A 72,089-nucleotide genomic window follows, 5' to 3' on the forward strand; every position below is an offset into this window, starting at 1 on the left:
TGCTATTTCAAAAAGAGAAAATTGTGTGCAACGTCAGCCTTTCTGATCTTGAATGAAGTTTTCAAAAGATTGGTCTGTGCAAGCTCTTCCACCCCTGCAAAATGACCACAATTTGCATGTCTGCTGCTCCCCCAACAAGACAAAGTGACTGTGCAAATTCTCTTTTTTCAATTTACATAACACAGTTAGCCATTCACAGGTGATTTAGGGTGTTACCTAACTCCTTGGTGTCAATTGGCACCTGGTGGTCTTTAGAGGTAATTGAGTCAAATGCTGGACCTTCTGAGGGGTCTCAAACTCCAGTCCTCCAGGGCCGCAATCCTGCATGTTTTTGATGCTTCTGTCATTAACTCACCTGAATCAAATTATTAGCTCATCAGCAAGCTCTGCAGGAGCTTGAAAATGATCCTAATCATTTGAATCAGGTGTGTTTAAGAGAGCAGTATGGAAAACGTGTAGGTTTGCGGCCCTCGAGGTCTGGAATTTGAGATCCCTGTTCTTGTGCTAGCGCGCTTGTGACACGGAGCTTTAAAAAAATTAAGAACACACTGACAGACCACGGAAGGAGATTTACGTCCAGGCCGGCGATCTGGATCAGAACTCCGCTACATTTGGTGTTCAGTCCGTGTATTCTTTTTATCGTTTTTTTTTGTCATAAATAACATGCAGAGAGACTCTACAACGGCAGCCGAAGGTGGGCGTCCGCAATCGCGTCCTTCGTCGACTTTGTCTCCTTTCTACTTCTCGTGGCTGAAGCAAACTGGCGTTGGATCACGGAAAACCCGGATCACACAAAGTAACCACTGAAGTAGATTTATGACAGCAGATAGCTGGAGCCCGGTCTGTGGCATGCACTTCCCTGAAAGCTCTCTATCTCAAAGCACATGGGGGGGGGGGCACACAAAGAAATCGCTACTGCTGGCGCCCGACTAGCCGAGCGTCTTCGCGTCTCCGGCAAGCTCTCCTCGATGCAAGCTCCCGAAAAGAACTCACAGCCACCCCAGCCGATTGCTGTCAGTGCAAATGGTCCTTTTTACCGTGTACTTTCCGTCACAAAGCACTTGCTGGAAGTGGGAAAGTGCTCGCTCCACCAGCGACTCGTAGTTTTGTTGATAGATTGTGTAACATGTTATTTATTATGTGTGGTGTTCCTTTTACTGTATTTACATTTGTTCTCTGCTTTGAATGGACGTGTTCTACGTTAACGCATTTGAGTGGCGTGTGCGAGAAAGAGAGAGAGTAGTGGACAGAACGAGACTGACGTGAAAGGGAGAGACAAATATAAAGAGGAGACTTCTCTACGCATTGGTCCTGTCATGTTGTGCTATTTAGCAGGAGGACAGCAGAATTAGAATTAGTTAAGAGTTAGAAAAAGTTATGTAGAATTTGAATGCAAAAAAATGAATTTGATACAGCTTGAGATGAGGCTGTGACAAAGTGTGGAAAAAGTGAATTGCTGTGAATACTTTCTGAATGCACTGTATACCTCACCAACCTCATAGCTCCTTTCAAGTTCAGTGTTGAACGACAGCTAAAGCCAGGCAATGACAATCACTTGACGGTGGGAGGGAGACGCACGCATATGCACTCACACACATACGCCTAAAGATGTGCGAACAGCAATTGATTAAAGGAATGCAGTTAATTTAGTTGCCTTGAAATGGCACTGGCGTATTGTTGGTATGCAGAGAACTTTGTTTCAGTCATTTATTTGTACGCTTTTATTTAATATTTCCTGCAGTCTAGACATCATTTACAAGTCCAAGACAACAATAAGATTTATTTTGGGATCATTTTGAGTGTGTAAGTCCACTTAAGTTTGGTTTAGGTCATTACGCAGGATGTAAGCGTAATGAGCTACAGGGGTCACCAACGTGGTGCCTGCAAGCACTGGGTAGTAGTACATTAGTATCCCGAAGAACTGTTCTGACCTGTTTAGAAGTGATAGAACACTGTGATTTTCTAGGAACTTTACTAACGATTATGCATACATGACATACACATTACATATTACACATGATTTACATATTTACTATAGATGTTTCTTAATTATTGTGAGGAATCATTAACATGATCAGGGTTTTCACATAAATTGGTAGCCCTTTGTCTGACTCAGTACCAAAGAAGTACCTCTCGGTTTTATAAAGGTTGGTGATCCTTGAGCTACGGAATGCCAAATCCATATGTCCAGGTGTGTTGGTGAGAGTAATGTAAAAGTATGGCAACAGTAGTGCAATATCTTACATTTGAAATACAGTGATATTTTAATGTAACTAATTCCTTTGGAATTACAGTAATATGTAATAAATAATGCATTGCAATTTTGAAGTAACTCGCCCAACCCCGTCCAAAAATACATGAAATATTTGTGTCACTATATGGCACTATGCCACAGCACAGATCATAATTAAAACATTGCATCTTCATTGTTTCTCTCCTAAATAGCTTTTCACATTTCTCAGTAATTATTAATGGACGCAGGTTAAATGTTCTGGTAAATTGTTGCCTTGCTTACTCCCATCAAACACTAAATCAAGTCAACAACAACAACAACAAAAATAATAATAAATGTCAAACCGAAAGATTGTCAGTTTGTTTTTACGTACTTGTAAATATAGTGTACAACGTCTTTCGATGGTTCATTGTATTTGATCATGTCTCACCTTGCAACGTTGACTAAAAATGAAGGAACCCTACATGAAGGGATGTTAACAGCTAGTATCTGCCGCTCTCGTGTGGCCAAAATAGGAAACTTTACTTCAACTGACGACTTGATTGTAAGGGGTCTGATTGCAATATGTAGGACGGGGGCGTGTAGTTCCAAAAATGGCACGAAAAAGAATTACACTGGGGAGGGGTTTTGCCTTTATAGGAAAAAGGGGGCGTGTCATTTTTTCCTATGGAGGGCTTAATCCTCGTGTACGTATAGATATTAAAAAAAAAAAAAAAATCGGGAGCGCGTTGTAAGTTAAAATTGTTTGTATTTAAGGAATGTTGCACAATTTTAAATTGGATATTAATAAATATGGGTCGTTTAGCAATACAATTCAGTGGATGTTATGAGATTGTTTTTCCTAGCACGGTGTAAATATAAGTATAGGATTGTGGAGTTATATATTACAACATGCGTCGCAATCGCTTTTTGCGTAGTTACTCATTCACGTTACTGTACATGTACTGTACAGTACATGAATAACATGATTTTAAACGGTGGATTTAAATGTTCAAATGCATCTTTTTTTGTCATGTCCCAGCTCACTTGTCTGTGTTTTGATTTTAGGTAGAGCTCTCTTGAGGCAACGAGGGGGCGGGGCTGACGGTTGCGCATCTGTAGCGCAAGGGCTTTTTAAGGCCAGAAACCACAGGAGAGCACTGCCGGGTTATACCTTCGCCAAAATCGTCAGCAGCCCCGTGAAGTCCCAGCATTCCCGTTCGCGTTCTCCAGTCTCGTGCATATTTTGGTTTGTACTTTGTTCCCTTAGATGTTTTTTCGCTTATGCGTTTTTTTTGGTTGTACTTTGTTGCAGTTGCTCTGCTGTGGTCCCGCTCCCTCGATTGCTTCGCGCTCCTGTTTTGGACTTGATTCAGACACGTTTGGTCTCGCTTTGTTTTGTGCTTTGTAATTTAGGTTGTACAACCTAAATTGTACATCAACTTCATTGATGTAGCGATAGTTAATGCCCTGGGCTGCCCACTATTCCAGCTTAGCATTCCCAAACGGGTTAGCGACTTGAACGGGCGACCCTTGGCAGTGGTGACTCACCAAACTGGGCCGGTATCGCTTATGGTATCGGGTAATCACCGCGAGCAAATACGGCTGTTCGTGATGCCGGCTAGCGAAGCACCAGTGGTGCTAGGGCTCCCATGGCTGGCATTGCACAACCCTGGAATTAATTGGACTAAGCCCGTCCTTACGGGCTGGAGCCCATTTTGCCACGCACATTGCCTTCGCGCCGCCGATTGCATAAGGGTTTGCCATCCCGTTCCGCAACCGGAGACAATAAACTTAGAACGGGCGCCCACCGCATATCACGATTTACGGGACGTGTTCAGTAAGGAGCAAACGCTCACGCTACCACCCCACCAGGCGTAGCTAGCCCTGGGATCGGCGTATCCGGCCGTCAAACTGTTTAAAATATCTCCTCCAGAACAGGGGGCCCTCCGCGAATACATTGACTCCTCCCTAGCCGCTGGTCACGATCGTCCCTCTACCTCTCCGTTCGGTGCTGGATTCTTTTTTACGGACAAGAAGGATAAGACCCTTCGTCCGCGCGTCGACTATCGGTGCCTAAACGACATCACCATAAAAAACAAATACCCGCTTCCGCTACTTGACGACGCATTCACATCCCTGCACCAGGCATGCATTTTCACCAAGCTGGACCTTAGAGGCGCATACCACTTAGTTAGAATCCGGGAAGGCGATGAATGGAAAGCCGCTTTCAATACGCCCATCGGACACTTCGAATACCTCGTCATGCCGTTGGGACTCACAAATGCACCCACGGTTTTCCAGAATATGATCAATGATATTTTACCTTGAGGACATTCTGATATTCTCTAAAACCCTGCAGGACCACCAGCAGCACATCCGCCTAGTGCTGTAGCGGCTACTGGAGAACCGCCTTTTCGTAAAAGCCAAGAAATGTGACTTCCATCTTACGTCCGTCCCCTTCCTCGAGTTCATAGTGGAGAAGGGCCAGTTGCAAGCCGATCCGGCCAAAATCCAGGCCGTGGTCGAGTGGCCTTTTCCCACTACAAGAAAGCAACAACATTTCTATAGGCGATTTTTCTGCAACTATAGTATGCTGGCAGAACCCCTGACAAGACTCGCCGTTTGAGTCCCATAGAATGCAATTATGATGTACGCAATCACAAACTTCTGGCCGTCGTCCTGGCGCTGGAGGAGTGGAGGCACTGGTTGGAGGGCACGCAGTTTCTATTCACCATCTTCCCCGACCACAAGAACCTCTCCTACCTGCGCATTGCCCGACGCTTGAATCCCAGACAAGCCAGATGGGCCCTCTTCCTCACTCGGTTCAATTACCTGATCACTTTCAGACTTTCAGAACGGCAAGGCAGACGCCCTGTCCCAGGTGTACGAGACAGACTTCCCGGACACCCGTCCGGAAACAATAATTCCGGGTACTGGAGTACTGGAAGGTCTTTGCTGGGATCTGGAGGAGAGAGTCCAGCAGGCAGGGGTGCAGGGTCACGCCGACTGTCCCTCCAACAAGCTATTTGTGGTCCCCAAGTTGCGCACGCCTGTGTTGGAGTGGGGTCACAGCTCGAGACTGCCATCAATGGGTCAGTCGCACAATATACCTGATCAGTCAGAGATTCTGGTGGCCTGGCTGGCGGCGGGATATAGTGGACTACGTCTCGGCCTGTACCGCCTGCGCTCGAGGTAAGGCCCCACACCATCCGCCAGCAGGGCAGCTTCGACCACTTCCGATCCCGACGAGGCCATGGTCGCACATCGCTCTCGACTTCATTACCGGTCTCCCCGCTTCCCGCAGAAAAAGAGCTATCCTGACCAGTGTTCCCTCTAAGCTGCGAGCAGTGTATTTGCGCACTGCTCGCATGATTTCAGCGCACTAGAATGTCGATGCTGCGCATAAAACACGATGCAATACAAACGTATTAAATAATATTTAATATTAGACCTCATCTTATCTGATTAAATAGATCAATGAATGTTTCACTTAGACTATTCATCCGTTCAACACGCCAAAGTAAAAAAAAAAAAAATGTGCTTCCTATAAGATGGAATGGCTGTCGGAGCATATGCAAATAGAGGAACAAGCGGTGAAAGTGAGTGAGATTTTTTTTTTCTTTTTCACAACCTGTGGCTCGTTTATTGCCATGGTGACAAGTGCAATATACATCACACTGTCATGTCTAAAACATTTTTTGCTCAAGATATAAAAAAATAACAAACTTGTTGAAAGCGAACAGAAATAGTTGTGATTTGTTTGGCAACATTGTGCATTCTTCTGCCCGCCTGGCTTACTCGTATGCTTGCCCAGGTTCAAATAAAATAAATATATCAACATTTCCACAGGTCTCTCTTTGAATCGATAAAACGATAAATGTATTTCCAGAGCAGTTTTAAAGTTCTTCAAACAAAAGTACTTCAAGTGACAGGCAAACATTACGGTGAAGAAACCTTGTGCTCTAATCTGCAATCAATCTCAATTGCCCCTGTGATGCAAACCCCAAGGCTCTTAAAGGGCCAGTATCAAGGACCTCTCTCCAAGAGTTAAAGGGGCAGTAACATAAATGTCCACAACAAACAACCAATCAACAAATTACAAAAACTGAAATTTAAATTAACTTTGGGATTTTGGGATCAAAACCAATAATACCAAACCAAATGCTGTGACATGGCTCCTACAAACATAGCAACCATAGATGCATCGTTCTCCCATATTGTTCCTGGACGACGCTTTTCACCTCGGCTATGCCCTCATAAATAACAGGCTATGTGCCCAGAAGCACAGGACTGGTCTTTACATATGTTTAAAAGTTGTTGGACATCATCAGGTCGTGCTTTACCCTTCATTTCTTCGAGTTCCAAGCCGCCTTGCATCATCATTCCAGGGCCGCAGCTAGGCCGCATCAGATATGCACACGGCGACTCACTGTGTGCATGTCTGAAGTTGCTCACCTTGGTCCAATGCCTGCTCAGGGAATTTGTGTGAATGCTCAGGCACATTCAAAATTAGAGGGAACGTTGATCCTGACCATTGTTGACCGCTTCTCCAATATGGTCCCCTTCGTGCCCCTCAAGGGACGACCGTCAGCACTGGAAACGACACAGCTCTTAATTCGACATGTATTCTGACTACATGGAATCCCGGCGGACATTGTCTCGGATCGAGGACCCCAATTTGTCTCCCGACTATAGAAGGCTTTCGGGTGGGCCATGGGAGACTCCATCAGCATGTCCTGGCCTACCACCCCCAGAACCGAACAAGCCAACCAGACACTGGAAGCCACCTTGCAATTCTTGTGCCACCAGCACCCATCCTCCTGGTCTACCCACCTGCCCTGGGTGGAATACGCTCACAACGCCAGTCCATCAGCAGCCACGGGCAAATCGCCGTTCTTTGTGGTTTTCGGCTACCAACCACCCGTTTTCCCGTCACAAGAAAAAGAGGTCTTCGTACCCTCCATACAGTGCCACCTGCGGCGGGCACATAAAAGTGTTAAAAGTTAAAAGTGTTTTTCTCAGCAACCATTGCTATGCAACACGAAATTCTTGGTGGCTTCTTCACTCAACATGTAAAGTATGTCCTTGTCCAAGTTTTATGCTTATACAACTTTGGAGTGATTGACGAAGTTTGTGTGATTGCAGTCATTAATAATGATTTATATTATTTGAAAAGGTGGAACAGAAATATCTCAAATATGATTTAGATTGTAAATTAGTTGTAAAACGCTCAACCGCGAACAGGAATTAAAAAAAATGCATTTACTAGACTGCATGCCCATCAGATGCAGGCTTTTTATGGACAAGGGTTGTTGTTGCTGTTGGCTCTGAATAAATGCAAGTATTGTTGTTCAACTTGTGGTCGCCAAGATGGCCACCGATTTTGCCACGTTTCCGAGCTACGGATGCTGATTGGTTGAAAGGGTCACGTGATTTTTACAGCGCTGGTGGTTCGTTGAATTCTTGCAGCTTTTCGAGGCGACGAACAAAATGGCCGCCTACGGTGCGAGCTGGCCAAAATGTTTGTATACAGCTCTGTGTTTCTTTGAAAGGTATACATACTGTGTAAGAGTTAGACCGTTTTTAATGACGGACAGCAGGAGGTGCTGCAGGTGGTGCATTTACCATTGTCTGTAGCTGTAACATGCAAGGTCGCCTCCGGAGAAGGCCCACGGTTTTTTAAGTTTACTATCATATTTATTTATTTTGAATAAAAAACGGCCTAAATCTGATAGTGTGTGCCTTTAAAGAAGGCCGCCCCAAGGGAGCAATAAAACCGAATTGTGCTCGCCTCCTAACACATAGCGATTAGCAAACACTTGACATTGCAATTGGCGCTCTTTTGCAATTGAATGTACTCTACGAAAGGCAGAATCTTTTAAAGTTCAATTTGTTCTTTAAATACACTCTACATATACACTCTAAATACACTCTCTATGTAAGACCCAGCAGCAAAAGTTGAGCGCCAAAACATTTTTGTGAAGTTGCACTGGCCTATAATCCGCAGGTCATAACATCAGATATTTACACAGAAAAATGATAGAGGTCAACATTTTTTATTCTTTTTTTTTATTTTTTTATTTTGTGCTTATAGCAAAATTTTTCACCAGACTGAACATGCCTGCATGTTGAACACCAACATATTTGCAGAAACGGATGGATATAATTAGTTAAATGGCAGTTCAAACTTAAAATCAACACTTCCATAGCATCTTCTTCTGTTTCCTATTGTTTCATTGAGTCATTATTTAGGTAAAATATGATCATTTTGCACATAATTTATATATACTATTATATATATATGTGTGTGTGTGTGTGTGTGTGTATACAATCATATACACTGTATGTATCAAATTTACACATCACAAACGTTTATACTAGACCTTATTCAATTTAGACATCATTTTTTTAAATACGATATAACTCCTTGAGCAAAGCCATTGATTTACATCTTTTCAGTTCTATTTCATAGTTGATCCATAAATTGACACCTTGAACAGATACACACATTTGATTTACTGGTGGATCAACTTCTGGTGGCGAGGGGGAGGGAAAAAAAATGTATAAGCTACACAAGGCGCAAGGCTCAAATCATGAGAAAAAAGTAGCGGCATATAGTCTGAAAAATACAGTCCAGATAGATTGTGCAAATTCAAAACAAAGAATCACAGAATTGCCAGGGAAATATACTGTAACGCATTAGAGAAAATGAACCAAAGAAAAACAAAAAACAGTGGAAAAAATAGTTTACTTTCATCGATACATTTAACACAAGTCGCCAACTTATTTTTTCCTTTGTTCTGGCAGGCACTGACCTGATGTAAGTATATTTGAATGCCTTATAAATACAGAAAACAAAAGAAAAAGATTTTTGAATCCCAAATATACAAATATGAATGTATATACCTGTATGTATGTATGTATGTATGTATGTAAAATTTTATATATTTAGCAAGTTTATCACAAGGACTTTTCCATTGCCATTTTTATTTTGCCCTACACAAAAAAATAATACATACGCTCATAAAACATTACAAAAATTGCAGTCAATCAATCTTTCTCCATCCTTCCATTGTTTCACAATGAGCTCACAATGCCAGAATATATACAATTTACGGGCATGCTCCTCAACAAGCATACATTTTAAAGTTGTTTTATTCATTTTGGATCACATAGGAACAACATGTTTGACAGCCAGGAAGCCGACAGAGAAAAACGAGCACACGAGAACATGGTAAGCGTATCCTTATACGTACATCATAACAAAAATGTCTATTTTGTTACCTCAGTGTTTGAAAAGCCTTGTTTTGCATTATTTTTTAGTTAAAATGTCTTAGCAAACGTGTTTTTTAAGGGTTAAGGCCGAATTGAAAGCAAAAAATACACAATCATGGTTTTAGTTTGTACAGTATTAAAAACAACAAACAAAGTTGTTTAAGGGGAAGGCTTTCCGCCCATCGTGTTATTTTTTTCCAAAACTTTGCACGTTATGCCATTTGTTTGTTTGAAGGTGAAACCGCTTTTCATTTCTGCTGAAAACAAATGATGTCAGGGTGAGTTTGGTTGAGCAAATAATAGAAATGATGATTTTTGGCTTTATCGAGAATATAAAAATATTGATGAAAAACGGCCAAAGTGTACATGTAACTTCCCGATATTGTGAAAGTATCCTGAATGCACCATGTTCTTTGCCAACACGCAGAAGTGTTTGCGATTGTGCACTGTCGGCGTGTTTTAGGATTCGTAATCAAAACCCAGTTGGAGTTTATTGTAAAACTAAACGCACAACAAAAAGTAAGTATTTTTGTCGTGGCATTTTGGATACAATACATGATTGGTTTCAAAAAGCAGCCGGCGCTAATGCTAACGTCGGGGTAAAGTCTTATGGACTGGCTAACAAGAAATTTGCATCGTTTCCCGGTTTTATTACGGTGTCTCTTGAAAAAACGAATACTCACATACAAACGTTGTAGGATCACATACATATAGGTAGTACTTTAATAATACTCGAAGGCACATATTCTTCCCCAATCCCAATCTTTGGAAAATGACTAATAGCAATTATGGTTAAGATCATGTTTCTTCTTTTATAAGCGTGTACTCCATGCATGATGCGGCACAAAATAGACACCGTACAGTAGGTGGGTATGCATCAGAACGAAAATGCAAGGTCATTATAAGGGCCTTTTGTTGACAATAAGTCGAGTTTTCATTTTTATTTTTTTTCATAATTTAAATAACAAATATCAGAACACTCAAATTGACTGTTATTATTTTTCCTTCGTGAATATAGGTTGTGTACATCCTTCTAATGTTTATTTTCTTCTTTACTCAGTTTTATTAGAAATTCATCGACCTACTCAAGCCCTACCTGCCCCAGCAGCTTTGTTCCGCAGCCTCTCACCACGAGAGGCAACGAAAAACGTGCTTAATGTGGGAAAACAGAAACGAAAAGCTTGAGGAGCTTCTGGAGGCCCGGATGGAGGCCCTGGATAGGCAACGGCGATTTTCCCACCAGCTCGACTATGCCAAGAGCCCCGTCAATGCCTTCGTGGGACAGAACAGAAACTTAACGGTGAGTGTCTTGCATCTTTTCCTTTATTGGATAAATCAGGGGTCACTAACTTGGTGCCCGTGGGCATCAGGTTGCTTCCAAAGATCACATGAGTACGCCGCAGGCCCGTTCTGCAAATAATTTGCAAGTAATAGAACAATGTGATGTTCGAGCAGTTTTACAGACATATATTACATTCACATTACATATTACACTTGATTTACATATTAAAAACAGCTGTTCCTTAATGTTTGTGAAAAATCATTAACATGATCCGTGTCTTCACATAAACTGGTAACCCTTTGTATTTCTCAGTACCAAAGAAGTAGCTCTCAGTTTGAAATAACGTTTGCGCTCCCTGGGACAAATTAATAGAAGCACGGTGGATTAGTGGTTAGCATGTATGCCTCACACATTTCTGAGTTGGGGCTTTCCTGTGAGTGGCTTCCAAGTTCCCCATATACCTTTCCTCTTCAAAACATGTTTGTATGTTTGCTTCATTAGTCCAGACAAAATTTGTATTTACAGTATTATTTAGTTCTGTGCGTTCTCACTAGCCTAATCTCAGTACAGTGGGTCCCCGTGTGACGAGATTAATCCGTTCCGTGGTTGGGCTTGTAAGGCGAATTCACCGTATGGCGGGCAATCCAAACCTATGTTAAACAGACAATGCGTTTAGAACCCCAGGAACATCCAACTTGTACATACATATTAAAGATTGGTATCAAAATAGTTTCGCAAGTGCTACGTATACAGTGATCCCTCCTACTTAGCGGTTAATGGGGGTGAAGTCTGAAACCCGCGAAGTAGGGTATCAGTTCCTCGATTTCGATGTACGCCCCAATATAGCCACAGTAACCATAAACAATCTTTTTTTTTTGTGTGTATTTTTTGCCCATTTTATTTCCTTTCTCCTATTATTTAACATTACGTTATCCTTATTAACATCATTAACATTATTGTATATTCATTAAATAACTACTATTACTTAGTTTGTTGAGAATTTGTTCTCAGGACTGGTTATCTGCACCAAGACTCCGGTGAAAGAGTACGCAAGTCATCACGTTGAACTTCACATTTATTTTGGCTCATGTATGGTGTATCATGTAGTATCTGTTGAATAATAAATCAACAACAATCTTTAAGTCAGTAAACTAACATATAAACACTTAATCTATGAATTTACTGTATTTTTAGCCGACATTAGCAGGTTAGCAACAACTAACAACTACTAACTATAAAGTGCAACCTCTACACAAACGAACACTTAAACAGAATAAACACTCATCGCTTACTCAACATAGGCAGTAGCGTGCGTTACCAACATAAATGATAATAAACTATAAATATGAGCTTATGTTGTCATTCACTACGTCACTGTAACGAGCCGAATGACGCGCAGAGAACGTAAAACAGGAAACAGAAATGCAACGCGACCTGACAAATTAAAAGCATGCATTTCAAAATAAGATAAAAACGTCACGAACTCTAACGCTTGAAGAATTCGTAACATAGTTATTAACTAATATGACTTCCTTTTTTGATTAGTACAGTACTGTATAATGTGCTTTTTTGCTTGTTTCAATTTTTGTACATTTTTGCACATTTTTTAAATGATTTTTTATTTTGAAATATTTTTTATTTTTCCTGGAAAAAAACGCCAAGTACTGAGACCGCGATATCTGAGACCGCGAAGTAGGAGGGATCACTGTATATAAAATGCATGTATACAATCAGAAAACATCATAAAAAAAATATAGAAACGATTTATTTCCTTTTGCATGGCGCTTGTTTTGCCCATAATCCGTAGTAAGGGTAACCTAGGCTAGGCTATCTTCGTATTTCTTGATTATCTCCAGCTTCGTTTCCATATAAATCATCTTCTTACTTCTCTCTTTAACATCGCTAGCAATCTTGGAACCCATGGCTAACCCACTCAAGTTTGAATTAAGCAGTAAAATGCACTATAAATATGGTTTTGTAACCACTCACAAATCGAACAAAGCTTTACCGTTGCGCCGTTTTGAAACGAGTGAGGCAGAGTGAGCAGACCAACATCTTCGTGAGGAGCCGCCGACCAATAACAGACCAACATTGTAGTGACGCGTTGCATGGAAGCAGTTTGACGGCAATAGTAACCAAGTGCAATTACCTAAAAACGCCTGCGGATGGAGGCAAAACCACACAAATACACCCAACCCCGTAGGGTCATGACAGTTGTTTTTGTTGCAAAGCGAGGAAAATACTATAAAGAGGGCATGAAAAAACTCAGTATTCCACATCGGAACATGAAAAAAAGACAGGGATGCTGTAACCCGGGGGTCCACAAATCTTCATTTGATTCAAATGAAACCTCATGAAGCAGTGTGATTTAGATGGCACTCTTGGTGTAAAGCTGCAATGGAACTTGAATACATTTGACCATTTCCTTTAACTCGTGGGGAAAATTTTGCCCCAACACGTGCTTTTGATGTTTTTGACGTTTGATATCAAAGGAAAAGCATACAAGAAAACCCACCAGGAGGATATAATATTGCGTAGATTGTCAAAACATGACAACTTTTAATATGCCACACAGACATTGTCCCTTCTAAATGCTTGCAAACGGGAGGTGGAGAGGTAAGTCGGTGTCAAATTTAGCCCAAGTCTGTCTTTCTGTCTTATTCACTCCATAATTGGAAATATTGTCAATTTTGGACGTACTGAAAATGCGATTTATTATCATGGATTTCCCCCGATTTTTGCATGAATCCTTTCAATGGCAACTTGCAAACGGGGCGCAGTAGAATTTTTGTGTTAACACCCCAAAAGCACCAGGTGGCGCTAGTGGCCAATTTCTGATATTTGCAAGCGTTTCAATGACTTTGACGATTGGCGTGCTTCAAAAGTCAATTCTCTAATGATGACATTAGAAATATTCCTATTTCAATTTCGTGAATATGTAAAGATACAGCGTAGTTACTTTTGCTATTGCTATTTGACGATGTTATGACCCTTTCAAAGCCAGCTCAATTTGGGCGATCATAATCGAGACATAATCCCCAGACATCCAGGGGTTAAAGTGTATGTGAGTACCATTCTAGAGAGGCAAATAATTTCACAAGTGTTTCATGAGGCTCATTTTACCATCACCATTTATAGGTCACGATGTTGGAATAAAGAGTGATCAGTCAACAATTGGTGTCTCTTATCTTGACAGGGGTCACCTAAGAGCAAAGACATGCGCAATGAAGATGAGACAAAGACTGAAAAAAATAAGAGTTAAGGCCTGGAGAAGAAAAGCTGGGAAACAAAGTAGCAAGGAAGAAAAGAGTAAGACTGAGCACACAGCAAAAGAGACAAAAGAAAAGGAACGGCAAAAGGAACGCGAGGAGTGCAAGGAGAGGAAGAAGCAGGAGAGGGAAGAAAAGAAGAAGAAAAAGGAGCAAGGAGAAGGAAAAAAAGAAAGAAAGGAACACAAGAGGAAAGAAAAGAAGGAAAAGAAGGAGCGTGAGGAGAAGGAGAGGAAAGAAAGGAAAGGAGTGTGAGCGGGAAGAAAAACAAAACATGCGTACAAAGAAAGATGAAGAAAAGGATGGAAAGAGAAAAGGATGCGGAAAAGAAAAAGGAGACGAGACAGCCTTCCCGATTTACCTTCACTGAGAGGGTTGCAATCGATACTTTCAGTCGGGTGACCAATCCCTGTCCATGTCAATTCGGTACTCCGTTTGGACCTTCTATTCTAGTTTTTTTTTTTTTTTTATCTCAATTGTTTGTAAATAGTACGATATCAGTAAAATGAATCATTTTGCATGCATCAAACTTGTAAATGTATTGGAAATTCAAGTCAAAACATTAGTCATGTAAAAATGCTCATGTACATTTCAAACTTGTTTTATTAAATATGATCTGTTGCAAAACATCATGAAAAATGGTGTTTCACCTCACTTGTCTTGATTTAATTTGACTCACTTTTCGATCACACCCAAAGATTCATTATGGTTCGTTTTTTATCACGTGGTTGGAGTCTGTTTGCTATTTATTTTGCATGTTGACATCTGGACATTAAGCTTGGTTTGAAACAGAAAGAAAAACTGAACTACAAAAGCTATTTATTTCAAGGGAAATACCTGGCACAAACGAAAGTGTGAGTGAGCTTAAAAGCATACAGGGCAGCGCTATATAATATGGTTATCCACAGTCACAAGTTGTTGGATCAACAAACAAACTCATTTTGGGCATTTTATCATATATCAACATCCTTACAAAGAAAGTACAACTTAAAGACAGTAGTGAGCCAGATTTCACAGAGACAAAACAACGTGCTGGTCACCGACTCACAGAGACAAAACAACATGCTGGTCACCGACTGAATGCTCTCAAAACCACACCATCCTTTTCACCAAAAAATGTAATATCAACATCGGTCAGAGGCAGCGCCAAAAAACAAAGATCAAGCCAAACGAAGCACACATGGATAAATCAAATCACTTTTAAAACATCATTATTCTTTGTGGACCGGTACTAGTTGCTCCACGGACCGGTACCGGGTCGTTAGGGACCACTGTTTTAAAAGGCAATACCAGGAGTCGGTATAGACTTTGAGCGCTACTTTCCAGTAAAAAAAAACTGGTGAGGAATGGATTTGTGACCTCTTTGTTAATAAACCAGGTGACTATCGTGGCTGTGCGAGAAGATGATCGCAAAAAACCATTAAACGTATGTTTGAGATTTCCGAAATTCAATCGGTGTGAAGCGGGGTTTTCTGCAGTGACAAGAAACATACTTAGGGTGTCGTTGTCACCCATTACTCCTGGACCGGCTCCGCATGTTGCACAGAAACAAGCTTCGGACTCCCATTAAGTTGGCGTTAATGGTGAGTTAAAATTTTATATTTGTTTTGAGTTGTATTTTTATGCCGCGATAAAAGTGTTGACTAATTGACTATGGTGATAAAAAAAAAGGTTGGGGATCACTGCACAAATGTGTCTTATAAAATTGCAAACTCAGTGGTAAGCAGTTTTTGTGTCTTTAATTTTGCATTCTGTGAGATTTTTGCAACATTTAGTTTTCGATATTGTGCTACAAGAATCATGTGTATAGTTTTAGCATTCAGCCATGGAAGAGGACCAAAAACATCCAACTTTTTTCACGAGGCTTCATCTTCACATATCTGTTTCCCACACACACCTGACAAATTGAAAGTTTAATAGCTGGGCTACTAGACTTATTGCATTCTGCGAGACTCCGTTTGATTATTATTATTATTTTTTTTGTTGACCAATTTTACCAACCTAAAATGTATTTTTCTTTTCTTAAAAGCAGTTTAGGTACTCTCACGATCACACTTCTAAAAATAGCCACTTATTTCCACCACCAGGCAGTGTCACAACCCCTTTTAGCACAGCTGCCAATGCAACGTTGCCAGACTCTCTGAATTAATAATAATGCAATCATCATGACCTTCACTATCACTTGAGCGAGAGCGAGAGAGAGAGAGAGAAGAGAGAGAGAGAGAGAGAGAGAGAGAGAGAGAGAGAGAGAGAGAGAGAGAGAGAGAGAGAGAGAGAGAGAGATCCATGTTTTGACATCGGAATATTTGCTGGAGTGTTTCAACAATGGAGTGTGCGTTGAGCCGACGACTATCCTCCACATCTGCCCTTTTTTAAAGGAAAGCTTACATACTCCCACGACCGTCAACAATGAATGCGGCCGAGCAGACGGTAACATGGCTCATCACGCTTGGGGTGCTGGAGTCGCCTAAGAAGAGCATTTCTGATCCGGAGGTTTTCCTCCGGACGTCTCTCCAGGACGGGGTGGTGCTGTGCAAGCTACTCGAGCGACTGAGACCCGGGACGGCGGAAAAAGTATGTGTTAGGAGAGACTAACAAGAACATTTGTTTAAGTGTTATTCCAAATCAAACATTAACCAATGACTACAAACAGAAGATTAACCTTTGTTTACTGGGGACAAACTATGGTTATATGCAATGCAAATGAATTTATCTGTCAATGACTTTACCGGGTCTCTATTGCGTTAAACAAGGTTGGGCATGTTTCTTTCGAAATAAAGGCTATAAATTGCAACATCCGCTTCTGTGCTTGACACGCAATGCGTATAGAAACAGCTAATTCTTCACGCATTTGAAACAACTGTGTTTTGCTTTTGGGAAAAAGCTTGCTTAAAAAAACAATGGAACGCAAATAAATTGCTTCTAAATTAATATTTACTTTGAAACCTCAACCGGAAATGTAGCAAGGTACTGATGCTAGAAATCAACATCAGCTACATGACAAGTGCAATGAACCACGCTCAAAATAAATATTATTTTCGTGTTGTTGTTGTTGTTTTTTTACTAGTCAAGGAACATCTGGTTTATATTCTGCATTGACCGGGCGACGTTCTATGTTAAGTTTTTTCAGGAACCTAAGAGTGACAGCGAGTATCAACTCAACATTAGCGAATTCATCAAAGGCACCTGGGCTTTCGGCGTGGAGGTGGGTTGCATTCATTATGTAAAGTATAGTACAGTACAGTATGCAGTATTTTTTATTATAAACTTTTATTATGGTGAGGTTACATTTCTCTAAACTCTTTCTGGTATTTATACTTGCTAGTGTTATATTTAAATGCCTGTTGATGAACCTGTTGCTATTCAAAAGTGCCTGTTCTCATGTTAACGACCACTTGCAGATATGCAATTTGGCAGGAAACGTCACTTAACGCGGAAATGAGGCGTTCAATTTGCACATACAATAGAACGTGAAGTGCTCGCAGCACATATTGTTGTTTATAGTTTCACTTCAATGAAAAGTTGATAAAGACACAAACACCACTACTAAGAACTATTAAAGAAGCCAGTCACCAGTGCATGACTGTAATGAATGCTATATGATCAAGTTAATATGTAACTGCAGCTTGCCAGTGGTAGTAGGCAAGAATAGCTCTGTTTGAAAGTCTGACCTTACAGTAAGTGTATATCTTAGAATGCATTTGGTGGTTTTTTGTCTGATGCATATTCTTTGTGATTACTACCATATCAAACGTTTTTTACACTTAAGTTTAAAATTCAATGCAGCAGGAAATATTATGGTTCAGTGTTCTTTTTACACTTCAGTAGCACACACAGGATTATTGACCTTTGGAATCAATCTGGAATCATGATGCAAAAGAGTAGATTATATAACATAGGGTCCACTGCTAATTTCCGAAACATCAGAAACAAAAGGACAACCACATGGTGGGGCTGGCCTTAGTGCTAAGGGGGCTTAATGCGAAGAACAAAAGATGAGGGAGAGGCGAGGAGTCGGCTGATGTAATGCAACATGTCATGCAGCTAGTGGATTTTCCAATCAGGTTGATTAGATGTTGACTATGATGCTGGATGCCAAGACCTCCATTAGTGGCAGCCTGGCTGACATCAGCGTGGTTAGTCAAACAATTCTCTCTGTCGCTCCAATCATGGAGGACTCCTAAATCTGTAGGCGTTGACTGATTTATTAGCTAACAATTGATTAAATGGATTAAACAACAGCATATGTTTTAGTCCTTTAGTAAATTATTTGAATGATTGCTCTCATCTTAATAGCTTTCTGGCAAATGACTCTTTTTCTCTCTTTTCAAATCATCAAATTGAACATTGAGTCAACATTATTTTAAAGCAGCAGCTTCACTGAGCTAATAAAAAAAATATGCTAAGTGTATGTAATCATTAAGTAACCTGTTTTGTGGCTACTTGTCCATTGTTATAAGCAAAATTGTTTTGTTATGCAGAACCCAGGACTGCACCAAATAATTCCCGTTTGAGAGCGAAAGACCTTATTATAGCAATGGCTTCTAATTACTACTCAATCATTAATCGATGCTTTGCATTACATCGCACTGGTGCTCTGGTACACTTGGGAAAAAAAACGGTTATAATATTTAATGCATAAATTAATCATCAGCCATATACACCTTGAGTCACGCCTTTTGAATGTTACTGTGTTGTTTCACAGGATTAGGTTCTTCCAAGTTTTTTTTTTTTTTTTTTTTACTATAACGGTTCAAATGTGACTGTGTGTGTGTGCATGTTTCATGTGTAATGGAGAGATTACTGGGGGAGCTCAGACTTGGAGTAATCCCGCCTCAGACTTTAAATGGAATTTCATCCTAAACCCCAACCTCTACATAGTGTTATCATGCAGCCATGTGTTGATCATACTACTGTACAGTACAGTTTGATGTCATGATACAGCTATCTTAATATGATATGATGTTGGATATGATGCATCTTCTACTGTAAATTCTGCAGCCTTTTGAGGTCAATGACCTCCTTCAGGGGCAGAACTTCACCAAGGTCCTAAACTGCTTGATTGCACTGAACAAAGCCACTGAAGGTAACAGCATTTGCACAACTGTTGTATTTTAAAGATGTTGTTTGGATTTAAAATGGATTATTGTTGTGCAGATCCAGGTGTGTCTGTTTGTGCGCCACAGTCAGCCACGTTGAGGATTCAATCATTTGATTCACTGAACTGTCGTAATCGCTGCTCCAAACAGCATCCGCCTCAGTATCACAGCCTTGTAAGTTAACTTGGGAAAGACAGCTCTCCTGATAGCGTCAACAAATCGTGATGATTTCATATTCAGTTCTATTTGTATGCATGTGCATTTCTTCTGTTACAGGACATGTCTGAGGGCAGTGGGTGTGGCCATTTTCTTTTCAAGGCACGCTTCCCTTTCCAGCAGACAAATGAGGACGAACTCTCCTTCTCCAAGGGCGACATCATTAATGTGAGCAGGCAGGAGGAGGGGGGCTGGTGGGAAGGTTCGCTCAATGGCAAGACTGGCTGGTTCCCCAGTAACTACGTGCGGGAACTGAAAAGAAGCGGTGGGTGCAGTAACGCTAATACACTTTTATCATTTCATCTGCAATGCTGAGAATATGCAAAGATGCCCAAAGCGATACAGTAAATGCTCAAACTCATATATTCTCAAGCTAAATGAGTACAGTTGGAGTACAGTGTTATTACAAGGGGAAAGAAAGGCAGGAAGGAAAGGGAGGAAACTGGACTGACAAACAAAGCCAGGACGTTCCACAGATGCTGAATGGAGAGGAACATCCTGAGAGCTCAGTGTTAGAGAGCATCAGCTGTGATTGCAGGGGGCTGGTGTGCAGTGGTCTGGCTATCATCACGCATGCGTGTCATTTTCATTGACAAGCATCAAACAGTTATACTGAGCCTCCTAAAATAGAACAAAGTATTGTTTTGTTTCAGTAAACAAGTCAATTGAATAGTGTGATTCTGATCTGAATATTTTCCCGCTTTTTCTTACTGTGTAGACAAGCCATTAGACAAACCAAAATCTGGGACGCTGAGAGGTCAACCAAAAGGTTTTGACACCTCTATCATCAGCAAGACCTACTACAATGTGGTTAGTATCACACCATTGATGTAGTTGTCAGAAGTAGGGTAAACTCATCTCCTTGTCAATCACTGGACTAGCACATCATAGCCAAAAACCATCTACATCCCCCACTTTATATTCTAGCATTTCAAATGTTACAAAAGCAAAAGTAATTATTTTATGATGCACAATTTCAAAACTGTTCCAACCATTAATGGGACCTTTACAAGCCTTTACAACAGTTGTAACTCATAAATAGCTTAAGTAAAACATAGCGGAAATAATTAACTTTGTTTGATGTGGCTGTGTTCAGCACACACCTGCCAGGGTGAAATGGGAGTAAATGCTTTAAATGCTTCTCATTAACCCCAAATAAATTTTAGATGATCTATTAACCTTTTTTGACAGTATGGTAGTTAGTTTTTATATCACAGATTACAACTAAAACTGGGGCTTTAGTGGGTGCAGGAAATTATGAATACAAAAAGAGGAAAACCCAACTGGAACAGCTATTGTTTTGGGGAGGGATTAATTAGAGTACATAATTTCAAATGGTGGAATTATCTGTTTACTCCCATTTAACCTTTGGATGCGCACTTTGCAAATGATACACATTACATTTTTTCCCCTAATTTTGTAAATGCTTTTAAAGGCATGGTAGTTATTTATGAATTTTTTTTTCTTCTATCTTTCAAATTGTTCAGTGGCATCAGTGCTATCCATACATATGTAGGTTAAATTTATTAACACCCACAAAAAGTTGAAAAATGGTATGGTTTGTCTTTGTAGTCTATGATATGATGATGAGGATGTGCACTTTTGTGCAACAACGTATCACTGTTTTGTATTTGTACTTCTGCTCTCTTAATTTTTTTTTTTTCATTTGACTTTTACAAGTTACATGTCACATTAATTGACATTTTTTGGAAATATTTATTTTGGTCCTATTTTGTTATCACAGATTTCTGGCATTAGATATGCTGTGTGTAGAATTTATAGCTACTGCACAGGCAAACAATAGTCACATTTACACCTAACTGTTGATAACTTGTCGCTGATTAGCCCCTGGGAATATTTTGACCCAACTCAGGTTTTTTATGTTTTTGATACATGATCAAAGAAAAAGCATACCAAAAAAAAAACCAACAACAACACTAGGAGGCTAAAATACTGCATAGATTGTCAAAACATGACAACGAATTTTTGTGTTGACACCCCAAAAGCACTGGGTGGGGCTAGCAGCCGACTTATGACATTTGCAAACCATTCAATGATTTTGATGATTGGCTTAGCCTGAACTCCCAAAATCCAAGTGTTCAAAAGCCATAATACTGTACTCCAATTCTGACATAATATTCCTATTTCAATTTTATAAATACACAGCGTAATTACTATTGTTATTATCAAATTTTTATAAGTTTTGTTCATAAAGGGGGCATATGCCCCCCCTCCTCCAACCCTAACCCAAGAAAAATCATATATGCATGGATAGGGTTGAAGCAACTGAACATTTTGAGGGGTTGAAAGTAAATATATATTTTTATTTGACGATGTTATGACCCTTTCAAAGTCAGCCCAAGTTAGGCTAGGCAAATGAAAAATTCTCGGACACCCGGCGGTTAATAGAACAGCACAAACTGTATAGACTAAGCATTCATACTCATATTTGAATTTAGGCTTCACTGAACCTATCTTAAAACATGGTTTTGGATGGACAGTTAAGGCTGGAGTGTGCGTGCGTTCGTGTGGGGGCATGCATGTGTATGCATCTCTGTAATAATGTAGGTTATTTCTTCCGTTCCGTTGGTTTCTGGGACAGCCTTGCCTCGGGGTTGGTACGCCTCTCAGTGTGTGCATGTGTTTTAATAATGCAAGCTGCCACAGTTTCCCGTCTTCAGTTAAGGGTACCTCAATCTGCCTTACTAACAAACAGATTAAACTGCCTTCGGTAAATTGTCAATGAAAGTGAACCAACATGTTCTGCCTGTCTTGTTGAATTTGTATACTTTTAAGGTTCTCCAGAACATTCTGGAAGCAGAGAATGAATATTCAAGAGAACTACAAAGTCTTTTGGGATCCTTCCTGCGGCCCCTTCAGCCAACAGACAGGTGACATTATACATATATATTTTTTTAATATATTTTCTCAAGATTATAAAGTAAAACAGGGCAGCATGGTGGAAGACTGGATGCACGTCGGCCTCACAATTCAGTTTCCGCTTTCGATTCTGGCTCCAGCCTTCCCATGTGGAGTTTGTATGTAATCCCTGTGCGTTCTTTCTTGGAAGAGCATACCAAGTCAGTGTGTGTGTGTGTGTTTGTGTGTGTGTGTGCGTGTGTATATATATATATATATATATATATATATATATATATATATATATATATATAAATAAATAACCATAAACAAACATAAACATAAAGCATCCTGTTTTGTAGGGATCTGTTCACAAAAATAAATATTTAACTTAATTATTTATTAATAATCAACTTGAAGTGTCAGACCTGTTCTCAAAACGAAATAATTATAAATACCAGTAAATATTTGTCCACTGAAAAATATTAATCATAAAGCATCCTCTTTTGGGATTACAGTAGAGATCTCTTCACAAAAAGAAATAATCATTAATAAATATTTGTCCCCCAAAAATAATCAACATAAAGTGCCAGACCTGTTCTCAAAAAGAAATAATTATATATAAACATTCACAGAAAAATATTCAACTTAGTGTCCTATTTTGGGATCATATTAGAGATGTGTTCACAAAAAGGAGTCATTAACTTGACAGGTAACAAGAGGTGGCACATGACAAGTTGAGTCAAACCATTCTAGTTTTTGGGAGAATCTGGCTTTTTACAATATTAACATTGAATAACTTGAACATACAATTTGTTTTATGAACTCATGTTTTCCTGGAACAATTAATTAATTCAATATTTGTTTTTTAAGAATTTTTGCATGTTTGTTTGTTTTATTTAAAATCTCGAGTAGCCCCTGAAGTTCCTTCAAGTACCCCCAGGAGTACTAGTACCCCCATTTGACAACTACTGGGTTAGGGGATATAACATCAGAGAGTACATAACAATGGTTGAAAGTGAACGAAAGAAAACCTCAGAATTATGAATGCCTTCCCCCTAACTCTCTGCAGGCTGAGTGCTGTTGACATCAACCACATTCAAGGAAATCTTGAGGAGATATCAACCTTCCAGCAGATGCTAGTTCAGTCCTTGGAAGAGCATACCAAGTCAGTATCTGTTTTGTATGCTTAGGATGCACACATGTTACCGTTTCAGTCATATATAGTATACTGTAGTGCATATGAAAAACCTGCACAGCCCTGTTCAAATCCCAGGTTTTGTGATAAAATTGAATGACGCCAAGCTAGGTCAAAAATTTCCAACATTATTGTGACCTATCATCTCTTAAGGCAGTGCTTCTCGCAAATATATACCATGATTTTATTGGTACAGCCCACTTGGAAATAGATTTTCCTCCATAAGGCAAAAAAAACAAAAAAAAACGAGTTTGACACCCCTGGTCGAAGCAGAAAAATAACCCGAAGTGCATCAAAGTTCCTGAGGAAAAAAATGATGCTAATCTTTATTTTATCACAATTAAACTTCACATGGCAAAAACAAATCCTCTTCCTTAGTGTCATCCGCGCCCCCCCTGGCATTGCCTCACGACGCCCCAGGGGGGCCCGCCCCACTATTTGAGAAACACTGTGACACTAACAAAACTACTGCTGCTCCATTGTTCCTTTGAACCTTGAAAATGTTTCGCAAATATTTATCTAATTATTTTTACATTTGTTGCATTATGAAAGCCTATCATCCAAACAGGTGTGTACGGTTTTTTATATCCACTGCAGGCATGTCTGTCAGTCTTTAAAGTCAAAACACATTCTTAACATATACATATAAAATATGCCCATTTTAGAGACTTTTTGAGTCTGAGAGCATAGATGTTTGGGGCCTTATTTTTATAACCACAAGTCAAGCACAAGGTGCAGTCCAACTGTGGTACATGGGTGGTGTTTCTTTTGGTGTTTTCCTACTTCACCGCAGGTAAATGTGGGCGTATGCACCATTGTGTGCAATTCTGGTAGCGAATGCAGACGACTCAACCAATCCAAGCCGCTCCCCTCTTTCCCTAGCTTTGTCATATGTCATAGACCCGGGGTCACCAACATGGTGCCCGCGGGCTGGGTAGCCCCTGAGTATCACATGAGTAGCTCGCAGACCTGTTCTGCAAATATTTTATAAGTCAATCAATCAATCAATCAAATTTTATTTGTATAGCCCTAAATCACCGAAGTCTCAAAGGGCTTCACAGATGCCTTTCAGTGTAAGGTACACAACAGCATCCCCTGTCAAAGCTCCTAGAAGGGGAAGGAAAAACTCAAAAACCCCAATTAGGGGAAAATCAGAAACCTCCAGAAGGGACCACAGGTGGGAGGAGCCCCCTTCCAGGCCCACAGGTTGAAGTGGATGCTGCATGTACCAGACACATAAACAATATAAATTACAGAAAACATATTGTGCTATATAGTGCAGTGATGTCTTGACAGCAGGCAAAGCCATTGGGCAGGAACCATCCCACATTCCAACCAGGTGGACCGCAGACGCCCCATCTCCTAACCCGCGATGGTCGATCAGCGCAGGGCCCATTGGAGGCAGTCAAGTCAACCCTCACCATCTAGCTAGCCCCCTCTCCCAGCCGGAATAGGGGGGCAGGAAAAAAGAGAAAAGAAGAAAGCTGCAGACAGGCTCAATTAACTAAATGCTTTTGAATATAAATGTGTTTTTTGACGGGATTTAAAGATTTCTACTGAGGTGGCTGCGCGAACTTCCATAGGTAGGGCATTCCATAGTACTGGCGCGCGAATGGAAAATGCCCTTGATCCCGCGGACTTCTTTTTAGCCCGTGGGGTCGATAGCAAACCGGCATTTTGTGATCGAAGTTGTCGGGACGGAACATATGGTGATACTAAGTCGACGAGATAGGAGGGAGCTAAACCGTGTAAAATTTTATAAGTAATTAACAGCACCTTAAAATCGCATCTCACGTGTATTGGAAGCCAATGCAGGTCAGCTAGAATTGGAGTAATATGATCGAACTTTCTCGTCCTTGTCAATAGTCTCGCTGCTGCATTCTGTGCAGACTGCAGGCTTTTAATGTAGGACATGGGAAGTCCAGAAAACAAAACGTTACAATAGTCTAGGCGCGACGTGTCAAATGCATGAATTAATGTTTCTGCATCGCTAAGAGAAAGAATAGGGCGACTCTTAGCTATATTGCGGAGGTGAAAAAACGGCGTTCTTGTCATGTTATTAATATGTGTTCGAAAGGAGAGAGTTGAGTCAAATATCACGCCGAGATTTTTTGCAGAACTACTTTGGGAAATAATACCGTTTTCCAGGTTCAACGTGGTATTCTTAAGCAAGTGCTGATGATGAGCAGGGATAATAAATAACATCTCAGTTTTACTAGGGTTGAGAAGCAGAAAATTGGAAGACATCCATTGTTTAATCTCGGCAAGGCAGGCCTCCACAGTTTACTGCACTTGCACGGATCCGTTATTTCTAAGGGCATATAAAGTTGGGTATCATCAGTATAGCAATGAAAACTAATAGCATGTTTACGTATAATATCGCCAAGAGGAATCATGTAGATGTTGAACAGTAAGGGACCAAGTACTGACCCCTGCGGGACACCACATGAGACGGAGAAAGATTCAGAGATCGCATTGCCATAAGAGACACTATGCGTCCTTCCCAGGATGTAAGATCTGAACCAAGAAAGTGCTGATCCCGAGATACCAACACATGATCTAAGACGTTCTATAAGAATATGATGATCAATAGTGTCAAATGTGGCACTAAGATCAAGCAGTAATAATATTGATGAGATGTTGGAATCCATGGCTAAGAGAAGATCATTCGTCACTTTTACTAGGGCTGTCTCAGTTGAGTGGTTGGCCCTAAAACCTGACTGAAGGAGTTCAAATCTATTGTTGTCTATCATAAAATCGCTAAGCTGTTGTGCTACAACTTTCTCAAGAATTTTGGCAATAAACGGAAGGTGTGACACTGGCCTATAGTTAAAGAGATTTTCAGGATCTAGGTGAGGTTTCTTAAGTAATGGTTGAATGACGGCCGTCTTAAAAGCTTCAGGTACAACGCCAGAGGAGAGTGACAGGTTGACAATATTCAAGACAGATGACCCTAAGACCGGGAATAAATCTTTAACGAGTTTGCCTGGAAGCGGGTCAAGCATGCAGGACGTCGGCTTTGCTGCATTAACCAGGTGTGTAAGACACTCCAGGGATACTAAATCAAACTGGGACAGGGTAACCAGACTTTCTTGAACCTGATTGTCTGAACTAGCATCAACAGTCACAACCGAGGGGGTAAGTGGCGCTGCCTTTTTTATTTCATCCCTTGTTAGCAGTCATAAAAAAATATCATAAAACATTGTGATTTTCTAGAAAATTTTCTAATGATTATGCATATATGACATATACATTACATATTACACTTGATTTACATATTTACTACAGCTGTTTTTTAATTATTGTAACGTATCAATAACGTGATCAGGGTCTTCACATAAATTGGTAGCCCTTCCGAAGAGATCCAATTTGAAAAGGTGTCCCACTTTAATTGTCTCCTAAGCATTCTGTTATGTGGACAATATTCTGATTAAATTGTTTATTGACATGCTAAAGACTTGATCACGTGTGTCTGCTTACAATATCGTATTTATTGTGCATTTTAGTGCTTAATTCACACTTTAATTGGTTAGCAATGGGTCCCAAAATTGCTAGTGATTTTAAAGCGAGAAGTAAGAAAATGATTAGTATGGAAACGAAGCTGGAGATACTAAAGAAATACAAAGAAGGTTTGGCTACGCTAGGTTAGGCTACACTCGCTAGCCAAATAATATAGAAGATACTGGGTAAAAACAGAACAATGTGGAAAATGTGTGCGTATTCGAATGGCAAAAATGTCAATTAATAGGTGAAAGGGAGTGTATGGCAGTGGAAAGAACAATCTTTAACATATAAAGTTGGAACCATTTGAGTAGAAATTAAGTTGCAAGGGAAAAACTGAAAAAAGTGGAAATTGTGTGGGTATGATGGGAATGATCCATAAGGCGAGATGAATGAGTTATGTGAATATGAAATGGGAAAGCTCAAAATATGAAATGTTAAATCTCCCATTGGGAATGAATGGAAATGAGTTATGAATTATTGAAAGGGTGAAAAATACGGAATTATGGGAAAATATTGGAAATGATGACTTACTGGAATGATGGGAATGTTCCCCAAGGTGAGATGAATGAGCTAAATATTGAATATGTGGAAATGTGAAAGCTGTAAATATAAAAGGAAAAATCACCCAGTGTTAAGTCAAATGGGTTTTTGGGGTTGAAAATGGGGAATTGTGGAAAAACAATAAATAATTGGAACGAGAAAAATGGATGCACACTTCTCACAAATACTGTAAGTAGAGTAACATGAAACTGGAACGGTGTGAATCAGATGAACTGAGAATGAATTGAAATGCCTCAAAAAACAGGCGGAATAAAAGAGAAGAATAACCAGCGTAGACCGTGTTGTGCTCTGCCAAATTCCCAAACACTCCAAACTAGACTAGTCCCAGCACAAAAATGAAGACTCCTGACTATGGCAAGACCCTGGATTTACAGTATGTTAACTTATTGCAGTGCAGTTTTCAACTATATGTTTTCTATCTTTCTTAGGCTTCCAGAATGTCAGCAGAGGATAGGAGGCTTCTTTCTGAGTCTAATGCCCCAAATGAAGAATCTTTATGTGGGTTACTGCTCAAACCATCCCTCTGCTGTCAGTGTGCTCACTCATCAAAGGTCTGAAGCCACTTTCACAATAGCCGTTAAAAATAGCACAATGTTTTAAGGGTAATGTTGGGACAGAGAATGATGGCAAGAGGCTTAAGAAACACAATGAATAGATGTCTTACTGACTGTTCTGCAGTGAGGAGCTGGGACAGTACATGGAATCCAAGGGGGCATCTTGTCCAGGGATTTTGACACTGACCACCAGTCTGAGTAAACCCTTCACTCGACTGGAGAGATACCCAACCCTGCTCAAGGAAATGGACAGACACATGGAGGTACATTGTATCCGATGACTGATCTGTTACTAAGGAAGCAGCAAAAGTAAATTACTTTTCTTTGGAACAAATGTTTATATTTTCAGGAGCAACATCCCGACAGAGTTGACCTCCAAACGTGTATGGCATCATTTCGAAGCCTCGCAGTACGAGCGAAACACACGGTCTTCAGTCCACTCAAGTATTTCTGAACTGTGAGTTGGTTCATGGAATGGCGTCTCTGCCTCTTGGTTCTCAGGCCCAGTGTCTGGAAGTGAGGAAGAAGAAGGACCTGGAGTTACAGATTTTAACTGAGCCGATCAGAAACTGGGAGGGGGATGACATCAGGACCCTCGGCCCCATCCTTCACATGTGCCAGGCTGCTGTACGGTCTCAGAACTGTCAGGTGAAACTTGGAAGCATTCTGATGACCCATTATGTTGCAACAAAGTGTCGTGTGTAAAAGACACTTCTTGTTTGTCTTGCAGGAGTCAAGTGAGCGCTACTTAGTCCTCTTTCCTCACACTCTAGTTTTCCTCTCTGTTAGCCTGCGGATGAGTGGATTCATCTACCAGGTTTGCTTCGATTCTATCACTTGCCTTGAAATTCAGTATTGTCAACCTTGTAAAGTGATACACCACATCTTACGATATTGCTGGAACTCTGAACAAACAATGTGGTCTTTGCAGGGGAAGATGCCACTTTCAGGCATGCTGATCTCCAGAATAGAAGATGGGGAAACGATGAGGAATGCTTTTGAAATTTCCGGTCTGACGTCCATTTAATATATTACTTGAATCACAACATTTAATTTCTTCTTTGTAGGAAATCATTTACAGTATTTACATACATTTGCATGTATGTTGTGCAGGTGCCCAATGTGACAGTATGCAAGTGGCCTGTAACAATCAGCAGGACCTGCTGGAGTGGCTGGACCTTCTCACCAAACACACACACAAGACTCAGTCGGCGTGTCACACAGTAAATCTGCTTTTATAGTTGACTACAAACCAACTGAAGTTAACTGCTCTCCTGTCTCACTCCCTCCTAGTTGCCCTCCCTACCTATCACCCCTTCCAGGCAATCAGAGTCTCGTGGCGGAAGCAGTGCCTTCCACACCCTGCCTCATCTTTCCTCATATAGCACCACCCCAATGTGGGGGGCCCTGGAGCCACCGAGTACCCCAAAACCCTGGAGTATGAGCTGTCTTCGGCCTGCACCTCCGCTCCGGCCGTCCACTGCCCTTAACAACAAGGAGGTGCTTTGTGATTAGCTGCTTCAAAACAAGCCACTCGCACTTCACAAATGGTTTAATCAGAAAAAATCCAGCCATTGTTTAACTATCTCAGGGGACGGCCGTTTAGCCGCTTACTGTTGGCCGAAAATGACATCACAGTTCTTCAGGTCTCAATTAATGACCATTCGCGGCGCAGCTTGCTAACATCTCATGACCAAGCTTTAAAAACAAGCAAGTCGTGTGTGGTCGTTACCTGAGACATCAGCAACTCTGATGTCATTTTTGGTCAACAGCAAATGGCAAAATGGCTACTGAGATGGATAAGAGTGGGTGGCTATTCCTCATGCGCATGAGAATACCGTGTACAGGCTAGTGAGTGTGCATCAAATATACTCTTGTTAATTATTTTTTTTTAAATGGACTTGATTTTCCATATAACCATTCTGTTCTTTCATGTAAAACTACACCCTCACAATGAACATTAATCGTTCGCAGGATATGAGTAAGAGTCCAAAGAACATGAAGAAGTTGCTTCCAAAGAGGAAACCTGAAAGGAAACCTTCAGAAGAAGACTTTACTGTCAGAAAAGGTAAGAGGGTCAATCTAAAATGAGATACGCCCACAAAAAAAAAAAGAAAAAGCAACAATCTCATCCATCAATTGTTTTTCAGGCACAGCAGCTCTCGAGGAGGACGCTCAGATATTGAAAGTGATTGAGGCGTACTGCACCAGTGCCAAGACGCGACAGACCCTCAACTCCAGTGAGTCCCCATAAACTTGCCGTGTACCAAGCGCTGTGAATATGCATGCTCATCTGTACGTGTTTTTCTTCTCAGCTTACAAATCTAACAAAACCTTTCTCTCTTCTCCCATTGTTTTTATTCATTCACTTTCCACTTCCTGTTCATTTTTTTTACACGCACTATTCCGGTTTTATGCTCACCAACCACTGTCTTTATTGTAATTATGATCATTTTGATTTGTTTCCACAAATTCAAATGGAATTTCTCCCGTGAACCATTTTTTTTCCCTTTTTGTGTCTGTCTTTTTTCAATTTAATTTTTCTCCGCAACCCACCTTCTGCGGTCTGTGTTTTCCTGCACCATTGCCCTCTGTATTCCCACTGCTGATTGCCGGTGCAGCCTGGCAGGGCACTGACCTCATGCACAACCATGTGCTCGCTGACTCCAGCTTGATCGTTGCTGGCATCCTGGGCAATCTGCCATGTTCTGACCAATCAGAGGACTCGGATTATGACAGTATCTGGACCGCCACTAGTTACAGGACTGCCTCATTTTCTCGTAAGATTTTGGTGTAGCCAAAATTTGGTTAGCTTGCAAATCGATCTCTAGAGTAGGGTGGCCCTGAAGTGCAAATCACACAAAGAAAAAAACTACGAAAACACAAAAAGATTGATTGCAAACAAGTCAAGCACAGTGAAAAAAGGAGCACACGTGAAAAGAGAAGCAAACAAAAAAGACGAAAAACACGAAAGGAAAACGAAGCAAAGAATACAAACGCACACAAGAAAAAAGGAAGCACGAAAGAAAAACCACTCAAGAAAAACAATGCAAACAATATAAAAAAGAGCATGCAAGAAAAAAGAAGCATAAAAGAAAAAAGAAGCACGGTTAGTGTGAGTGAGGGAGAGGGGTGGAGACGCACTCCTGATGGATGACGGGGGGCCACTTGATTGGACGTTAAACAATATTCGTCTTTGATCAGGACGTTAATCCTGTGACAAGTTGTTCAGTGATACAATTGTTATTGCCGTTAACAGAATTGCTGCCCTGTTAGATTTTCATTAACATTTAAACACTATACTAATGTATGTAACAACTGTAGATGGGAGAATCCATGGTCCTCAAGTGACGTAGTTTTTGATTTTGAACACAGCGTCCCAGGTTCGCTGCGGGCAGTTTTGTTTAATTATTTTTTTTTCTATCATCTACACATTTTTCTTCTCTTTTTATAAATGAGCCCTACCAGCAACTCAAACATTATTGCCGTTATCAGAATCGCGGCCCTGTCAGATTGCTTCCCAGGAAGAAATTTCTTGCAGACCACCAGTCGTTGAGTACCAGCCACTTTGTACCAGGTATATATTGAGGAACTGAACATTTAGGCCCTATGTGTTCCGTCAAACAATAACAGGCGTTAGAGCCATAGTGTGCCGTCTTTCGTCTGTGTCCTAACTGTTCTGTTCATCAATAAGTTAGGGCCTAAATGTTCTGTTGTCTTTCTGCAAGAAATTGTAAAAAAAATTAACAGGAAAAAAACCCTGCCCCCACCGGGACTTGAATGCGGAATGCTGTGTTCAAAGAAAAGGTTAACTTCCACAATCTCCAGCTAAAACATTTCAATAGTATAGTGCTCAATTTGCTGTTTTTACTGGTCTCACTGTCATCCAATCAGGCGTGAGTGCACACCCCCTCCCCTCCACCCACATCAATGACTTCTGATAGGAAAACGTTAGTGTGCTCCTATTTCTTGTGCTTCTTTTTTCTTGCATGCTCTATTTTGATTGTTTGCGTCTTTTTTTCGTGCTCTGTTTTGATTATTTGTGTCCTTTTTCTTTAGTGCTCTATTGTATTGTGTGCGTTTTTTTCTTGTTTGTTTTTTTCTCGTTTGCTTCTTTTCTTTAGTGCTTCTTGCATCCTTTTTCATTCATGCTTCTTTTTTCGTGCACGCTATTTTGTTTTGCTTCTTTTTTCTTGCATGCCCCTTTTTTCTTTTGTACTTTTTTATTGATTGCTTCTTTTTCTGTTTGCTTCTCATACGGTTATTTTGTCATTGTTTGAAGGTTTCATTTTTTTTGTTTGCTTAGTTTTTTGTTCGTGTGATTTGCACTTCAGGGCCCTCATACTTGAGCATCTATGCTGTGCTTGTACGTGTGTGTGTGTGTAAAAAGTGTGTTTTTGTTTTGTATGCATGTTAGAGTCGTCTTGGTGGCCTGTTTTAGTTTTAGTCAAGTCCTTGTGTCAGGATGTCATTTTAGTTTTTGTCAGTTTTAAGCATGTTCATACTGTATTTTCTAGTCTCGTCTTTTTCTCCATTTTGTAAACTAGAGGTCAGAGCTTTTAAGTCTTGCTTTAGTCATGTCCATGACTCGTTGTCTGGTTTTTGTCTAGTTGTAGGGAAAGGAAAACCGATGATATTTTACTCTAGTCTGCGTCAAAGGCGTCCAATGGCATTTTAGTCTTGTTTTAGTCAGGGTTGATATATTAATCTAGTGGTTGTCTAACGTTTTCCTTTCTTTTCGCTGATTTGAACTTTGTTTTACAGCATATTTACTTTACCAAGTAGGCTAGAATTAAATAAAGTAGCATCTGAGTGGCAAAGAATAACATCAAGGCATTCAATTTTGACAAATGTAATCAAGGTGCTTGAAAAAAAAAGTTAAACTAAAGTGTGTGTGTGTGTGTGTGCATGAACTATTTAGATTTGTTTACTTTGAAAGACCTAGATCTGATGATATTTTTACACTTTCCACAGTTAAATTCATGCATATAAATTACATTTGGAACATTAGGGATTTCATATATTGAATATGAGTTTTATGTTTATGAGTTTATGTTTTCTTACAAGGAAGTAAAATGTCTCTCGGGCTTCTTACTGTGTGGCTGCCACGCCCCCTTCATGATGTCGTTCAATGCCGCCGGCCACGAAACATCAATTCAGCCATCATCTTGATCGCTTTTCCTCACGATGGTCGCAGAATGAATGAAGGAGCCAAAAACAGGCGTTTTACTGACAATAAAATACAACACTGTCGTCTCATTTTATTCAGAAACAATATGCATTTCCATATTTTAGTATCGTTATTGTCACGTGACCCGCATGGCATCTCTTCTCGTCTCCCTCTGTGATTAGGGGTCATGAACACATATTTTGTCCTAATTTTTGTTGATGACAGCAACACTACATGTTATCACATCACGTCAGAAAAAAGAGACTTCAGTATCATTGCCAATGTTGTCCCGTTCTGATCAGATTCAAGCAGGAGGGATGTTCACATGTTGTTCCCTGAGGAGGAGAAGATCATTGTGGAGGAAACTAGGAGCAATGGACAGACTGTAATGGAGGAGAGGTGAGAGACGAGAGTGTGTGCCGTGTAACTGATGTGGAGTCACACTAAAGCTGAGAATGGTTTCATGCTACACTTCATACCAATGTAATACCATGCTGCTGCTGCAGGAGCCTGGTAGACACTGTATACAGTTTGCGAGATGAGGTCCAGGAACTCAAACAGGTAAGTGGGCCCACAGCCACAATATAGTGGACTCTGGACTGTATTCCTGGGAGACATTTTTTGTGCTCTCCTAGGACAACAAGAGGATGAAAAGGACACTAGAGGAGGAGCAGCGAGCCAGGAAAGAGCTTGAGAGGATCATCAGCAGAGTTTTGAAGAGTATGAATGACCCAACCTGGGATGAGACAAACCTCTAAAACTGATACCACTTTTACTGGGCCTCTCATTGGGCAAATGTCATGGAGAGAAACTAAGCAGAAACATCCCAAAGGAACAAAAGATTGCGGCCACTGAGCTTGTAAGATGACGTCCTGTTGGAACGATCATTGTCAAGCAATTGACTTTTATTTTTACACAGTCAAATGAAATAATCACCCGAAGTCAGGTAAGAGGTTTGGGGATGACTCAACCAAAGCAATAAAATCTGTGATTTTTATGATGTAATTTATGCAATTCATAATATTGTGTTTCTTCTTGTTGTTGTTAATATCGTGTTTTTTTTTTTTTTTAATATTCTGTACTGTTTTTATTTAATTTTTTTTATACCTGATCTGGATTACACTAGGGATTGTCAGCAGATAAGAAAACATTCCTTTTTTAAAGCTTTAATTTTCAATTTCAACCACAAATTAAAGATCTTGACTAAGTAAGCTATATAATTATGCAATACAAGCGTAACTTGTGTATTTGAGTTTGTCCTAGTGATGTGCTTTAATTATAATGACAACAATCACATCGCCTTATTTATTTTATTGACACGTCCATAAGAATAAACTTGTTCCACCTATGCTGTTTTGTTCCCCAACATTCAAATCAAAATCACACAGAAGGCTTCTGTTATTGATGAGTTGCTCAGAACGAAGAAGGCCGTACTCGTCTATGTGCTATGAATAGAAAAATTACGCCTCAAGGATTTAAGAATCGGACTGTAATTTTACTTTCTACCACAAGATGTCACAAAGCGTAATTTATATATGAAAAAAATTTGTGTCTGCAAATGTTTTCCCTGTACAGTACTGTATATTCATAACGATCAAAGTTGGTAGGCGACCATGAATGAGTGAATGGTGTGACTGGCTCTGAGTGTAACTACTGATAGAATACAGAATAGAATGTTTCGATTGTCATTGTACAGAAGGTATACAATACGATATAATCCGATTGGTGAATAAAATATAAAGATGAACAACAAATAGAATGAATAGTATAGAAAGAAAACCAGTTTCGGAGTGCCATCGTTATTGTTTTCATAGTTCTTGTTTCGTTATCCACAGCATTAGCTCTGGCGAATTAGTTTGGCTTTTATGAGCGATATAGCGCCCTCTAGAGGTTTGAAAGCTTGATGATCAGGATGAAGCGTGCTCGACCATTTTGTTACTCTGTTCGGGTAGCGAGAGCTGACAATGTTGTCCAGAAAGGTCAAAAGAGCATCGAGTGATTTTCTGGGTGGTGTTAATCACCTTCTGTACTTTGCTGTTTATACCTAAATTATATTTCATGGAAGCTCAGTCAATACTCATTTGTGGCTCATACAAAAATAACGAAAGAAGAAAATGGATGAATGAGTGGACGTACTCGTCGTCGGTAAAACGTGGTCGCATCATTGACTTTGGAAATTCTTAGAATGTACATTTAAAAGTTTGTCCCGTTTACGCTGAACAACAAAGAGGCATGTAACGCCAGTGGTAAATAATTATTTTTTAGTGCGGCGTTGTTGCAGGTCTTGAAAAATGACTGACATTTATTTTTTTATTGCAGTCATTTTAATGCAAAGTGCAAAATGTATAAAACAACAACTCTAAAGAACAGACAAACTAGTTTGTAAAGCTTAGACAATATTTGGAGAGGAATCATACTCCAGATTGAAGAGGGGTTATGAAAGACTTTGAATAACACATTCAAGATCATTTGAAAATACAAAATTCAGTTGAGACCACCATTTTCATAGGAGTTCATAACATGTCTTTCTCGAATAAGGAATCATATTTTTCCAAATGAAATGATAAAGAATTTTATCAGTTTCTTTGAGTATCTCATGTAATGCCATTGCCCCATATGTAAGCCGCGAGAGTCCTGATAGATAGATAGATAGATAGATAGATAGATAGATAGATAGATAGATAGATAGATAGATAGATAGATAGATAGATAGATAGATAGATAGATAGATAGATAGATAGATAGATAGATAGATAGATAGATAGATAGATAGATAGATAGATAGATAGATAGATAGATAGATAGATAGATACTTTATTCATCCCCGTAGGGAAATTCACATTTCCAGCAGTATCCTCAAGTCGAGATATAAAATATGAGAAAATAAAATACACAAAGATACACATAAGTCCAGTACAGAAGTATACTTAAGGTGCTTGTTAACAGTGTAAACAGAATAGTGTGAATCGTTGGAGTCTAGTGCAAGTATAATTAAGGTGCTGATTTGTTAAGTAATATCCTTCCCCTCAAAGACAGCTCTTGTAGTAGCCATTGATATTTTCAATAATTGGGACAGATTTCTTAGTGAATCTCACACTTTGATCTTTAGAAACTAAGTGCCTAAACATTTTACTTCATTTTATAGGAGAATGTTGTATAACTCAGATTTATCACAGTTCTTAATTGCTAAAAGTTCACATTTGTTAATAGTCCGGCATTAGCCAGAGGCTCTTGAGAATTCTAACTTCTTCAATGGGTACATGAATTTGGCTTTCATCCTTCAAAAAAAGTGTTGAATTATCTGATAATCGAGTCCAAATTAAATCTTTTACCAAGAAGAGAGATACCTTTAACAGTACTAGCTTTAATGTGATGAGGCATAATTTGACCCACTATTAAATAAAGGTATGGGGAGGCAGGACAGACCTGTCTGATTCCTCTAGAAATCTTATATCGGGAGACGTACCACTTTATAGTTTTAACTGACTTGTCTTTTTTTTTTTAAGAATGTATAATGAACTGATGGATCAATCAGTATCAAATTCTTTATAAAAGTAAAAAAAAAAAAAAAAAAAACATTATCTTCTATTACTTCAGAGTAAAATTAAAAGTCCAAAACCAATATAATATTATTTATTGTATGTCTTTTAGGCATAAACCCTGATTGTGTCTCTTCAATACTAGAATTCAAAACAATTTTCAGTCTTCTAGATAATAGTTTGTAGTCAATATCAAGCAAAGATATTGAGTGGCAGTTATCAATCAGATGTTTGTCTTTGTTTTGTTTGCGAATTAAAGTTGTTGACCCCTGAGTCATAGTTACAGGAAGTTTTCCTCAATGAATACTTTGCAAGCAGACCTCAAAGAGAAAGGTAGTCCGTTCTGTTTCAAAAGTTTGTGAAATTTTGACATCAAACCATCTTTCCCATGTTATTTTTTAAGAACGTATCAGATTCTCTAAGCTCTGCAATTGTAATAGGTTGATCACACAACATCACTTTGTCTTGAGTAATCTTTTTAACAACTAAAGGATTCAAAAGCGCTTCAGTTGATGCCTGACAAAATGCAGTTACAGTATATAAATTTGCATAGAATTTCCTACTGCATTTAGCGATCAGATAGTGGTCCCCTGTAAGCACCCAATCAACATTTAATTGTTTGGTTAACACTGGCATGATGTTTCTCCAAAGTAAAAAAGTAGTGAGAATTTTGTTCCCCTTGTTGTTGTTCCCCTTCCTCAAGACATCTTGTGCTGGATGTAAGAAATGAAGTATCAATAGGTATTCAAGTCAGCTGAGAAAATCTTGAAACCACACTTAATTCTATGTTTCTTTTTGATTCAGCAAAATCACTGCCAAATTTCCTGAAAAAAAAATGGCCAAGTTCAAATTTCAAAAGTTCCCAGTTAACACAAAACTGTTTTTCTATATTATCTATATTCTTGAAATGAGAAATTAAATGTCTCACTTCCTGTTTTACTTTTTCATCTGCCAGTAACAAACTGCTGTTTCCAGTATATTTAGTGAGGAGCACCAATTTGAGAAGACAAATGTATTTTAATATGTATGGCTTTATGATCTGGGAGAGGGGTAGGGTGAATGTCCACTTCAATATTGATTATGTCAAGAAGTCTTCAAGATCACCTGGCAGATGAAATGACTGGCAGAATCACATTTGGTAAATAAACCGTTCCCATTAAATCTGTTCTTTAAAGGACAAACTCCAGCAGAATGTTCTGTTCCATGAGCAAACCATATACAATTCGCCCACTGCGATATCCAAAAGTTTGTATCGTTTGTGATAGAGTGAGTTTCCTCTTAGTGGACAAAGTCTGTTCTGAATTGTTTAGACAATTTTTAATATCAGAAGTTATTCCTCTTTTTTTAAACCAAACTTTAAAGTATATAACATTAACAGGAAAACAGAGCATAAGATATGAGCTTTACACAGGCTCAAACGTATATACAGCAAACTTATGATTAATTTGGAAAAAAGAACAATCCAAATCAACCAACCAAGGTCCTGTGCACCCTATTTGTGAAGCATTAATGAAACCTTTACCACCCACAAAGTAGTCCATCTTCCCTTCATCACGAGCTTGTTTCAACTCAGTTTTACCAGGTAGCAAAATATGACCGCGTTTTGTGCTGAGGGCCCGACAGACACCATCTTTTGTCGCCACCATCTTGGATCCCACCCATAACTGACACAATATGGCGGGCAGCTTGACGTGTATTTTGGTCATCACTGTCGTAAATCAGCCGTGAAACGCCATTACTGCCATCTAGAGGTAGTGACCGCTCACAATACACGGTCTTTCGTCAAAGCTTGATGAAGCGTGACTTTCAGCTGTTGAGGCACACTTCCTAGAGAATACAACCAATCCAACATGTTTTCGACATAACGCTTTTGCAACTTTTTACATTATCAGCACATCATCATATCGCTGAAGGTAATTGCCTCCAACATTTATACTCATATGCAGTTATTTTAACTGCTAGATGGGTTGAACTTTGTGCAATTAATTGATTTGTTGTACCATAAAAGAATAGGATTTTCCTGATTTGAAATCACGCACACATAGTATTGTCCTGGTTGCTTTGAACTAAACGCGACGAGGCAATTAAAAGAAAGCGAACCGGACTTGTCGAAAGGCTTTATTTAGAATGGGTAGAGTTTATTTGCATCGACTCAATTTTGGGCTGAAACTGCGCTGTGCAATGGTTGCTTTCTACGAATAGTGCAAACAGGGAAGCGTTGTAATATGCGGAGTCACTTAAAGGGACAATGTGTAAGATTTCAACCGTTTCTTATTACGGACAGCAGGGGGTGCTGCATTTACCATTGTCCGTCGCTATAACAAACATGGCAGCCTCCAGAGGAGTGCCACCCCCCATGTAATATCATTTAATGATAAGACCTACAATTATATTTAAAACATACTGTTGGTCGTTAAGAACACATTTATTTGCAAGTTTTTAAAATGTATAATCATTTAATTTATTCCATTTGAATGAAAACGGTCTAAATCTTTCTAATTTTCCCTTTAAATAACCAGAGAAGACGTCATATAATGTTCATTATGGCGAGCCAATTTGCAACATGACTCGGATTCTGAATCAACTGCGGTAGATTCGCTTGTGTACAGGACACATCCTTAATTTTATGGCCAAATTCTGGTATTTTCTATGTTACTGTGAATAAGACCCACCAACAGTTTGGCAACAATGTAAACACTATAGTAAAATCTTCCTAAACGCTTCATATCTACTTGTGGTCATATACTGTACATTTGTTGCGCGTTAAGCGTGTATTCGATTTCCCACATTGTGAGTGGTCAGTTACGCCTCACCAAGGTAACGTTGAATGCGCTCAAAGTAATTGTTTTTCCTTTTCTTCATGATGCGGATCATTCATTTTACCATAAATACCGGAAGTTGCGGACCATCCGTGTTTCACAGAAGTTAATGATTGTGTGTTTATGCCAAAAGACTCCAATTAATAAGCGAGTCAAATGGAATACCTTTCTGTGTTGTCTGACCGTCACAACGTTAGCTAAAACTAGCTGCTGTTAGCTGCTAACTGACTTTTAGCTGGTCTCATTACGGTCATTATTATAAGTAAGAATACGGCCAATATAAAATCGTTCATCTTTGCCCTCAACATCTGCGGCTGATGGACCAATCTTCATCGAATGGTTTTGATTTAAAAAAAAAAAAAAATCTAATTTTTGATTGACCATTTATAGGACGTAACATACGTTTGGCCTTCATTTTGTTTTTCCTTTTTCTTTTTTTTTTTTTTTTTTTTTTTACTGGAGTTTGGGATGTAGTGGACCTTATTCTCCTGGCACATTTGACAAACCTGGTGTTGATAGTAAGGGTCTTTAAGGCCATCCTCGGGGGTATGATGACACATTCTATTCTCTGGAGTCAAAGAACAGGTACAAGATAAAAAAAGATTATCTTCTACTTTAAAACAATTATATCTATTTTCCTCTCACTGTGGGCAGGATTTTGACGAGCAGCATTTTGACAGGCAGGCAGGCAGGCAGGCAGGCAGGCAAGATTCAATGTTATGCAAAATGGTCATTTGAATCCCTTGAGCCACTGGTGTGAAATTTGCCAGTTGCCCACTTGTTCCTCGTGACATATTGTGGCGCATGAGAATTACGCCTTGTTTTTTTTTGTTTTTTTTTTTTTTTGGTTAACCCATCACAAGATTTCAGTCCTTATGACCGAAGCAGTGCTGGCCAAAAATCATGAAATGAAAGCTACTGTGCAAAATTTTGTAATAGTACGAGGGCTGCAAGATAATGTCCAAAACAATCATCACAACTATTTTGTCAATATTAAAATCATAATTATTAATCACGATTATTCATCATGTTTGGTCAAACGCCTATTTATTACACTTTTTTAAACAAGCAGTATATAACCAAGGTTTCAAGGCTTGACACTTAAAAAAAAAAAAAAAAAAAAAAAAAAAAAAAACTTAAGTAAATTACAATTAAAACAAACTTACCCAAGAGATGGAATAAAAACTGGCACACAGGGCAACACAGCTAACTTACTTGAGTGCAAACCAATGAAAAAAATGAACCCTACTTTGAACCAAGCACATTATTAGCCGTCAAATTGTCATTTTCAGTCATTTCAAACCGAATTTACTCTTCAGATTTTCAAAATGGGTCTCAAATGACAGCTTGCTTGGTATATATTAGGAATCAGGTGAGAAACTAAGTTGTACCAATTAATGAATTTACTTGACCTACTGCAGATGCAACCGGATCCATCTGCTAACCAGCGTGGTTTGCGTCGTGACCCTCATCCTTTCCCTCCCCACTCAAATGTATGTCCTGAGATTTTGTGGTGTTGTTTCTTTGTTTATGCACTGTCATGAAAGGACTTTGAACTGTGTTTTTTTTTTTTTTTTTTTTGTACTCATCCCTTGTGTTGGGCACGTGATGTCGTTTGAGTATGGGTAAAATCTGTGAGAAAAATCAATTTATGGCTTCATCGTGTACCACTAATTTGTGGAAATTTAAGAGACCACATCCTTTCCTACTTGTTTTCTTTGGACTTCAGGGCCTTGCTGATATTAGTGTGGAAAATCCACCTCTGGTTAGCAACATAAGTTAGAAAAATCTTGCCCACATCCTTAGACAAAAAAAAAGGGGGGGGGGGGACTTAGAAACTGTAGAGTTTCGAAACAAAAGGCAGCCAAGAAAACTCAAGTTCATACACTTCCTTTGACTTGCACAGCGTCAACCCATGGCCAATCAACCGAATTTACCACAGCTGAATTCTTGTTAGTGTTCAAACATCTGTATTGGACCATCATTGGAAACAGGATGCACATGAAATCATGTACGTGTGTGTGTTTTTTGTTTAATTTTTTTCGTTAATACAATGAAATGGAAAAAAATTGATAAATGTTTAGGGTAACATTTGGAATGAAGCTGTATTGAATGCTGTATGAAGCTGGATGAAATGTGGATAAAATAAAGCAATACTAAATACTTGAATAAAGAGCTACTGTAGTTACTTTAAATCATGAATATTTTGTGTTTCCCCAGAAACAAAGACCCATTTATGGACGGCGGTCCACTAGGTAAATGACCTTCGGACAGCAACGGGATGGGGGCAAATCTCTCTGTGAAAGATGAGCTGCAACAAACTCCTGAGGTGCTATCAACAGTCAATGGTAGGAAACCATTGCGTAAAGTTGGTATTGATCATTTTCATCATGCGGTTCATGTCTACCATCACGAGACAGTATGTTTTCGGAGGGAAGTGGCCACTGGGCTCAGTGTCACACTGATATCAGCTGTTAGAACAAAGAAACTTTAATTGATTAATAAATGCCCAAAGAGAATTGTGTCTTGACATTTTTTGTATGCACCAAATGACTACGATAAAAAATCTGATCGGTTTTATATGTATATAATATAGTGATCCCTCGTTTTTCACGGCTAACGGGAGCCGCCCCCTCTAAGTGAAAACTGCGAAGTACCACCCTTACCACAGGATTTTTTTTTTTTAACGTGAAAAGTCTTCAATCTATACATTTTTAAGACAAATATTACTGCAATACATATATTTACTTAAATATTAAACCTTATACAGGAAATGTACTGGTATGCCTTCTCTTTTCGTGTCTTGGCTGTAGGTACTAGTCAGGATCACGGTGAGCAGTCCTCGGCTGTCCAACTAAGAGGAAGTAACGAGGAGCTTACCAAACATGATCAAAAAGCAGAGTCTACACTTTAAATTCCTATTTCTTATCAAAGGCAAGAGGATTCCAAAGCTTTCTTTGGGGTTTCATGATCTCTCAGCCGCCTGTGTGTGTGCCCTGTGTGTATGTGCTGTGCCCCTATGACCGAAAAGAAAAATACCTGCACATTTACTGTGTAAGGTTTACAAATTTAAGTAAATATGTGTACCGCAGTAGTAGTTCGACTTCCAAGGACTGCTAGTGGCAAGTGCAATTATAGATAACTCACCTATCTGGCATGTAGGAAACCTTAACCACACATCTCTCCGCAATAAAAAGTAAAAAAATATATATATCTGCGATGCACTGAGAGCGCAATAGGCGAAGCGTGAAGTAGCGTGGGATCACTGTGTGTGAGTGTATAAAAATAAATTTTCCCCACAAATCCATACTAGTGGTTAGTCAACATTTGGGTCTGCAATAAATGTATTTATTTGCTTTTTACAAATTATTTACCAGTCTTAAAATATTGTGTAAGACTGATCTTCTGACTACGCAAGTGCAAGGGCTCAACAACTTCTACTTCTGTTGTTGTTTTTTTCTTAAACTTCCTGAAACAATGTTTTTGGAGAGTATTCTTCCTGAAACCAATGATATCAAACCAAATTATGCAGTGAATTGACTTCTACAGTTCACTTATCTTCATACTGTTAATTTCTTCCATTATTAAGCTAGCATCTGTGTATCACATTGAATAAAGCCTTCAAGTACGTTTGAGAGAGAGACTTATAAGACTATTAATGAAGCCTTATATATTAGGCATTTCCATTGTTTTTAAAAGAGGACAGTAGCGGGAAAACACAAATACAGATAGAGGTATTTTTTTCATGACTTTTTTTTTTTTTTTTAAAGGCATCAACCTTTGGGCTGTGCTAATAGTTTGCTGGCCTCCTTAAGGATGGTCTGTTTCACAAACTAAACCATTGCTGTTGTGACTCTGCTATAGCCATTACACTGACATGCTGGTTAGTCTTCTTCCTCTGTCTTCATGGTGTGCTTTTAACTCAATTGATTGCTCAATTGTGTGTTTGGACTTTGGTTTATCGATTACAACATGGGGTCATGTTTGTAAAACACTTTTACTTTGTATAAGACATTTGCTTCTCATGTGCTGATAACTGCTGTCTTGAGTTATGCTTCTATTTTTTGTAAAGCTAAAATTGATAGTGAAACATTTTTATTTTGAGGTTGTTTATTGCATCCCATTGGCAAACGCAGGTAGTTTAAGTCAAAATGTTTTTCAGTTGTGCCCCAGAAGGGTGTGTTCTAAATAAGTGGGCTCTCAGGCTTCGTCTGCAAAGCACATTAAGTTGAAAGGAGAGGATGATGTCAGAGGACACCCTCCTCCTCTCTCTTCCTCTGATAAAGGAGCCCAGACATTAAGAAAAATAAACATATGCAAAGCGCAAGCAGGGGACTTACTACGGACCGACTGAGCCATGTTTATATGACATGAATCGGATGGTACCATGTCTCTGCTGGAGTTGATACAAGGGGTTCAGATTTTGTTGAGTCGACTACTTCACAATGTGCCTTTTGGCAATTACACCCGGCATGCATCAAACGTCAGTGGTGGCCGTCATCTCACCTCAGGTTTGTGTTCTCTTTGGCATGCACTGTAAATAACACTTTTTCTTGTAATCTACTCAAATGAACACCTTCAGATTGGAACGTATGTCCTAAGTGTGTTGCACTTGGTGATATACTGCAGTGATATGTGGCAGCTTGACCTTAGTCACTGTTTAGCTATTGCAAATGGCTAATTGCTGACAGACCTTATGCCTCCGTACGCCCACATTCAGAGTTGTGGCTCAGCTGACTCGCCACTGCCGGTTGAGCAATCAATTGGACTGTAAGAGAAGAACAAGATCAGCAAAAGATCAATACACCTGCAGAGACAAGTGTGTGTGTACTCACCATGTCTGCCTGTCTTTGCTGTGGAGCAGGACAAAAAAAGAATCCTAAGTATTCACGAATTGACTACACAGGTGAGCGTTGACTTACGTATACCTTTTGACAATATTACAACTAAAGCTGAATTGTTGCATGGAGACATTTACGTATCATGCCCAATCACTCACGGGGCATGAAACCAGACCGGTCAGAGAACTTGCCTCGTTTTGTGGACATTTTGTGTTTGAGCATTTCTAGGCAAACAGTGTGCGATCCCTTCGGGCTGCTCGTGTGTGCTTTGAAGGTGCAGGCGGCTGATTCAGAAGCAGTTAGAGCCACAATGTTGGAACAATGCTAATGCTAACATCTTCATTTTGCCGGACTCTGAAACTTCATTTAACCTGTGCAACTTTAGTGTTAGTAGTCATTACTTGGAAGTAACTTATCTCAGCAATTTACTGTGCAGTGAGCAATTCAGCAACCTGTTTGGAACTACGCTAATGCTAAAACTTCCCACTTGCTGTACTACAGTCACTCATTCAACTTCTGCTAGTTTAGTGCAGGATTACTTGGAAGTAGCTGATCCAAGTCATTGACGAGTGAGCAATTCAAATAGCAGGTACAGGTGACATGTATCTCATTTTATTGATGTGCGCACAAGGATGTGTTAGGTTTGTTCTACATGTCACAAAATTCACACCCCTGTGTTTGTTGGTCTGATACTCCATCTGCACAGCAGCAGATGGGCGGAACAGAAAAAGGAGGAGTGATCACACGAGTTGACAGGTGTACTTGTGCACCGTGAGGGAAAGATAAGCAGATGTATTAAATGTAGAGTGCAGAGTTATTAGACTTTACTGGCTTGGTGGCGGTGAAGATGGGGACCAAAAGCGAGAAGGTTGGGAAGAACCACTTAAGGGAGCAATTTGTCTGCATCTCACTGGCGGAGATGGAAACCTACTACAGATACACCCAGTGCTGTCAACAGCTACGTTGTAAGTGTGCATGTTTTGCTTCAATTGGTACCTTAATGTGCATGTCATTACTGAAAGTCATCTGTCAACCGGCGATTGGAGGAGCATTCCGGTTTTAACGTCTTTAGGATGTGCGTATAGAATATGAAAAACAATTAGCCTTAGGGAATTCGACACCCTTCATAGAAAGCCTAAAATGATTGCCGTGGACATTGAAGTGCTAAATTTTGCATTGGGAAAGTGTTGTTTCTATATCACAGATCACATGACATATTTTTACAGCCTGGGAGGAGAACAGCTGGTTTTGAAAAGTACCACATCCTTGTTTATTCAAGGTGGTTTGTGATGTGCATTTGCATAAAACGGGCGCACGTGTACGCGTACTTGAGAAATGATTGATCCTGTTATGGTGTGTGTATTTTTAGACCTCAATTCCTTCTGCGGCTACTCTGATCCATTCTCTTTGGTCTTTATTTGGAGGTGACCGGTGTATTTTTAGTATTTACCTCAGCAGTAATATCATGACTGCGACACGCTTTGTCACCTAGAAAGATACTTAAAGTGACAATGCGTAAGACCGTTTTTCTTTAAATTACATGCATAAATTAAATAACTTTCAAAATCTGCAAATAAGTCTTCTTAACGACCAACAGTATGTTTTAAATATAATCATAGGTCTAGTTATCATTAAATTATATTACATGGGGGTGGCACTCCTCCGTAGGTCGCCATGTCTGTAATAGCTACGGACAGCTGGCGGAGGAGTTAGTATTGCTGCATTTTCCATAACAAACACTTTTTTCTAGTTTTAAGTCCTGAACAGGCAAGAATCTTCAGGATTTTAGAGTAATTTAGGGGTACGTTAGAATTTAAGCAATGGCTGATACGGACACTTTTTGCCATTTTTGGAAACCAAATTAACATTTTGTGTAGAATGTCTAAAACATGGCGGCTCATTGGGGCAGTGGTAAGCTCGTTCGTCTCACAGTTCAGGGATCCAAGTTCAAACCTACTTTGCTTCAGCCTTCCTGTATGGAGTTTGCATGTTCTCCCCGAGGCCGCGTGTGTTCTCGCCAGGCACTCTAAAACCATGCATGGCAGATGTATTGGACAGACTAAAATGGCCCCACGCGTGAATTGGTGCATGAACGGTTGTTCGTCTCTGTGTGCCCTGCGATTGGCTGGCAACCAATTCAGGGTGTCTCCCGCCTGCTGCCCGATGCCAGCTGAGATAGGCACCAGCATGCCTGCATCCCTTGTAAGGACAATCGGCTATAAAAAATGGATGTCTAAAACGTGAGGTAAATCCTCTTGCTTGGAGATTCTTCTTCTCCTATTAACAGAAAGGTCCAACCACTTGCCCAAGTTACACAAATGTGTTCAGCACCTTCGTTGCCTAGGTTTTTTTTTTTTTGGCCACAGTGGCTTGAAAGTTCATTACACTCTGCGAGGACAAATCAATTGTCCCTCCCTGTTTGAATCTTAAATTCTGCAAACTATTTTTTTTTTTTCATGCGCAGTAGTCTAGGCCTAAGTGGGTGTTTTAATTGCTTAATACTTGGCCAATAAACATGTGTCGATCAGCTGATCAACTTCCTGTTGTAGTCTCCTGAATTTGGTGTGACCAACCCGTGTGTGTATGTATGTGTGTGTGTGTGTGTGTGTGCGTGTGTGTGTGTGTGTGTGTGTGTGTGTGTGTTGGGTTGGGCACTTCCTCTTTAATTGAAATGAAAATAACAAGACTTATCACATGGTTGTTCATTTTTTCACGTAATCTGATGTGCTTTGTCATGCATGATACATACTGTACATGATGTATTGATAACCTTTCTTCTGTATGGCTTTTTGACAAAATACAGTAATACATTTAGCAGGTTTCTTTTTTTTAAGAAATCCACAGATTTCCTCAATTCTTTTTGGTGGTATATATAGAAAAAAATGTTTTAATGCAGAGGGCATATGGATCTAGAGACAGGTGTTTGATAACTCCTCTTGTGGTTCTCAATGTCCACTATTCATATCAACACTAGTAGTGAATGATCTCTTCTCCTTAAACCATTCCGCAATGTCTGTTTCTTTCAAATTGAGTGAAAACACAAGAGCCAGCAAAACACCACAAACATCGTTTGCTCTGTCGAGACCTGCGCTTGGCAGAGGTAAAAAACATGTGGTTGATAAATGTAATGCAGGGGTGTTAAATTCTTTTTTATCGTAGGCCAGATTATAGTTATCGTATCTGTCAGAGGGCCGGAATGAATTTTAAGTGTCACACACTTAACTATTTTTTCAATCAAAGGCCAGTAAAAACTGTTTCGACAGATTGGGGAGGGAAAAAAAAATCTTTTTTTCTTTTTTAAGAACTTGTAATTTAGCCAGAAACTTGAAGTCAAATCAGCATTTTGCAAGCCACATAAAATTATATGGTGGACAAGATCTGGCCCCGGACCTTGAGTTTGACACCTGTGATATAATGTGTCTATAGTATATCCTTTTCTGTCTCGTTGTACCCCAGGTTTCCTCCCAATTGGCCTCTTCCTGTTTATCCTCTATCCACCAGCAGCGGAAAGAGTCGATAGTGCATAAAATAAATACATTCGTCTAGTCTGCTATCCACTCACCCCCCCCCCCCCCCCCCCCCCCCCCCCCCCCCACACACACACACACACACACACACACACACATCTCGTTTGCATCCCTTGGGCACAAGTCTGCCTGTATGCACATTTACAGTATCCACTGTGATTAATCTCATTTTCGAAGATAGATAATAATAAACTGCATGTTATTAAAATAATAATAATAATAATAATAATAATAAAAAGAGTGACCATAGAGTGAAACAAACTGTATATTGGAAATGACTCTCTTTGTTTCAACTTTCATTTACAGTATGTTTTTGTGTTACAGCCTGGATAGGAGGAAAATAAATAAATCCTCGGAAACACATGCTTCTTCTCCAGCAGCTTGAGCAAATATCTCTTTTTGATCAACTAAATATTCACAATTGGTACAAAATAAACTTCAATGCACAGAATCCAACTGCAAAACAAAATATCGTAATTCTCTTTCAGGAAACACATTCCACATTTAAAAAAAATAACGTCTAAAATGATGAACGATATCTTCAACGTCTGATTAAGTATTACACATTTAAGTCACAAAGTAATGAAATGAAAATAAATTGTCTGAATTGTTTTTTAACTTCTATAATTGTTTACAAAAAACATGTACGCAAAATCATGTAACTAGCGTTATCAATGAGTCCGCCCGTAATGGTCGCAGTGGGGTGATTTCAACCCACATGTCGACAAAACATAGGCAAAATTCCTCTTTTGTACAATGCAACCCAATCTCAAAACCACAAAAACGGAAAAGAATATGTTCACATTTTCATTTTGAGTGATTCAAAGTTCAACATGCTTGTAAATAAAGTGAAGTATTTTAAAGTCATCCATTTCACTTGTCGGGTATGGCGACAACCATATATATCTTCTGTGTTTTGCTGAAGTGTGTGACCCAGTTTCACATGGCTGGAAATAAGCTTTTTCATATTGCAGTTTGCGAGTCAAAATTGACTTTTTTCACGGTTAATGGAGATAGAAACTTCCCCGCAATAAGTGAAAAACCAGGAAGTAGCGTCACAATACAGAGTGTCTTGAAGGACACTCAAACATGATTTCAAGAGGGAGATGGGCATTTCTTTAAGACACATGATTGACTCCTGGCGCGACCATTCAACAATGAGGTTAGAAGTTATCTACTCCCGCCCCAACTCCTTAGTAATTAATTGCAATTTCATGTGTAAACTGTGATTATCGTCTTTGCTACAGGCTTCACTTTAAGTAGACTTCCAGGCGGCGCTAATATAACCGCGACTCTCTGTGAGCCCAAAGCCACTTAAACTTAGTTACTGTGTAAGGTTTGATGATTTAAGATTTAAGTAAATATGTGTACTGCAGTAGTTCAGCATCTGAGGAGTGCCTGGCAAGTGCATTTTTAGTTACCTTGTCTGTCATACAGGAAACCTTCATAGTGCATCTCTTCACAATATTTTATTTTATTTTTTTAAATAAAACAATCTGACTGAGGGAGTCATCTGATTGAGCACGGCCTTCAGTCTATGGTAACCGCTGGATTGTAGGGAAGCGTCCGGGAGTGGGGCGTCAGGGGGGCGCGACTGGTGGAGGGAGTTGAAAAATAAATGGGTATCTGCTGTTTTGCTCCCAAAGGAATATTGTGTTTCCTTGCCGTTGCACAGATAGCTTTGGGACACCTCACACAGTGACTTCCTGACTGCACCTCCAAAATAAAGCTGACAACGGATGCTGATTACACAAACTAATCTTTGTGTTTGGTATAGCCTTGTTGAGTTTACAATCGCCAACAGACAATCAAAATATTACATCATGGAATTACATTATTACATTACGACGTTCGCGCCATGCTGGTGTGTTGGGGGAGACTATTAGAACTACCTGTTACACATGAAAGCATGACAAAGTGGCTTCTGCTTCACTCTACACTATATTTTTGGAAATGGAGCATTTCTACCAGTATGGGAGAAGGCAGTGCATTCTGGGTCTTGATCAAATTGGTGCAAATTTATCGTAGATTTGATTTTAAGTGAAATTGTAATATCACTCATTATTCACTCATTCACAGCCAGCCCAGTTAAAAACGATCTTTGGTTTTTATTTCTGTTTCTTCAGTGGAGCTCGGTAAAAAAGGGGTCTTTGGCGTCTAAGTCCTCAGTGGCACTGAATGTTAATTATGAAATTCATGGCTTCAAGACTAAACATGGAGCCAAGTCATCAATTATCGCATCCATGGCTGTGAATTAGATGTATTGTTCTCACACTAGAACAAAGTGCTAGGGGGATTGAGTACACTTCTCACAGAAGTTCCCCCTGAAACTGTCACGGGTGTGGTATAGGACCCAAGAGCACTTGAGGCAGGTAGGAGTTGATGCCGGTTATTTATTCATAAAACAAAACAGGATTAGAGTGCAAACATACACAAGCGACAGTAGACAGGCGTGGCGTCCAGCAGGTGTAAAACGAGATTGAAATCCATGAGAGTTTGCGACTATCTGTCAGATTTCACAGAAAGAACCAAGCTTTTCACGGTGGAAGACAGTGGCTAATTCACCCTCTCGATCCGATGTATAACTTTAGTTGCACAGTAGTTCCAACTGGGCAACGGCCGAGACCCGTAATGGCAATAGATCGCGATTTTGAAAGTCACTTTTTTTCAAACCATCCAAATTTGTCAAAACCGCTAAGTTTTTGTTTTCCCTCCCGCGTCGTCTCCCGTTTGCAGCCTGCAGCGGGAGCTTCCTCTAGATGGGACTCAACCTCTTTGGCAGAAAAAACCCGTCATAGCTAGATCTTGTGTACTCGTGACATATCTCGTCTTGTCTAATTTGTACCTCTTCCCATGCTTCGTAATTAGAGTATTATGAAAACTTGCATTATGAGAGTCCAGACTAGTCCAATGAAAAAAGTAATTGAAAGGCTTGCAAATGTCATAAGTTGCCCGCTAGCGGCACCCGGTGGTTTTAGAATGCTCTATTTGCGAGTTGTGTTGAAAGGATTAATACAAAAATCGGGGGAAATGCATGATAAGACATTGAGTTTTCAAAATGTCCAAAAACTGACAATCTTTCCATTTATGAATGGCAGTAAATGAACAGAACATGGGCTAAATTTGACACCCATTGGGTATACCTCTCCGCCTCCCGTTTGCAAGCATTTAGTAGTGATGGCAGCGTGGCATATTGAAAGTCATCATGTTTTGACAATTGTGAAGGGAATCATGTAATAGGTTATCATTATGTGCTTATTTCTTGTCTAGAATAGCGTGCATTGCTATCCATCTATGCAGTCTTAGTTCATCTCGTCCCAGTCATTGGATAAAGCTGTTGACGCAGGAAAGTGTGAGCTGGGACCTTGGCCCAGCTGTCGGTGGCGCCCGACTGGCTCTTTTTGTTATGTCTTGTAATGTGCAATGCTTTGCTGAATGAATAAAAAGCAGGCAGGAACGCTTGAGCGACGAATAAGTGCTATTGGCAACGCATGATTTCGTTCGCTGTTTTCCCTTTGCCATGGCAGAGAAAAGTCAATCTTGGCTGGTATGTGTTACTCTTTTTGCTGCTTAGCAGCTAGGCTTGTCCTAGTCTTTTAGAGATTTCTCTGACAACAATCTATGGAATATTTTGGCCTCTGTGTTTTTTGTTTTTTTTTGCATGTTTTTCCTTTTCTGTCATTGTCATCAAAAACGTCAAAAAGCCAGAGTTGGGTCAGAATTTGCCTCAGGGGTAGGAGAATAAAAACCTGATGAAGTCATTGAATAGCAAAGCTGCTCCTCCTGATTTATTCAGGCTCAGTTTTCAATTGTTGCTTGAGTCTACATCTAATTGGCACAATGGTTCTCCCTGCTGTCTTCTTTGACAGCGTGTTTGTGCACGTGAGCTTGGTATCCATTAAGTGCAAAAGAAGCACCTCAAAACAAAGATGTTAAAGACCTGCGTGTAGCATTGTCAAGCCTTAGTGATGCTCTTTGTGCAGGAACCATGTGAAATGTGAAACTGGGGGCGGAACCTATGAAACTCCGCCCAACGGGGGGAGAGTACGTGTTCAAGTGTGTCTATGCATGTGTGAGTGTGTGCCACCACTGTGTGGCGACACCTCAGTGGGCAGCTTCAGTCCTCAGCTTCAGTCCTCAGCTGTGCAGGAATGGACTGCAAGTGCCGGAACTTCCACCGGCATGTTCTTTGACAGCATGCGGCTGTGAGTGTGTTCCTGTGTGTGTGTGTGTGCGCGTTTGTGTGCGCTTATGTGTGTGTACATGCATCGAAGAGGGGGTCCAGGTCCCAGCAATCATGGCTGTCAACAGAGTATCTCAACTGTGCTTTGACATCACCAGGCTTTGGCTGCAACTGAAGATGCTGACGGGTAAAGAGCTTTAATGCATTGCTTGTTGTTTTGCAGTTGCTTTTTGTCCTATTAGAGGTGATTCTGTCAGCAGCACTAATTAAGTAGTTTGCTGAACCGTGGTTGTGCAAGCCTGCTTTAATAGTTTAAGTTGTGCTTCTGATATAAGTGCCAGTCTCCCTTAGGGGGCTTTGAGTAAAGAATTATAAAGCAATGAAGCAGACCCCATTAACCTCCATCTTGATTTGCTGGCTTGTCTTGTTCCGGTTAATTTGTTCAATGCAACTTTTGAATTGGAAAAACAAGCATTGCGGTTATAGCTAAGCAGAGCAAATGGCTTTTTCATGGCGTCAAAATTCAAATCTATGTGACAAAAGTGCAATAAGAAGAGAATTTTATATAAGGAAAATTAGATTTTAAAGAAGACATCATAGAAGACATACATTGCCCAGAGGTACCTTGACTGTTGTTACCAAACTAGCATCTCTCTGTAATCTACAAAGGGACTTCTACTTAAGAAATTAATTCTTTCCAGAAGTAATTTCACAATGTAAAGCCACTTTTTACATGTAAACAACCTAATCTGTTCCAAGCAACCAAAAATACTCCTAAACCTCTTAAATTAATAATATTAAACTATAAAAATGCATAAAAAAGGTAAAAATAAATATTAGAATTACATGTGTGGATAATAATGACAATATATCATGTAAACAATAATAACAAATGCTCCTAAAACCTTTAAATGAATCATATTAATTGTAGCAGTTGACAATATGAATGCAGTTCACTTGTTTGCCTTGAGATGGTGCTTTCTGTGTTGGTGATGAATGCAGAGCGAGAGAGACCTTTTTAGGATGTTTAATGTGTACGTTTTTATTTTACATTTCAAGAGATCTACTGATGATTTATAAGTCCACAGGAGAAATACTATTTAGTTTGGGTTAAAGGCTTAAACTTAGCTTGGGGTCATGCGAAGTGCTTCTTGTGTGATGTCATTGCTAACGAGTTTGGGGTCATGCGAAGTGCTTCTTGCGTGATGTCATTGCTAACGATGTGCCAAATACGTGCTAACACGCTAACGTCAGACGCGATAGCCTAAAGTGGTATATTACGCGTGTATTTTTATGTGAATATGTAGAATGTTAGCCGTAGTTAATGTCAATTTCATGTTTGTCAGTTTTATGGTGTAAATTGTTGGTCAGAAGTGTAGATGCAATGAGTAAAGATGGAATGTGGAAGACCACAGCAAACATCAATGCAAAAAACTATTGTCTCGTTTGTGGGCAAGCCGGCACATTATTGGTGTCTTGTGTCTCAGATACCAACTGTCGCCTTGTGTATCTTGAATTTTGTTTCATCACTAAGGACCTGAAATTTTCGTAATCAGGTGTTCGTAAGTAGAGGTACCACTGTATTTGCTTGAACCCAAACCATGACTGTGGTTCCAAAGCCCAAGTTCTTACTGATGGGCTTTTGCGACGCATCTGGCATATCTATTGTTTGGCATGATTATTTGTCCTTGTTGTTCTTCTTAAAGGTTAGAGTGGAAGTCAAGCGTCTATTTTACACTTAGATAAACACTTTTTTTTTTTTTTTACAGATTACTTGTTGGGAAATGTGTTAAATCTACAAACTAGGTCACGTTGTTCAATGAGAAGTCATCCCATTGAATCAGCTGATCACCACTCACTGTTCCCTTAAGGCTCAAGGATGTGGAGCACAGTTTGCAAGTCCCCTGTTGAAGATGACATGAATGAGAGAACATGGCTTTACTTTGTCATCATCATTGATTTTGTTTAATGGCAGCAAGATGCTTCACCCTCTTCTTATGTGTTACATAATACAAGCCATGCATTTTGTCCTGAGGTCAGATGCACAAATTGAAGTCGCCTGTGCACTTACAGTATGCATGTGTTATTGTGTTTTGTCTTGTGCGTTGATAGTGTTTTGGTGTTAATAGCCTAGCGTGTGTCCTGTGTTCCTCTTGGCACAACAATAAAGAAAACTCACTATTAATTGTTTGAATGTCAAATTCTTTTGTCTATGTTTCTGGGTGCCTGTGTGTGTTTGCTGTGCAGGCAATTGGCCTGACCGTCACACTTATTTCACTCGCGCACAAATGCGGTTAAGCTTGCTGTGCTTGCTCACTTTGTTTTGCAAAGTCAAGATTAAAAGTCGCTAAGCTCCCATATTGCAGACTGGCATGTGAGCTGTGTTGCATGCTAGGTGCAAGAGTAGTGTACTGTAATTGCAACAATGTGGTTGAAACGGACTGAATTTGTTAATCTCTTTGCTGAAAATGGCACCTGCTTCCCCATAAGAGAAAATACATTCAACCTTGATTTTGTGAGATCCAGTGATGGGTATCCGCTTCCGGGTTAACACCTTGACAAACTTGCTTGCCACTGTCATCACATGACACTCGCCACAGTTTTCTTCATTAAGAGTACTGTGGACCAGTAGCCATTCCTCAGAGGCTGCAAGGGAAGCGCAGCTTCGTTCTTCCCTCAGCCCTCTGTTCTTCTCCAGCTTTTCATGTTCCTTTTTCTGGATGTTGCAGTCACTCGGGATTGCGACATTTATAACAACTGTTGTTTATTCACCACTATGTTTTCGAGTTGGTTTGCTGTCACCAGTTTGTCAGTCCCTGGCCTCTATTGAGCTTGGGTTTAAGGCCTGTTCTTGTGCTGCCATGATTAGCTTGTCCTTCCATGGCCATCCATCTGGCTCCTTCTCTTAACTGGGCATTTGCTGTCAGAGGCATTCACTGAACCGATCATTCACGGCGCCATCATCTTAATCATCATCTTGGAGGCCTGTTGTTTCCTCCTGGATTGTGTCCAGAATGCTCACTAGTCCACAGGCCCCATATTTCTGCTTTGTGTACAGCCTCGGGATGCTGGACTTGGAGTGGAGCCCTCTGTGCATTGTAAGGAGTTTTCTTGTCTTGATATTACTGGCTTGCATCTCTGCCAGGGAATCATGCTAGCAAGGTATCTTATTACTGAGAAGGTATAGTTGCAAATGACCTGGATCTCATTGTTGCCGTTCAGTTGGATGTGCAGAATCTGCATCACCCTCCATTGGTATTTGGTCATGGTTGTTGTCCGAGCTGCCTCCTTGTGATTGCTATTTGCATGTTGAATTCCAAAGTGTTTGTAGCTGCCCTGCCCATCAAATCTCAGATTATGTCTTTACCTGGAATTTACTTCACAGTGGTCATTCAACACTTTTTAAAAGTTTCTGCTCAATATCTTTTTCCTAAGGTACTGGTTAATATGGACTTTTGAAAGATGAATTAATTTAAACTCTGCAACATTCAAACTGCTGTAATTTTGTCTATTTTCAAGCTACCTTCATATATTATATAACATTTTTAAGGAATTATGTGCAGAATTGGAATATATCAGATTCTCAATTTCCATTTTCAGAGACATAAGCCTGATTTTTGTGGAAACGCATTGCACATATTCTGTATTTAAAGTGACAATATGTAATCACTTTTGATATCCCACTATAAATTTCAATAAGGTGTAAATAAATGTGTTCTATCCAACCAACATATTTTTATAGATATTCCTTCTTCAAGTAATCATTAGTTATATGACATAGGGAGTCCCACCCAGTTGAGGGCAGTCCTGTTTCTTTTAGCTATGGAAAGCGAAGGAGAAAAACCTTCGCCAACATAATTTAAAACACGTTTTGGATGTCAGTTTGTGTTTTGTGTGCACCCAAGCGAGTTTCTTGTTTATATGTCAATTGTAAATTCAAACGGGGAAAAAAAAGGAAATGGATGGTTTGTTTGTCAACCGTAAATAAAAGAAGGAGAAGAGGGCGTGGACTGGGGGCATTTGCTCCATGCAGCAAGTTATTCTACACATTAGAGTTCACCCATCAAACACAAAGGGAAAACGTTAGCAAAAACATCGCGATACAACAAGAAATTACCTTGAACATCTTGGAGTTAAAGAATAAAGAAAAAAAAAATCACATTGAGGTACTGGTCTTTCAGCAGACAGATCACTTTCCTTCCCTTAGGCAATTGTTGACCTTTTGACTTGGACCCATTTTAGTACTGCACTGCATGTTGTTATATGCCACTTGAAGGTAAAATTTGGATTTAGTTTTTTCTTTTTTAATGCGGTCATAAATTATTTTTGTCGTCTTATTTGGCTTTCTATCATGACTAATACAGTAGCTACGAGGAATGACAGTTAAGAACCCCCCCCACCCACACACGCACACATACACACACCTGCCACGCCGCCCATAATTAAGATTATGACAAATAAAAATGGTATTAGTATACCTAAAACCGTATCCTTTTAACATTAACAAAAGGAAAAAGCATTATAAACCAAACTCATTTTTATCGTGGACCACATTGTAGTTTCTGTCAGAGGATGACTGTGAATCAAATACATTTAATTACATGTTCGTCACAAACTTAGCTAGTTTTGTAATCACAGGCTGGTAAAATCTGTTCAAAAGAGAGATTACGAAGAAAAAAAGTTTATTTTTAAAGGTTTGAAGACAGCTTGCAAGTTTGGTATTTTAGATAGAAACTTGAAGTCAAATCTGCATTTCACGGGCCTCATCAAATGATGTGGTGGGCCGGATCTAGCCCCAAACCTTGAGTTTGATAGCCGTGGGTTAAAGGTTTGTCTAAGCAGAAAAAAACCCAAGTGCATCAAAGCGCCTGAAAAAAAGATGCCAATCCTTTTTTTAATCACAATTCCACATCACGTGGCAAAAATAAATCCTTTTCCCTGTGGTCATCCACGCCCCCCAGTGGGGCACGCCTTAAACCAAGATGGACAATTCTTACTCTTGAAAGTCCATCCTTTTACATTAAAAGATATACATAGGTATACATATATAGACCACTGTACTTGAAAAAACACTTCAGGTTGTGGGAAAATTATCCAAATCAACCACATAACAAATTTTGAACTTGTTACGTAGCGTAGCATCTAAACAGAGAATGCCTGCCTGCAGTTTTTCCTTAACCTTTTACTGGGCACAGTGGCTGCTTTCGGCCGATAGTTGAAACAGGCAAAACAGCCAAAAGCGTCCGTAACAGCCAGTTTTTAAAATTATAACATACCTTCAAATTTCTCTAAAGACCTTTCTTGTTTCGGACTTAAAAGGAGAAAAACATGTGCCTAGTAAAAGCTGTTTTTGCCTGTTTAGACTATTGGCCAAAAGGGGCTGCTCTGCCCAGTAAAAGGGTTAATAGCATTCATTGGGATTGGGATTGGACAGCGCTTACACATTCCAGATCACTGTTTGCCTGGTTGACCCAGTTTTTGTCAGGCATTTTGTTAGTGTGCGTGCATTTGCGTATCAGTGACAGATGGTATTTTGGTAAAGCCTCACCGTAATGCCCGCTAATAGAGCTCTGCTTCACTTACACAACAAGCATGTGTATACACACTGCAGGCGCCTGCACGCACGCACGCACGCACACACACACACAGATCCGACAGAACACACTGCCAGTTCAAACACAACAACCAGCTGTTAATGGGTGCAAACTGTGTATGCATAGGCAAAAAAAAATGTATTTGAGGGAAGATGTGGAGACGACACGCATACAAGGCAGGGGTCTGCTCATCAAATAGAGAGAAATGAGCAATTGCATTTGGATTCACGTGTTTGCTACACACCACCATGTATGTTTGTTTGTGTGCTTGTATATACAATTAAATGTATTATATGAACTCTCATGAACTCTCATCTGATAGAGAAAACTGTTCTTGAATATATTGTGCATTTTGAAAAAAAAAAAAAAAGGGTAAAAGCTACAGGATAACAGTGTTGGGCAAGTAAGCAATTCTAAAACAAAACAAAATAAGAACTCACCAAAAATAAGAATTACACACTGTCAATCTAGTCTAGGTTGTCAAGTTTATTTGTAGAGCCCTAAACCACCACAGTCTCAAAGGCCTTCACAGGTGAAGAGAAATAATAGAATACACAATGGCATCCCCTGAAAAAACCTATGTTTTAAATGTATAAACAATTCTATGCTTTTTTTTAAATCTCTAATTTATTTATTGTTTATTTATCCCCTGGGTTTCCAGGGATTTGTCACTAAACTGGCCTTATCATCCATCTTGGGCTGACTGAAAACGTCATAATGTCATCAAATATGAATATATATATTTTCTTTCATATATATTTTCTTTCAGGGCATCAGCCCTCTCCATACATATACAGTGGGACCCGTGTTACGAGATTAATCCGTTCCGCGGTTGGGCTCGTAAGGCGAATTCGCTGTATTGCGGGCAATCCAAACCTATGTTAAACAGCTAATGCGTTTAGATCTCCAGGTAAGAACATCAAAATTGTACTTACATATTAAAAATTGGTACCAAAATAAATAGTGTATTAAGTGCTACAATACACAATGCAATATACAATCAGAAAACATAAAGTATAGAAAAGATTTATTAACCTTTGAGTGGCGCTTGTTATGCCCATATTCCCTAGTGAGGGTAGCCTAGGCTAGCTTAGCCTTCTTTGTTTTTCTTGATTATCTCCAGCTTCGTTTCCATATAAATCATCTTCTTTCTTCTCTCTTTAACATCACTAGCAATCTTGGGGTCCCGTGGCTAACCCACTCAAGTTTGAATTCAGCAGTAAAATGCCCTATAAATACAGTTTTGTAACCACTCACGATAGGACAAAGCTTTACCATTCCGACATTTTGAAACGAGTCAGGCCGACCAGTAGCAAACCAGCATCTTTGTGAGGAGACGCCGACCAATAGCAGACCAGCATTGTAGTGACCCATTGCATGGAAGCAGTCCCATGTTCCCAATGTCCCAGTCCCATGGAAATAAGTGCAAATACCTAAAAACACCTGCAGATGAAGACAAAACACTAATACCGCCAACCCCCTAGGGTCACAGTTTTTTTTTTTTTCTTCGTAAAGCAGGGAAAATACCGTAAAGAGGGGATGAAAAAAACTCAGTATTCCAGATTGCAACATGTGAAAAACGTAAGTCAAGGATACTTGAATCCAGGGGTCCACTGTTTATATTTTTTGAAGTATCCACACTGTATATGTATATAGATTTATGAAATTGAAATAAAAAAAATGTATGTCAATTACAGTATTATGACTTTTGAAGACTTTTGCATTATGGGACTAAAGACTAAGCCAATCAACAAAGTCATTGAAAGGCTTGCAAATGTCATAAGTGGGCTTTTGGGATGTCAACACAAAAATTTCTATTGCAACCCGTTTGGAAGTTGCCCTTGAAAGAATTAAGGCAAAAATCGGGGCAAATGCATGATGAAACAGCCAATGTTGAATATGTCCCCAAATGACAATCTTGCCAATTTCTAATGGCAGTAAATGAACCTGACAAGGGCAAAATTTAACACTTGCATGGTGTACCTCTCAACCTCCCGTTTACAAGCATTAAGAAGGGCAGGCAGCGCGCCTCCCAATATGGTTGTATTGGGCTATTGTACTGTATTGGACCAGCTATACAATGACAATAAAGACTTTATCTTTTTTTTTATTATCACTGCCAAAATATGAATTTTAGAGTTACATTACTTATGTTTGATGAGTGCAGATGCTTGCCAAGCGTTTTTAAGTTTGATGGTGTTGTGTGTGTGATGTTGTTGAACCATAGGGAAAACACATCACAAGTGTGGTCAAGCAGTAGGTCAACACATTAAATATGTACAGTAGTCATGTGTAAATATATCTTTCCTGTGTCAGCCCATTGAGACAAGCACCTCTATGCTCTCTTCTTCTTCACGTGCTCAGCCATAATGCCGCACAGTCTCAGATTAAAAGAATTTGTGGCTTGACATACTTAACATGCATTGTTGAACTTAAAAGATGGATCAGCATGTTGGATTAACACTGTATAGTAAAATCAAGGATATTGTTCATATTCATATTTAGTTTTCATGCATGCTAGTCTCTGTGTTATCCACCCCCGCTAAGCCTATGAAAAAGCAGGAATAAAATGAGGAAGGGCTGTCCGGTTGAGGGAAAGAGTGTGAAAGGGGTGGAGGGACATTCTTTTCTCTGCTCCCCATAATCACTATTTGTGTGTGCCCCACTTCCCCTGTGAATGTATGCGCTCTAAAGGGTTTCTTTCCCAGCAGAGTAGCCATAGTTTAATGTCATTCATTGGACTGAAAGCAGGCAGTTTTAGAGTTCCGTTTCAATGACAAAAAGACGCCTGCATGTCTGATGTCTGTCTGATTGACTTTTTATTCTGAAATCCTTCTGCAGAATGTTGTATTTGACCCAAGCGGCCTTCTTCTCCTCACTGTACTTTAGCTAACTTCAGAAAGACAAGTAAGACTGGAAACTTACACTGAAGCGTACCTTTAACAAACTTTAGCGCTGATCAGTCTTGGAAAGGTCAGACTGAAAGTATCGAGCTGTCAAAATGCATGTGGGCACTCAGAACATGTATGCCGAGAAATGTACAAGGCATGAGGGGTTGACTACCACAGTCTGTCGGATGCTAAGATGACAGCTGCAATGAGCCAACATGTAGTCAAGAAACGCATGCGTGCATTTAAAGCCTCTTGGAATTTACAGGTTAAAAAAAAACAACTTTTGACAAGTTGCGCTTCATTGTGGAGATTTGTTTCACTCTCATGGAGTAGCAGATAATTATAGCAGAGTGGTTGTTTTTGGTCAAATTAGAGGCTTCTGGCCTTAGCTGGAATTCTTGTGGAGTGTTTCAAAGCTGCCAAGTGGACCTGCGGCTGTGCCACGTCTCCAGCTTTCCATCGTTTATTTCAACTTCCATGCTTTGCTACTTTTCCTTTCAATTCCTTTTTCGCCCTATTTGTGGCTTCCGCACGTCTATAATTTATTAAAAAAAAAAAGACTAAGCAGGTCTTAGCTGTTTAGCCCCATTGACTTGAAAATTGCAGGTTTTAGGTCCTTCACACTGTCAGAATTTTTTTTTTTTTTTATGTTTGTCCCTCATGGTGTACAATCTATACCAGGGGTTCTCAAACTTTTTGGAGTCAGGGACCCCTTTTTATTAGATCAAGTTTTCCTTGGACCCCCAATGCAAATGTTTGCGGAAACAAACAAAACTCATTAAATACAAACATAAGTGCCCTTTTTATCTACCAACATATTCAATTTAACAAGTATATTTGTTTTTTTTTTTTTGGTCATACTGAAGTTTACAAAATAAAAATTTCAAATTGCACGTTTTCTCAGAACAAACTGGGTCAATTTCTCCCAAGCAGGTTGCTGCCAATTATTTTGTAACTAAATAATCGAGATCTTTGATGATGACATGGATTATGTGGGTCTATTTGACAGATAACAAAATTATTACATTTTTACAAATATGTTCAACCAGTTAAATTGATTGCTTTATTGAAGAGTCATGAATACATTCACAATTTAACATAAAATAATATGAAGTTAATGTAAGTATAATTGTATATAGGTATACCATAGTTCTTTCTGCAACATATATACAGTAAGTATTCTCTACTAAGGAATCATATTTGAGCTGTCCAATCTTTCCTTATAACAGAATTTTCTTACGTGGGAAACAACGATGCCTTAACAAAACACAGTACATATGCAATGAAATGCAAAAATGTATTGTCCAAAATCTTTTTCTTAAACAAAAACTGCAGTGTTCAGAATATGTACGGTAGGCTATATGAACACAATACTGGAAAATGCAAAAATATGGTCCAAAAACTGTAATGCTTATAGAATAACGCCAATACAGTACTGTACTGTACTTAACTACAGTACTGTGAACAAATGAGTCTATTTTGATTCGTATTGGCTTCAATTGTTGCATTATGAAATTGTTTGCCTGCGTATCATACAATTGTGTTGCTAATTGAAAGCAACTGTCCCGTTGATCATCGCTGATGTCAGGTGATTGTGAGTTGAGCCACAAGCAATGTCCTCTGAGAAGGTAATCCCTTGTTTTTCAAAACCTCGTAGATTTGAGTCGTTCCGACCTCGAGTGTCTTAAGATTGTTTTACTTTGTACTATTTCACTCTCTCTTCCGCGGTCATTTCCATTTTTCTTATGGACGCCATGATCTACAGGACGTAAATGAATAATATTAAAATCTTTCGTAATGACAACTCGAACTCTTAACAATCTAGTTACATGTCGCCGTTTCGGGTCAGATGATTGAAAACGGAGAAGTGGACACTGTGGGCGTCAGAATTGCGTCTGAGTTCTAGATATCGGAAGTTCCGTTGCAAAGGGTTGATCCTTAAAGAAATATAGTCGTAAAAAATGTAATGCATACGCTTTTTTTCTTGGTCTGGGAATTTCTGTTTGACAGTTGGGAATACTTACTGTACTGGTATATGGATATTTTCTGTTGGAAGTTGTCACGTCTCCTGCCGCTGTAATAAATCACAGGCATGATGTCCTAATGACCAAATCACAGGCACGATGACCTAATCACACGTTGGAAGAGTACGGTGTCTGTCACCATGGTCCTGGGAAAGAAGATAGCAGTGTTTGCATTGACTGCATTGCATTGACATGTTCACATCAATGGGCTGGGAAATGAGAGGGTGCTTGCTGAGTGCACTATAATTCCGCACTGTGCAGTTAGGTTGCATATTTGAGTCAAAGTGGCACGAGTGGAATATGGGTCATAAAAGCCTAAACAGAAAGAAAATTCCTATCAGTCATTTTTTTGCCAAATTCAGATACGAATCCAATAAGTACTGGATATCTTCCAATGCCATTGTAGCGTAAGTGTGCTGATACACCCAGGTCATGTTTTTTTCAACATTTAGCTGGAAAACGATTGAATTAGCCTATGGTTAATTGTTAGTATTCAGTGTGTGTTAATTACCATAATTCCCCAAATATAAGACACATTTTCTTGAAGGCCAAAAGTATGGGTGCATCCTAAAAATGGTAGCTTAAAAAAAAAAAAAAAAAAATATATATATATATATATATATATATATATATATATATATATATATATATATATATATATATATGTGTGTGTATATTTATGTGTATTTATATATATATATATATATATATATATATATATATGTATATATATATATATATATATATGTATATTTATATGTATATATGTATATTTATATGTATGTGTGTATGTATATATATGTATATATATGTATATATATATATATATATATATATATATACACACACACTTTTTAAAAAAAAAAAAAATAAATAAAAAACGAGACGCTCTGCGGGCATTCCCCCTACCTGTGGCAAAATTTACCAGCGGGGCTGGTGCTGAGAGCGCAGAATAAGCAAGGAATTGTTCGAAATGCGTCAGTGAAGGAAAATAACACTTTGGGAGTGTTTATAGTGACAAATGAACATAGCATGGTTAAAGGTTTCCATGAGCTGAATTGTCATGATAGTTCCAATTTCATGTACATTGATTCGGTACCTGCATGTTCCTTGACTGACGGATTGAATAACGGTTACTCTACTATGCCATTAAATTCATTCAGTTCATTTTACTGTTATGACATTGCCATTGCTGGAAAAGAATCAAAATTACATTCTGCATGACTGAAAAAGTTCTCTATTAATTTTCTTTATTCATAACAACACTCAATGGTTATATACATATACAGACTGACACAAGAAAGCCACCAAGTAATACGCGGGTAAAAACAAGTTTTGACATCTCTTCCCAGATGAAATTCTGCAGAAAGAAGATCTTCCTTTGTGTGCAGCACAAATTGGCACCGAACTCCAGAAGCAGTTTGCCACCTTACCAGGTTGGTTTGTTTTCTTGCTCTTCTCAACTGTACATTCATGATGTCACACGCGGACAAAAGTGTTCCTTTTGCACGTTTCAAACTTTTCCACTAGACATGCACTAGAACCACACAATGGAGCTTTGCATTGGGTTGCCAGGACGATAACAACTGCTTCATGACGCCATGTAAATAATTCATCACTGTGATCATCTGCTTTGCAATGTGAGCCACCAATGAAGGAAGAATCCATCTGTGTGTTTCTGACCCCTTTTTTTATTTTTCACTTTTGCAATTTTTGCTTTTGTGCACACTTATTATACTACACATGTGGGTGAGATTTGAAATGTCACGCTTAAGTCTACGAACATCCTATATTTTTTCTTGTATATTTATACTTTCCTGTACAACTGCCACATGCTTAAACTTCCATCCACCATATAAGAGAATTATGCTATCATTAGTTGATCACTGTGAATGCAACCTTTGCTTGATTGTCACCTCTCCTCCAACAGGGGGCCGTGGAGCTGATGGCAGCCCCATTGTCATCTTTCCAGAGTTCCCAACTTTCAACGAACTGGAAGAGGACGAGATTAAAAATGTGCTCAACTACCTCACCACTGTGCCCAGGTCAGTTTTGTTTTGTTTGTCAGTAATACCGTTTGAGACCAACAGGTGGCAGCACAAAACCGCAGTACTCCCTGAGAGATGACATCACTGGTGGTTTAAATATAGATCATAGCGCTAACATAAAGACAAGAAACATGAAAGATAAAAGACCCCGAATTGTATGCAAGAAACTTACATCAGCACAAGCTATTCCATTGACGGTGTAGAGATCTATACATCTGATGTGGATGTGTGGGTGTGTGTGTGGGGGGGGGGCACAGCACCCTTTCTGTGTATTTGTTTTTTTTGTTTCCTTGCGGCGATGCTTTCCATATCCTGCACCCCTCTCAGAGGCCCCTCCCTTTTGTCCGCTTGCTCTTGGCACCCAACTGCAGTTCGGGCTGCTCTCAAGAGCCCTCATTGGCTGTAGAAAAACAGTAAGATGCAGAGATTGTCTCTCATTTGCTGAGAGGGAGATGGTGTTGGTGGAGGAGGAGTTGGAGGAGGAGGGGGGGGATGCTCTTCAAGGATGAGAACAGTGCCCTCTCCATCTGCAGGCTGCAAACAGATGATCAGCGATGCAGGACAAAATGGAATAACGGAAAATAAAGGAATATACAAGCACGATAAATTGAGGAATATTTTTTCTAATACTGGAATTTGATGGATTATTGTATTTCATCTAGCTGGTTTGAATTTTTCTATCATTGTCGGGATGGATTGAAGATTTGCTGCTGCTGCTGCTACGTTTGCGAGGTAGCATTCCTCTAACATGTATGCCTGTACACGCTCGTTTAAGAAACCCACCATATCTACATTATATTTTCTTAATGTACATTGTGCATAGGATTGGAGCAGAAATGCCAATGTCCAGCAAGACCACGACAGAAAAAAGCACACATACACACACACGCTGACACCTGCATTATCTTGATGAGATCTCTGCATATGGCACTGTCCGTAGAATGGATGTTGTACGGTATTAATGCATCCACAAAAAGGAAGGTTGTCATGGTGATTATTGAAGTCGTAATCATTGAAAAACCACTGATTGTAAGCATATTGCTGACAGTAAGTTATTAAAACCTCTGCTCTTAAAACCTTTTGGCTGTCAACACACACGCGGCGTCCGTCGCAGACACCCACCCCCCTACACATACATGCACAAAATAATGCCCCGAAAAAGTCCAAATAAAATGGCAGCATGAAATATTTACCTATCTATCTAGTGTACTTAAAAAGATGCTCACACAAATGTAATGTAAAAACGAGTAAATAAAGAAACTCTTCTTTTTTTTTTCAGCCTTGCCGCATCAGGAGTAGGATTCATTCTAGTCATCGACAGGCGACTGGACAGATGGGCCTCCGTAAGGGCTACCCTGCTACGAATCGCAGTAAGACACTCAACTGTATGGAGACATGTGCATGTGGTGTATGTTACCCCCTATGGCAGGTTAAAAACATGCTAGTTTATCTGTCGGTCTCTGCATGTATGTTAACGGAGAGAGCCCACAGTCGTCTCTGTCTCACGTGCCTCTTGTGTCTGCATGCATTCTTTTAGCTTACTAGCCTACATCATCTGCAGGTCTCTAACCTTTGGTGGGCACTGCACGCAGAATAGTGAATCCAATGGGAAATGTATCTGGTAACCACTATTAAAAGCTCTTGTTCCTCAAGAAATACATCGATAGCTTATCACAGACATCTGTTGTCAATATGTTTATCCTGAGCAAGACTGTGAAGCTAATTAGGTTCATGCATATGCATGCTAATGTATGCTAATGGGCACCAAGCTCATCAGGCCCTCTTGTTCATCTTTACAACACTATCACTGCACCCGGGAGGAATATTATTGCTCTTTTATATTATGCGGCATGGTAGTGGATTGGTTAACACGTCGGTCCGCCTCACAGTGCAGAGCTTGCTGGATTGGATTGAGGCTTTTTGGCCCTCCTGTGTGGACTTTCTGTAATTTCACCCTGTCTGAGTGGGTTTAATCCGGGTTCCTCAAACATTTCTCAAAAAATGCATGGTGCATATATTGGACAAACCAAACCACCTGATGTGTGTTTTTGCAGGTGATTGACCTTTTGCCTTTGTGTGCCCTGCAATTGGCGAGCAACCTTTTTACGATGTACCCACCACTGTGCCTGAAGATAGTGGGGATAGGCTCCAGTAGGCTAGTGACCCTCGTCAGGATAAGCAGTTCAGCGAATGGATAATCATCTTTGGTCTGTGTTATTAAATTGCTATTTAGAGCCGCTTATCCTCACAAGGTTCGCAGGCTTGCTGGTGCCTATCCCAGCTGGCTTCAAGCAGTAAGCGCGGGGGGGACATCCTGAACTGGTTGCCAGCCAATTGCAGGGCACACAGAGACAAACACACCCAACCACACCTAAGGACAATTTAGTATGTTCAATACACCTGCCATGCATGTTTTTGGAGCGTGGGAGGAAGCCGGAGAGAACCCACGCGGGCTCGGGGAGAACATTTTCTATTGCTGCTTATCCTCACTAGGACGAAGGGAAACAGGCTTTGCTTTTGCGTTGTGTAGTGTAATTGCACACCTATCGCACCAAGTGACGCTGTGGCAATCTCATTGTCCAAGTCTCTGCAGGGGTTAGAAACTTTTAAATTGCTGTCAATATTTATCTGGATCACATTAATGATGAATGTGTTTTAGAAGAAAATCAGCACAGTGTTTTATACCTTCTTCTTCAAGTTAGAATGTTTAAGATGTTCTTTTTAATGTTCCAGATCAGTTTATTTTATTCATTCATTCATAAGTATTTATTCAAGTAAGTCATTTTTTTTCAACGTCAAACTATTCAGTTGGTCAAAAAGGTTTCTAGTTTGAATCAGGATTGACCTTTTTTTTTTTAGATGTCAGAGAATGAACTGTAAAAAGTAAGGTTAACGTTTGTTGAATCTTTATTTAAATAGCTTTTTCTCTTGTGTTAGTTATAAAAGATACAATTTTCCGTATCCTTATCAAATTTAATGATCTCATTTTTAGCCACTGCAGTGAGTGGACAGAGAGGGTTTGATGTTTTCTTCTTTTTCTTTGCGGAGGTCCTTTCAAAAAAATAATTGAAGCACTGCCTTAATCAGCGGAATGAGGGGAACATGGTATTTAACCTGAATTTAAAAGCACAGTTGGGGCTGATTTCACTTCCAATGGTATGTTTGGCTGTTTCACTCCTGTAATTTCCCTCAATCTACAGGCCTCAAAGCTCAACTGGGTTTTTATTCATTTAGCATTTTCTTAATGTACGTATTCCGGACCCGAACCATTCAGTGGTTTAAATGCCAGTAGCTGAATTTAAAAATCCATCATACAAATTCTGCGATTGGCTGGCAATTGGTTCAGGGTGTCCCCCATCTACTGCCCAAAGACAGCTGGGATAGGCACCAGCACACCAAGGACCATAATAAGGATGAGTAGCTATAGAAAATGGATGGACGGCTGGATAACGTTAAGGCTGCATCTCAAAACCTTAGCCAGAAAGCTAAAAGCTATTTGCAAATGGGTTAACTAAGACATAAGTAAGCATACTGCCAAAATGGTTAAAAATGGCTTAAGAATAATAAAGTCCAATGTTTTAGAGTGACCATCACAAAACTTGACTCAGCTAGACCAGTTATGTCAGATGGAAAGAGCCAGGATATTGTAATTTTTTTAATGCTATTTATTTGCTCGATTATGCAATGTAGTGTGCTGCTCAGGAAGTGAACAGAGTAATAATTTCTTTGCGTGGTATAAAAATACTATACATATGACAATAAAACTCTTGAATCTTGAAAAGCTTGTGGAAGGTTACCCGAACCCTTTGATCAAGTCATTCATTTCAAAAGAAATTCTACTCATTAATATGCAAAAATTTGCATAAAGTATTTAAACTTTGGCCTTCTATTGAATAGCTAAGGGTGGAAGTACGGCAGATAGATAAGGGTTGAAGAACAGTGTCCTGGCTATTTTTGATGTACCAACTCAGAAAGTGCAACTGCATTTGTGACAAAGGTTGGGGGGGGTTGGAGTTTTAGGGATTAGCATGTGGCTAGCCTGCTCCCAGGAGAGCGACAAGCACATTGTTTGGAAGGCAGGACTGATTCTCTGCTCTCTGAGAATATAAATCAGCCTGGCTTGTAGAAAATGTTATTCTAATTCTGATCATTTATTTATAGAACCTTTGATCTTGTAGCCTGAAAGTGTGTCTCATGAGTGTGCATGTTGCTTGACTGTAAAAAAGTGTATCCGGGATGGCCTGTCTGTGGAACCAAATTAGCATTGTCATGTTAATGTAGCAAGCTGTTTTAGCAGTACTTGTAATTAATTTCACTTGCCAATACAGCATTGTACATTGTGTGGTAGCAACACTCAGCTGATCTTCACAGTGTGAAAAATCAAGTGTTTTTGTGTCACTCTCTCTGTGGTCCCTCAATTTATGATTTTTCATTTTTATTTTTCATTTTTTAAACAGCAATTGTAACAAACTAATTTCTCCGGGCCTAATGTTTTCTGTGTTTCTTTGCCTATTCTAGACAAATGGTAGTACTGTATTCATAATGTCACCTCACACAGTACATGTGTGAGTGAAGCAGTTTTATGAAACAAACTGTATTTTATGTACATGATCTGATCATATGTACAGTTAACTTAGGTTTTAGGTGCGGCTGCGTATTTGTGGTGTTCTGTATGATTATTTTTTCACCTGTGAAGTCTTTAGAGACTGTGGTGATTCAGGGCTATACAAATAAACTTGATCATCCACTGTGCTGCCCCTGTCAGGATAGCCAAAGAAAATGACGTGGCACATATTTTCTAAATGAATCTGTGGAAATGTCTCATTAAACCACCACAATCCGAAATTAAGGCCACCAAGATTCACCTGCATCATGCCTTTTTGGTGGTTGCACACATACAGTATTTCCAAGATATGGTGTGTGTGTGTGTTTGAAGAAGTCTGCTAGGGAGAATTGTGGCACCTCGAAAGTGTGCAAGGCAGGCGTATTCATTTACTTAAACGTGAACGGGAGAATATGCTGCAGTGTCTAGATAAGTTCACTTCTTTAATGCAGTTCACATGATTACATAAATTGTCGTTATTTCACAAAACATAAAACAAAGTGATAAGCGACAGATGTATTTCTTATTTAACTGAAATATGTTTGAACATAATTTGAAATGTACTTTCGAATCCATTTAATTATATTCAAACAGTGGTGCTTTTACTTACGAATGTCTCTAGTTACGAACAATTCTACCCCGGAAACGCCTCTTAGGAAAAATATCGTCTCAAGTTACGATAGAAAAGTCAGGATACAAAAGACGAAAATTGTTGACTTATAATAATGAGACGCACGACACCAGTGCTCGCTCGAACAAGACAATAATGCAGTGGTGGGCCCTCAGGGCCAGCAAGGCCTTCTCTGCTAGTGTAAAATAATCTGATATTATCATAACTATAATAAACTATAATAATTATAATTATAGTATTTCCATTTCATTTTACATTTATTTTTATTAAATATATATTTTATATGTAAAATTATTCTCCCTATTCTGTTCTTTTTGTGTCATTTTATATCCATTTGGTTACGCTCCTTGCAGTGCCGTAGTTTTGTTTTAGTTTTTCGCCAATTAGAATTCAGCTAACTTGTGTCGCTATGCTGTGTGAAATCTGCCTTCGCCAGAAGCCAGGGCATTCGCATCAACATAGCGGGCCTCTGTGCTAGCGCAGATGGATATGTCAGTAGCCCTAATGTTTAATGGACAGCTGCAATAGTCAATCGAGCCATAGGTTTGCCATCTAGAGGCCTCACGTTGAACGTGACGTGACTGGGTGCTCACTGCATGAAGGCGTTGCTATATTGATCCATCATGTTTCACATTGGAAGTAGTTAAATACAATTATTGGAAAAAAAAAAAAAACATGTTGCTCAACTCTAACTCTAACTCCAACCATGAGACATAGCGTACATCGAAGCCAGATCTGCAGACATTCAGCAGAAAATTCAAATCCACTTGTTTTTGTTTTTTTTTTAACCCACAATGGCTGAAGAAAAACAAAACGGAAATTGGACGCGACTTTACGCATTGGCGTCCATGTCAATACAAAAAGATTTATTATTGGAAATGAAACTCAGAAACTCTATAAGCAAGTAATTGAAATCTTTCTAAGGAAAGAAAGTAGAATGGAGTATGTATTGAAAGAAGTGAGACACGCTTTTTGGTGAGTCAAGCATTTGAACATTTTTCTTTCCCTTTTTAATGTTTTCGTAATTTTTTTGTTCACATTTAATTGGTGGTAAAGAAATAAAATGATGTCCTTATGTTAAAGTGCGATTTGTAATTTTGCATACACTCTTGTTAAAGTGTTGAATAGCTAAGGGAATAGCTTTGTTGCCTGCTTTTGGTGTCACGTTCTGTCTGGGTTTTTTTCCTGTTGTGGCTTTATTTTGTGGAGTTTGACTTAATTATTTTGCTTTTGGGTTCCTGTTGTTTTTCCCTGGCGTCTTACGTTAGTGTAATTTGTGTCAGCTGTCATGAGCGTGTTCCAGCTCTAGTGTAGCTCTAGTTTCGTGTTTCGCCCAGCTTCTGCGAGTAATAAATCGTTTTATTGAGCCCATCTCGTCCTGCTTCCCTGCATTTTGGATCCACCTTCCCATATCCGTCGCCAACATGACACTTGGCGGACTTCATCAAATTTTGTGGACATCCAAAGTCCCCATCCAGGGGTCGATGTTATTTATTTAAAGAGTTTAAGGAACATTTTTGGGGGCTTGGAATGGATTTGGCTATTTACATGTAAAAAGCAGCTCCACATAGGAAAAAAAAAAAAATCTAATTTTGAAAACTTCTGGAACAAATTCATTTTGTAAGTACCACTTTACTTGCAAATACATTTGCCGGCCAAAAATATTGACTCCATTTTGGCAGCTTCACACTTCCATAGTAGTGAATGCTAAAGATTGCAAGTCAGTTTTTTGTTACTGGATGATTTCCTAATGAATGATAATGTTCCTTCAGGGCTCCTTCCCAGCGAGCATAAACTTGGTTCTGGTGTTGCGTCCCACAACTTTGCTGCAGCGGGCACTGTCAGACTTCCTCTTCAAGTTCAACAAGGATGAGTTCAAAATGAAGGTGGGGCTTTTCGTCCAGAGATCGTCACCCCTTTGACTTCATGGATTGTAATTGAGTCCATTCCTCTATTCTGCTTGACACACGCCCCACCCTCTCCTGCTCTACCTCCCTGCAGGTGGTGATGCTGAGTTCGGTAACCGAGCTCCATGCTTATATTGACCCGGGACAACTAACCACAGAATTGGGGGGCGAGCAAGAATACTGTCATGAAAGCTGGATTTCACACCGTACTGTATGTGCACACTCACTCATCACCACAATGGAATCTTTTATGAAACTGAGTACCAATTGTATCTGTGTT

At 39.6% G+C, this 72,089-nt stretch overlaps 2 protein-coding genes and 1 long non-coding RNA gene across 7 annotated transcripts in view; all 3 read left to right on the forward strand.

Annotated features, from left to right (window-relative positions):
- Nucleotides 1-9,884: 9,884 nt before the first annotated feature.
- Nucleotides 9,885-14,632, forward strand: LOC148426930 (uncharacterized). The gene is made up of 3 exons (XR_015864817.1): nt 9,885-10,009; nt 10,551-10,790; nt 13,969-14,632. It is a non-coding gene; the product is annotated as an uncharacterized LOC148426930 (long non-coding RNA).
- A 1,709-nt stretch (nt 14,633-16,341) lies between these two features.
- Nucleotides 16,342-34,550, forward strand: LOC148426931 (rho guanine nucleotide exchange factor 7-like). Of its 2 annotated transcripts, XM_088407535.1 has the most exons (22): nt 16,342-16,615; nt 17,163-17,246; nt 19,043-19,127; nt 19,199-19,314; nt 19,417-19,621; nt 20,075-20,166; nt 22,153-22,247; nt 23,288-23,383; nt 27,907-28,029; nt 28,157-28,295; nt 28,382-28,441; nt 28,534-28,680; nt 28,763-28,849; nt 28,964-29,042; nt 29,146-29,255; nt 29,326-29,532; nt 30,007-30,100; nt 30,183-30,272; nt 30,654-30,812; nt 33,505-33,601; nt 33,709-33,763; nt 33,838-34,550. In XM_088407535.1, the coding sequence occupies exons 1-22, from the start codon at nt 16,451-16,453 to the stop codon at nt 33,958-33,960; spliced, it is 2,508 nt and encodes an 835-aa protein (XP_088263661.1). In that variant the 5' UTR covers nt 16,342-16,450; the 3' UTR covers nt 33,961-34,550. The 2 variants fall into 2 exon arrangements, with proteins under 2 accessions (XP_088263661.1, XP_088263663.1); XM_088407537.1 differs by lacking the exon at nt 30,654-30,812.
- Nucleotides 34,551-52,034: 17,484 nt separating this feature from the next.
- Nucleotides 52,035-72,089, forward strand: part of mcf2la (mcf.2 cell line derived transforming sequence-like a) — a 37,246-nt gene continuing 17,191 nt past the window's right edge. For 3 of the 4 annotated variants that reach the window (XM_088407216.1, XM_088407225.1, XM_088407227.1), the window contains exons 1-6: nt 52,035-52,298; nt 63,973-64,056; nt 64,551-64,665; nt 65,948-66,038; nt 71,675-71,788; nt 71,904-72,020. In XM_088407216.1, the coding sequence (XP_088263342.1) occupies nt 52,226-52,298; nt 63,973-64,056; nt 64,551-64,665; nt 65,948-66,038; nt 71,675-71,788; nt 71,904-72,020 (594 nt within the window). In that variant the 5' untranslated portion in view covers nt 52,035-52,225. Of the gene's footprint in view, nt 52,299-63,972; nt 64,057-64,550; nt 64,666-65,163; nt 65,401-65,947; nt 66,039-71,674; nt 71,789-71,903; nt 72,021-72,089 lie in introns of those variants that run through there. The other variant, XM_088407235.1, reaches the window with a different exon arrangement.

The sequence above is a fragment of the Hippichthys cyanospilos genome, chromosome 2, assembly GCF_059441005.1.
Source record: "Hippichthys cyanospilos isolate Australia breed blue-spotted pipefish chromosome 2, RoL_Hcya_1.0, whole genome shotgun sequence".
Lineage (NCBI taxonomy): Eukaryota > Metazoa > Chordata > Actinopteri > Syngnathiformes > Syngnathidae > Hippichthys > Hippichthys cyanospilos.

Excerpts from the sequence above, each read along its gene's own strand:
- LOC148426931 (XM_088407535.1), top strand. The coding sequence starts at position 16,451 with ATGAATGCGGCCGAGCAGACGGTAACATGGCTCATCACGCTTGGGGTG. Across the intron at positions 16,616-17,162 it reads GACCCGGGACGGCGGAAAAA|TTTTTTCAGGAACCTAAGAG; the intron begins GTATGTGTTAGG and ends TTCTATGTTAAG. Across the intron at positions 28,030-28,156 it reads AGTGTGCTCACTCATCAAAG|TGAGGAGCTGGGACAGTACA; the intron begins GTCTGAAGCCAC and ends ACTGTTCTGCAG.